Below are 72,089 nucleotides of genomic sequence, written 5' to 3' on the forward strand. Positions count from 1 at the left end.
ACCTTTTGGTTTGATGGTTTGTTTTTACAGGGCAGAGAAAGTTTACCCAAATTACGAGCAGTTGCCAGTATTGCCTGAAGAAAAATGTCATCCTGACATTGATTTCTTTGGGGAATGAATCATATAACTTTTAGCAGTGCTGTCTGTCTAGATTTGTGATCTTTTTCTTTCTTTTAGTGCAAAGTTTGTCGCTTGAAACAATGTGTGATGTCTCATCTTAAGCGTATTTATAGTTTTCCCTGTGTTTACCAACAGTTCTGTTCTGTGTCATTCGTGTCTGGTGTATGCATCATCGCTAGTTCCATTTCAGTATAGAAACCCATAATTTCACTTTATATTTTGTCCATATGCATCATTTTTGTGGCTATGTTTTATCCATGATGGGGCATTACAAGGAGGCCTTCTTAATGATAGAAACCGTAACATGTCCCAAATATAGCACAGTATGGATAATTGCAGACAGGAGTTTTGGGGTATTTTTGGTTTGGACAATTAATGACTGCTTGCATGGAAGTTTATTGCATTGCATCACATAAAAAACCACGAACAGAAAACCAATGGCACATTCCTTTGGAGAGCTCCCTTGAGCTCATCTAATCCAAAGAAAATCAAAACAGCCAAATCTTTAAATCAGCACAAATAGAAAACCTAAGTAATGAATACAGCTCTATGGATTTTTTTCAGGCCAGATCCTGTTCACTTGAAGTCTTCCACTTAGGAGGAAAGGACTGAGGAATCCCAGGAGCAGCAAAATCAAAGCAGCAGATGTTTCTAGTCTGGTTCTAATCTCATGTAATTAGAAAAACAGATATATCATAATTTCTCCCTTTCTCATCTCTGCTTTCTTTTTAAGATTGCTTAATTCCTTTCTTTCCTTGTTCTATTACTGTAAGTTCCTGTTACTTACTATTTATTAAGTGCTGATTGATGCAATCTTTGGAGGTATAAAGGCATCATTTTTGCCCGATGTTTAGGGGCTCTCTTCAATAAATCTCATCTCTTGTCCTTTGCTTCATTGAAACAGGGCAGCTCAGCATTCAGTTTCTGACTCCACTGCCTGTTCCCCATGGAGCAGCACTCTCTGGATATGTGTCTGTCAGTATGGCACAGCATGACACCAGGTACAATCATCACTCCTGAGGAAGCTGTCATCAAGCATTCAGTTACTGACTCATTCCCCGCCACAAATCCTTCTTAAAGTGAAACGTGAATAACTTCCTCGTGTTAATTGGCAATAATCCACTTCCAGATTGAGTAAGCCTAGAAATTATTATTTTATAAAAATCATCATTGAATATAAGCCCGTTCCAGCTGGGGAACTGGCACAGGCAGCATAGGCAGCATTGAACAGGATGACAGTCAAAATCTATTTCCAGTGCTCATCTGTACCTTGTGAAATTGGCTTCCCACCTCTGTGAGCAGGCGCTGCGCCATCCTCTGCACGGGTACGAGGGTAGGCAGCCAAGCCATCATGTGCACACACCAACTGTGGGCAGGAAGGGCACAAATCCAAGCCCAGGAATGTKCGTGCAGCAGCATGGCTGGAGTGTAAGCACAGATTCAACAGTAAATGGACCGTGTCGACAGCATGAAGCTGGAATCGCCTCTGGTATCAGCCAAACAGCCTCCTTCCCTGTGTGAAGTCATTTTCACTGCCAAAGGATCAAGACATATACTGCACCAGAAAAGAAAAGAGGTGAAGAAGAGCAGTCAGATATTTACGATGGGTACATTCATCCTCTACCTGCTCTTTTCATAGGCTTTTTCCTTTTGGTTAGGTTGCCTGTCTTCGGAAAGAGAACAACTGATCTGAGATGTGGCACTTGGATGCTTTGTATGGCAAAGCTCTTATGTGCTGTAAAGCCAAGGACCAGTTAAGATGAGAGGTAATCTCTTACCATTAACTCAGCTGCTTACAAGTTCGGGTTTGTTCTTAATTCTTCTGGCCARTAAGAACTTATGGATGTGCTTTTAACTGCCCCAGGGGTAAAACCTCWTTGCCACAGAACAGTACCAGAACCTGCCAGGACCTACTCTTTCCTCCCGACATGTGCTGCTCTGACCAAATTGCAAGCACCTAGCAGATTATGGCAATTTMTTGTCCCTTACACTGAAAGTGACCCTGAAACCCATAAGAATAAAGCTGGAATCCCAAAAACACTGAGAGAAATGGCAGTGCTACATGATGTTTTACTGATACTGTTGGACACAGCCCGACTGTGGAATCTTTGGAACTGATTTAATCTCATTTGTAAACTCATAAATACTTTTGAATGCTGTCATAAAATTCCATACATTAAACAAAACCATGCCCCAGTTTTTGGTGATGAGAACTATTGTTCTGAATTATGAATATTTCTTCTATATCTATACTCATATTGCTGCAGCTAGAGAGCAGGTAGATTAAAAAGCAAAGCATCCAAGTAGGCRTCACTTCCTGTATGGGGATGAGACAAACAAAAACATGAAGTCTAGGAGAATCCTGCCTCAGGGAAAAATGTTGAAAGCTCTGTGGTCCTCAACAGTTTTCATTAATGACAAAGTCATTAGTATTAGAAATCTTCTTRTAAGCCATGTAATTTATTTTCTTCCATAGAAAGGAAGAAGGTGGCTCAACAGAGGTGGCTCAACAGTTAATCCAAGAGGATGTGAATTACTCCAGATTGGTAGAAGTCACAGCAGTCMTTTTATCCAGTCCATGCCTGTGCTATATTTTATATGTTTAACCACTATTAAAGTAAAAACCAGCCATAATGACATCACACTGTGCACCTAAGCAAGTACCCAAATTCAGAGGCATGCAYATGAATTGTGAAATGGAATCCAGCTTTCCAGTTCCCAAATCATGTCMAAAGCTTCAGAGGTACTAGCAATAATCAGCACTGAGTAAGAAACCCAAATAATTCTAAAATCTTTTTTCATTATACAAAACTTGAACATGTTAAAAGACTTAATTCATTAGCAGGTTAAAAAAAAAAAAAACTTGAACACAACGTAAAAACAGCTTTCTGAGTATGAGCTGAGTGAAGGAGTTTTTTTCCTTTATTTTGTTATGCAGTCAAGTGGAAAATAAGCCACCACCATCACCCTGCCTTCCTTACACTAGCAAACACTCTGGCAGACAATAACTAGGAGGATGGGAGAATGAGGTTCAAAACTTTCTTTTTCTTGCCAGAATGACACCCACACAGACATGAAACCAATGTTACAACACATTACACAACACTCTGCGWCCCCAAACAGCAGGGAAACAACTTAGAACATAAGATAGAGTTCACTGGGCAGAACAGACATCTTGAGACACATTTGGTAGCAGGGTTCAGGCAGTGACCAAGGCCAGGAGCCTCTGCGTTTGGAGGGAGGTTTTYAAGCTTTCCCTGGTTTCCCACTCTCTCATTTTCCTCACATCCTTGCCTTCCCTTTTTGCTGGATCTCATAGTGCAGGTAGCTGCCTGGTTTGTTGGTGTTTCCTTTGCAAACTGCTGAAGGAAGTGCTAAAAGCTGTTTGGCTCCAGCTCTCTTTGGAAAGTATGCAACAGAATTTGAACTGAAAAGAAAGAAAAAAAAGAGAAACTAAATAATTATAAATCTAGATGATCTATATAATAATAACCTATAAAGTTAACCTATAAGATGGGTAATGCAAGACACATCAGCTGAAGAGGAAACTAAGATCAAGTAGGACTGGTAGAGCTTGAGGTTTGAAGTTTTGTCATTGCTCTGCAGGATAAACAGGTTTCATATAAAATCCACAGGCTGGCACATCACCTACGTACCACTTAATCATTTTAGGGTTTTCTCCTGGGCACAAGCTTCACATCTGCCATCTGTTGTGATTATGTCTGCCACCATCACATGGCCTTTTCTGCAACACTCCACACAGTTCACCATTTCATGGAAGGGTTTGGGAGAATGCTAGAAAGCAAAGCTCAGYTTTTCTCTAATCAAGGCATTGTACAAGGTTCTGTCAGCTTGTGTTTCAATGTCAGTGACTTTTCTAGTCTCTTAAAAAACGTTACAGAGAGCAGAATCAACTTTTTTCAGTTGTTCATGGTGGGGAGTATATCTGTTCTCTTGGGGCAACTTGTGCACTGCTTTGCCACTAATCCATACTRTAAACTTAGAAAGCAAACACAAAGGATTGCACACCAGTGCTATTTTCGTTCAGAGCTGTGTGGCTGGGTCTGTTTTTAAATAGAAATACTTTCATTAGCCATACAATCCTCTGTTTAGATGCTAACGTGATTTTTTTATTTTTAAGAAAGGAGCCTCAAACCAGAATGGGAAGGGTATAACTAGGCAGGACATACGTCTGATTCCAGGCAGAGCATTATATTTGGTTCTTATTTCTGCAGCCCAAAATAACAACTCTCCAAAGAGCATCAGGGATGTTCAAATTCCAGAGCCAGAAATTACCTCCATAGCTCAAGACATKATGTGATCTCTAGGAGGAGAGTAAAGAACTCTAAAAGAGAGAAATGCCTGAGATAAGAACGTAAAAATCTGAGGCTGGGTACATGCCCATAATCTCTCATGTGTAAACAAACAGTTAAATTTATGTCAGTGAGCAGCATGTTTAGTTTTCTGAAGAAGACTTGTTTCCCAGAAGGAATTACATAAATATTTATGAAAATTAAGCAGGAAATATTTTCCCAGGGTAGGACACTGTTCAGCACTGCATCAGGTCAGTAGAAGCTGGGGTTTATTTTGTCAGTCTTCCCCTGGAACTGAATCATTGCCCTCTTGTTTGCAAAAATCTGTTCTGGCACAGGAAGAGGCTGCACTTAGACAAACAGTTACAAACCACATTGACTATTTAATTTCTGTCACATCTCTGAATGCATATGAGAATGCCTTACATTTTTGGATAGCTTCTCTGAGTGATTGCATGGAAAACAATAGCARTAAGTATGTGTCTTAGGCCTCCCTGAAATGATGGGTGCCGTTATGTCAAAGGTGTCTTCAGCAGAACTGAAAGCCTGCAGGCTGACAGAGAAATGTTCTTAATCCAAGTGTTCACAGTAAAAGTGCTCATAACACATTCACTATGAGCCAAGACATTCTTGCTAAGTGCAAAAGTTAGAAAAAAAAAGTTGTAATGCAGTTGTAATGCAGTTGTAATGCTCACCTGAGTGAGCAGAAGTTACACACAGTCAAGGTCTGTTTACAAAACGGGTGCAGTGCTCAGTACTGCACCTCGCTGGGCATCCAGCAGCTCTCCAAATCTGTGCTCTGCAACCCAAGGTCCTGACAAGATTTCAGTGCTKACCAGCTGTTCTGTTCCCYGGGCACCAGCTGTCTCCAAATCCCTCCTGCATCACAGCAGATACACAGCTGGAATCGGTGTCAGCTTTTCTGTTTAAGGGTTAAAAGCTGAGGAGGATTGGGAAAGGAGAGGTAGGAGCATCCCAAGAATGGGTTGTRAGCTCTAATGCAGACCTAAGGTTSTCCCAGAGTGCCATCCCTGTGTCAGACCAGAAAAAGCTCACACCCATCCCTCAAGGTACCCAGCTGAASAGAGAGCCAAACTCATCAGCAGGAAACCAGGGAGATCATAGCKGACAGTGATGAAGCCTCTCAAACAACCAAAAAGATTAATCAATTATCATTAGAGTCCTACAAGCTCTGTTTACTAAACATGTGAGCTGGAAGATTTTGGAGAATTTTGTCCTTAGGTTGGTTGTTTTTGTCAGCTATTTGCAAGCATATCAAAATTTAGTCGTTGTTTATATCTTAATCAGAGGAACAGCAACCGGTATGTGTTTACAGGCTTGAGCAACCATTGCATGGTGTCAAAACCAAAAATGGCATTTTATAAAATAGCCCTAGGATTACTTTCCTCCCTTCACACTGCAAACTCCAATACTCTGCTCTTCCTCTTCTATGTTCTCTAAGTTTCGCCACCATGATTGATGTGTCCAGCATGACAGAATGAAACACCCCAAATCATCATGACCTCTGACACCAGAACAGCAACCATTTAGGATTCCAAAGCAAAAAAATACTCTAACTTTTTTTATTTTTTTTAGGTGCTCCCACATTTATTTAGTACAGTAAGATACAGAAGGGGAAATACTTAATATTGAATTTGGGTCAGAAAGGATGCCAGCAGACTCTCAACACTTATGGCTGAATCAGCCCATGGTTACAAGCAGGATGTATTGACCTGTATTAACCACAGGATCTGAGACTCTACAAAKGATGAAAATTGGCTGTAAATCTGGCCACCTTTTGATGAATACTATTCAGCAAGTTGCMTATTCTCCTTATAGTCTGTTGACATGTAACTACTGGCATCTGCAGAGTAAGCAAATGAACGTTGTACAAATTTCTGAGGAAGTTACTTCGACTCCACACAGAAAACGCATGACACAGAGGTTACCTGACTGGTGCTCATCTCAAAGAACAGAATCTTTGTGGATATTTTATTGTGTCTTTTCAGGGTTTGCTTGTAAAACATTCATGCCCTTGRAAGTGTTTGTTTTGTGACTTTTGTGTCTGGACAATGCGGCCTAGCTTGTTTTTCTCTCTTGCCTACAGTCATTTCTTTAAGCCTGATTCAATGAGAATTAACATGCACAAAAGGCACTCTGCCTCATTAAACCTCCATCAGAAAAGAAGCTGCTTGAGGATTTTTCAGTGAAACAGGTTTGATAAATACTGATTTGCCAAAACCCAAGCTTTTCGTGTTAGTCTATCAGTTTTGATGGATTGCCTGTTAAGGCAGATATTCTAGCTCCAGGACAGCATTTCTGGTCTGACACATGGGAGGACATAACTGATTAGCACACAGCCTTGTAATACGTCAATATAACCTTAAGGCTGTGGTGCAAGCACTGGTTTGAACCAGTCAGAGAAATAATTCAAATCTGTATCTCTTACATTTTAAGTAAATGTTTTCATTTACCAAGTTTTTAGTTCCATTAAATGTAATTTCTGACATTACATGGGGCTTGTGACTGTCATGGGAGTCAGGGGAAAAAAGGAGTGGGGTCTTGATTTATTTTCTAGTGTGGAATGAAAACATTTGTAAATGATCACRCCATTATCAGAAAAATGTTCCCTGCTTAGTCCTGGATAGTGTCTGAAGTAGTTAAACAAATGGTTTCCTCTCTCACTAACACTTACCCCTCTTTATCCCTGATAAATAACAAACAAGTCMCTGTAAGTCTCTCAGTACTGTGGAACAGATAGCATCATTCATGTCAGTTTGGCAACATTTCCCAAAATGCCTCCTCCAAACCTAAGTACACTAGCTTCCCACTCCTACGCTCTCTATTCTTGCTCTTACATTGACCTTCTGCTCACAAAATGGAAAGTGAAGAGAAGAAAAAGTTAAATAAAACAGATTTCYAGTGTACAAGTCAGAGGCACAGTGCCCAATGCAAATCACAGAGGAACAAGTTTATTTCTGGTATGACTCTACTCAACTACAATCCTGGATTTGTCTTTCCTCCCCCTCTAGCTGTGTGTACCCTTTATCAAGACTTCATTTGAGGGGGCAAATTAAATGATATTCTTTAGGACAGAGGCCACTATTTATTTCTGAAAAGYACAGTTTAACCAAAAATAAGTGTTTTGAAAAGGGGACCAGTATGTGAGCAGGCTAGAAAGAAAAAGGGAGAGGAGTATCTTGACCCTTCTTGGGACTTTGGCCAACATTTTATCACAGATGAAAGCCTGAAGTCAGAGCCCTCCTTTAGCCTTTAAGAATAGAGACTCACTTTTACATCAGTACTGCTACTTATTCYGTATGCCCAAAGGCTGAAATGTAGGTCTAGGGAACTAATATTTTCTTAAATAATGAGGAAAGACTCTCAAAAGCTATTAACATAGGAAATCATTTTTTCCTAGAACGGGAAGCAAACACACTCTCACACACTACAGAGTTCAAAAGCCTAGTTCAGCCTTTTGAGTAGATGTCTCGTGTGAGAAACCAGAAGTTAACAAAATTCCTGGAAATATTGCTAGTAGCCATCTCCCCTTTCTTTTCTGCCAGGATAGCTTGAACATCCTCCTATCCCTGGTTAATATGCTCTCCATAAGAGAAAGCTAGAGCTTTTTYCTAGGAAGGGATTGCACACAGATAGATCTCTGTGACAGCTCCTTCCAAAAGGAAAGAGGTATGCAACTTGTTCCTCCATCCAAGAGGTCTCCTAATCTGGTTTCAGGGTCCCAKCACCCAACTCAAAACCTGAAGGCTACCTCAGGGTTTGAACCAGCTGTAGCTTCCTGGACAACCCAGGATCTATGCTACAGCACTGTCCTGATAGATGGCTCCTCCCAGTGCACAGAAAAAGTGATACAGAAGAAGGTGCTGCACCATTGAAACTTATCTTGTTCTGTGCCTTCAGTCCTGAAGAGTGTCCCTTCTGCACTGTCTACCAACATGATCTGGGCTTGGGGCAAGCATTGTGGAGCTATCAGTAAGCATGGAACTATTATTTGTGGGTTTCATACTAAAACACCCATGGATAATGTCAACTTTTCATTTGCTACTCTGCGGACTGTGGGTACCTGACATCCAAAAGGTGTGATTTCCACCCACAGCAGACTGGCAGCTCCTCTGTTGCCACTAACAATCTCCTTGGAGGAAAGCTTTTATGGAAAAGTATCTCTACATGTTACATGCAGTCTGCATTACTCTTTCAGCACACAACCAGCCAAATGAATCCTATAACTAATTAGTACTCACTTGGATACAATACCAAAGTCTTTTGTCCCTTGTGTAAGTRAAAAGCTGGGCACGAAGAATCAGTGCCGAAAGGCAAAAAGTTACGAGATATTCCCATATGTTGGAGAAATTTTCCATGGCAAAAGCAACTAAATGTCTCACAGATAAGAGATAAATTGGAATAAACAGCTGTCAGTGTTAAATAAATATCCTGGATAATGTGCAGGACAGAAATAACTACAGCGTCGTCAAACTCCTTTCTTCACTTTATTTAGCTGTTCTTGTGTGTAGCTCCCAATCTTTCCACTGCTCCAGTTAGTGAAGCATTTATTTTTGAGTCAGCTGCATTTCTTAAGACTGTAACAACGAAAGGCATTTCCTGAGAAACTGCAAGGATGAGCAGCAAGAAAGAACAACAGCTAAGGAAATATGGGACCCTTGTAGTGTTTTTTATCTTGCAAATTCAGATTTTTGGTTTTGATGTTGATAATCGACCTACAACAGATGTCTGCTCAACACACACAATTTTACCTGGACCAAAAGGTGAGGAATTWTCAGGTTGCTAATGCTGAGACCAGTATTGACAAAGGCTGATTTTTTTTTTAAAATAGAGACATGGAGGGCTTGTGGCATGGGCTGGGCATGAAAAATGTGAAATATTGTAGACTGTTCCAACATCTAGTAAACTGTAACTGTAATGGGGGAAAATGCAGAAGCAAGGGGATTTAAATTTGCTTTTCTTTAGTTTCAGGAACAGTGTCACATATTGTCATATAAGTTAGAGATGYCTTTTTGCATCTTTTTCCAGCCACATAAATCTTCTCTTATTTCTGTGTTCATCACAGATAGAGGGACYTGTCTAAAAGTAGGCACCTATTGTAAACTGTTAACAGTCTGCTTTGCATCTACTGATAGAGAGAGATGCAATATTTAAAATGACCAAACTGTAATTATTTCCAAATGTTTACTTGTAAACACATCTCTGCYGCATTCATCAGATTTGATCCAGTAACTTGTTGAATTAAACTGGACCTTTGCTATAGGTTTCAACAATAACTAGATCAACTCTGGCATGTACAGGACTTTTATCTTCAAAACACTTTGCAAATATCTGAAACCAAATTTTCTCCATTAACTTACTTTTCTGTAACACAACTAATGTCAATGGAATTGCCTGAAGGGTATCTTATTAAGCCCGTGACATAGAAAACTATCTTGCAGTGACAGATATAAAATATATATTTCACACCATGGCTATTGCAGTTTCAAACTATTGCCTTCTTTTTAGTAATTAATTGTATTTTTCTATAGGCTACAGACTGAGAGAAAAAATTGCAACTGATTTAAATTTAAAGAAGAAAAAAGATTATCAAATCAAGAGCACTGCTACAGACTCATTTGTTTTTATGATGGATTATTCAAATGCACGTTGCTTAAAGGATCATTTTTTAATAAGGAAATTAATTTCTTTATCATTACAATCCAAGCTTAAACTTTTGCTGCCACAGCATAAACGCTGAGAGGCAACGATCCCCAGGGGAGTCAGTGGGTGTTGGTTTAGTTAGTATCTAAGTAACGGCAGGCTGGAGAACAAAGTTTGACAGAATTGTGTTTAACAGCTCACAAGGCTAATGAGGGGGTCTCGTCRCAACAGAGGAGCTGGGACTCCAGCTGGCTTCTGTGGTCTAGCTTTTATGGGGAGCATTTGAGGGTTAGATATTATGGTTCTCTGTAAGTGTGGTACTAAGAAAATCAGGATTAAGTCATAACCAGTCCTTTTCTTCCTGGCTGACATCAAGACACGAGATGAGATCAGCTGTTTATTGGCACAGCTCAAACTACTACTTTAGATCACGATTCCCAAGATCCATGATTGATAGAAGGAGCATTGAATAACTCACCTCCAAATTGCTGGCTCACACCCACTGCAGGTCATCAAATACATTTTGAAGACTATATGATATGATCCTGTAGATTAATTTCAATTCCTACCAGAGCTGAGCTCATCCAGGACAGTTACAATGGCRCTGGTTTTAACTGACAATCATTTGGGCAATTAAAGACTGAGCAGGCTGAGTGTATGAACTACCCTGTTACTTCTCAGGCATCCCTTGTAGTCAAGGATGAAACATGCTTACCTAATAYGCCAGAAGAAAGTCTGTCCTCTCTCAGTTCTCCTTTATCCATCTGATGTCTATGGATTCAGAGCACATGATACCAAATTATGACCACAGCCACAGGCAGCACTGCTGCTTAAACTCTAACCTTAATAATGGACACGCCACTGACTTTTGCTGCTGTAGTTTTTATTCCCTGTGCCACATCCATTGTTTCCCTTTGCTCACTGTTCTCATAAAAATGGGTTTTGACCCACCCTGCAAAAGTTTCACCCCCTCACCTCCATCTGCTCAGCATCTCAGCTATGGTAAAACATGCAGCTGCTCCCACAGGACAGAGGTGCTGATCTCACACAGTACCTTGACTAGTTTGTTCTATCACCACAGGCAAGATTCCTGTTGTGGCAACTTCCTCCTTCCTTGAGAACATGGAAGTGTCTAATGGGCCAAAACAAACAGAAATGCAAGGAATTAGAAGGATTCAACAGCTGTAAGACTTTCTATACTGTCCCACCTCMCCTACCCCAGTGCAAGGCACAAATTTTCCAGTAGTCTGGATCCAGTCTGTGTGCTGTAAGTGGGATGGACCCGGTCCAGTGCAGCAGAGGAACTGCTGCTTCCATCACACAGCACAGCGGAGAGGAGAGCGCTGGGGGAGAAGTGGGGGTGTTTGGAGAGGTCAGAATTTATAACCCTTTCTTGCCTGCACTTTTGCAGGCTGTCTGACTCAATCCTGTAGGCATTCACAGTTGCTATAGGAGCAAGCTTCCAACCTCTTCACATGCTCCCCCTGAAAATCACCTGTTCAAGAAGGGTTGTGAAGATAGGCCACTTATACAAGCTACACCAACTTGTCTGAGTTACTTTGTGCAAGCCATATTCTTCCCCTTCAAAAACATCTCTTTGTTATGTTCATTCCTGAGATGTCACRTGAGAAGTATGACATGAGCAGTGGGAAGAAAAAATAAAAGGGGTAATTCCAGSCTCATTATCAGAAAAGTCTCCAAACTGCTTGTGACAGTCTCACCAGCTCCCAGAAGGCATGAAGCACAACCAGAGGCCATCGTGTATAAGAGCTAGAGAATACTCTGGAAAACTGCAGTCTCCCAGGAGCAGAAGGAATGCAGCAAATGCTCTGATAGCCTTTGCACATTGCACTGCAAGACCAGCAGTGGGTCTGAGCTGCAGCTCGGGGTGACTGAGCCCTGTAGGGTTCCAGCCTGACCTCTGACAGCTTGGCCAGGCTCACCAGACACTGCTGTTCCCCAACCCGCTGCTGATCCCCCTCGCTGGGGAGAGCAAATGAAACCTGAACTCTGTTTGCAAACAATTAGGCAAAGAAACTTGCCAAATGGGCAAGTTTCTCATTCCAGAAAACTGGAAAATAATAACTTAAAAAAGAATAAAAGAAAGGCAAAAGCTGACACTCTTCACCATTTCCTTTTCTAGGCAATATTCAGGTCTCTTCTCAAAAAGAGAGGATTAGTTTCAATGAAAATAGCTCACTGCAATGACTGTCTTGTACTGCCTTCCTGAAAACCAATTTGARGTACACAGCCAGATGACTTGTATGGCAATTAAAAATAGAAGTGWGTGAGGCATTTTGTAGGGTTCTTACTGAAATATCCCAGATGCATCCTCTATCCCTTCCACTCCCCCCCAGAAGTACAGACTTTCACTGTTCGTAACTAGTGATTTTTGATATTTGACCTAARATGTTAGAAACCATGTTAGCTGGGCTGTTATAGCACAGGAACTCTGAAATCTTACATTAGGTAAYGCTGATCCACAGCTGAGTAACTGGGACAATAAACACCAAGTTCTGTTCTTCATCAACTTCTTGGGTCTAAAGAGAGCCAGGAGATCAAGTGTAAACAGAACAATGAATTTTCCAGGGTAGCCAGGTGCTTGGCCTAGCAAAAGTAGCCACAGCCCTATTGCTTGCTTCCTACCCTTCCAATCCTGGAAGCAGGGTGGCTGTGGCTGCTGCTGAGAAAGGATCTGGACTGTGGGGAGGCAGCAGCTGGCACAGTGCCAGCAGAGGCCTGGCAGCATCAGGAGGATCAGGCTCTGCTCCCCTGGCTCTGCCCTGGAGGGGTGTCCCAGCTCTGTCCTTTGTGCCTGCTCTTCCCTGGACTCTGCAGGCTCAGTTTTGTCTGATATGCAAAGGAAGTTATGAGGGGGCTGTTGACATAGATGAGACAGGATTTGACCTGCCCTGAGTAAATCAATTAACAGAAACATGAGGGTAGAAATAAGCAGAGGACCCAAAACTTTGACTCCTGAACTCCCATTAAAAATGTGAGCAGCGGGAGAAGACTGGAGCAGGGGCTGGTACTGCAGAAGCTGATTTCACATGGATTCATGGGAGCTCAGCACTTCAGAAGACTGTCCTTACATMTTGCTATCTGCCCCAGGTCCCAGTTAATTTCCTTTGAAATCCAGACACAAGAACTTCAAAAGTCTTGAATCAGATCCAGGTTGAGAAACTGGAAYGAGATGAAATCTAAAGAGTACTGGGAGTTTCCCATAGCAGTTCAGATGCAAAATGTTTCCTTATCATTATTTCTGACAAATGATGCTTATAAACTCTGTGACATTGGCTGGTACCCCAAAATAGCATTTACTGTGGTCACCAGTATAGCTGTCCATCTCWCAGGTTTAATTGTGCTTACGCAGTTCCACTCCTGGAAAATCTCAAACTCTCTYAGAAACCAGATATGTTGTTATCCACATTGCCTTCCAAAAATATAAAATGCCTTACCACATCCTATAGCTGTTGTATAGATTTGAATCTATAACTAAACTTCCCTCGTAGTGCCTCATGTTTGATCTGAAGAGTCCTTTAATTTCAACACATAATTCTATTTTTCATGGCTTTTAGAAKTTCTCATTTTAGCATACAGTAAGTTTCTGGAGATTATCAGCCTGAGCTATAAAGCACGTATATGGGGACTTAAATATATAAATTAAAAAGACAGTGAGTCTGTATTTCTCACCAGTGGCAGTCTGATTCCTCATGAAGCCCCATAATTCATGGGTGTCTGAGATCATGTCAGAAATGGCAGGGCAACAGGCTGGGAAAATCAAATCAGGCAGACCAAGTGAAAGGAGAATCAAGATGAGCAGAATTATTTCTGTTATTAAATAAATAAAGTATGTTCCACTCATGCACAAAGGCCCATGCTTTCAAATAATGCAAGTTAGCAGAGGTTCACAGAGCCTTCTGAAGGCTTGGGTATGCCTCAGGCAATGCAATGGGAGAGAAGGGCATTTCTAATGAAGTCAATAGACATTTAAAAGTTGAAAAGCAATCAGAGAACTCTATTTTTTATTAAAGATTCTGTTTCACAAGGGAATGGCTCTAATTTGAACCTGGATGAAGAAAGATWACCTGTGTAAGAATGGTGGAATATRTGGGAGCCCTGCATGTCCTGCAGGAGACCTGGGAGGGTGACCATGGATGCAGTTTCACACTACAGCTGTACACACTACTCAGCTCTAAGGTTTTGGACAAAAAGGGAGGCCAAACTTCTTTTTCTTCTACTCTGACCATGTGGTCCCACCTTCACCTGGCTGTGCTGGCTCAGYTATTTCCCAGAATTACAGAATATTCTGARTKGGAATGGGACCCACAAGGATCATTGAATCCAACTCTTATGTGAATGGCCCATCYGGGGATCGAAGCCACARTCSKGGCATTGCCATCACCAGGCTCTGCCCAAACTTTTCACTGAGCTGCTTCAGCTCACTCACTACAAATGTGTATTTGCCTTATGGATATTTCCTTGTTTAGGGAGCTGAATTTCTCCAAAACAGGGTCAAGAGTGCTCACCATCAGGCAGAGGGGAGGGAGGCATGCAGGACAGTGCTGGGAACTGAAGGGTGGGGGAAGGACAGAGGAGGGAGCATCATGTCAAACAGGCAGCTGACGTCAAGAAATCCTGTCCTCACCAGCCATATACAGCAGGAAAACAAGAATGCACACTGCTATGGGAAATTTGCTAAGGATCTAAAAGACACTGAAAGTGAAATTAGAGGAAAATTTGAGTCTTTCCATTGACGTAACTGTGACGTGCTCGTACACTGGAAATACAAACTAGGCAGTGTTTGCTTATTTCTTAAAGTCTGCAACTCCCCCTGGTGACAAAGCCTCTCAGTAGATGTTGTGCATGCAGGAGTGCTGCAAAGGTTCTCCCTGTTCAGGGCCACTCAGGGTCCCAGGCTACTCAGCTAATCCTGTGGCTAAGGTTCTTCCAGGAGAGCAAGGCATTCAGTTGCTCCAGGAGGGTTCTCAAGGCTTTATAATTATGTCCATCTCCTTATCCTTTTAGTTTAAGGGCCAGGAGAGGCAGAAATTATCTGTACTCKTCACAGTCAGTCTCTGGAGGTGGGGAGGATCTCTCTGTCTCCTCAGGTGGGACTGAGAGTACGAAACATGGAGCTCAGCACAACTGTGTCTCACATGATCAGAGGGCAAAAACATTTAACAAACTCCATACTGGTCTTTGGTGGGACATTGGCTATGCCTAGGAATGATAAATGCATCCAAGGCAAGCAGAGTAAAGCTGCTTGCCTTGCTTGAGAACTCCACCTGTGTGGTATTCTCAAGCAAGAACCCCACCTGTGTGGTATTCTCAGCAAGATTAAACATCCTTCCCCCCTCACAGCAAATTAATCATTAGGCCCAGGGCTTTTCAAGGACTTTTTGGCTGGTAGTGGGATTTTTTCAGTTTAGAGTATCTGATGTAGGAGGACAACCATGCTGTAGCCCAGCATMAGTGATGTTTCTATCATTTAAAGGGGTTGTGACCCCCAGGAATTATACCCTGGATCTCCAAGAACCATGGTCAGCCCTTGATTACAAGACTTGGAGAGTCACTAAATATATGTGAACAGTATTTATGAACCTGAAAACGTCCTCAATTCATGAATACAAACCAGACAAATTGCCTACAAAAGATTCAGCAGGGAAATCTAAGTCACTTAAAGGTCAGTACATTCTTACTAATTAAACTCTTACCAGAAGTAACCTCTTAACATTATGTTATTTAGTGAAACTCCAAAAAAGACAGAGCCCCTTTCAACTGCATAAAAATCCTGCTGGTGATTAGAGCTTCAGCATTTTCCTAAGCTTGTTTATAGAAGGTCTGTGGTTTCATTCCCTCTCAATTACAATTAAAATTTTATAATGGCTGCAAAAGTCACTTACTCTTTATGGCTTCTTCTCTTTTGCCTCACACAATCCCAGGCTGGAAGAGTCAAGTAATTTACTGCTTCATGCGTTCCTTTTAGCAATCTGGTATTTCATATCTGTGAYACAGAACAAAAATATCAACTTGAGGAAATACTAACAAGGCTGAGAAACGGTCTACTTCATTTAATGACTCCAAGTGCTTCCTCACCCAATCCTTCAAATGCCAGTGCTGTACATTGTCTGACATTTTTGCAGCCACAGTTTTAAGGTGAAAATCTGCTAATTAGGTTTAAATTTAACCTGACACTGCCCCAAGTGCAAAGCAGCACAAAGAAGAGGTTAAGCTCTAGGTATAGATAACAAGCACATGAGGTCAGGGATCAGAAAATTCATGTTGCACAAAGCATAGTACTACGAAATTGAAAAACCCAGTCCAGAGTACTAGCAGGACAGATTTTTTCWGAAGAATAAAATAAAAAGGTGGATTATGCAGTGGGATGGCTCATCCACATGAAGCCCCAAAGGAAAGGAAGGGATACTTATTGTAAACTAGAAACGAAGTCAACTCAACCCCTGCCCAAAACAGTCAGCCAGCGTCTCACAAGCTCTCCTATCTGGCTGCAAATCATAGTGAGACCACAAGAGGGGAGCAGAACACAAGAGTTCACATTTCATGCCTAAATTTGAAATCACAGCACATAGCAGATAAAAGAGGACACAGCRTGTGCCGTATCAGCAGGCACTGGGCTTAATCTAGTCTTAAATTAACAATAAAATGGTATGACTAACTAACACTATTTGCTTCTGTCCTTGCTCTGTAATGGCCTACCTATTCTCAGAMGATATATGGGGAGAAAAGCGGGATTATCCTGCCTTACACATAGACACACTATTGTTCTTCTCATTTTCTGGAAATGAAAAGTAAGACAGAGTGTAGTAGGCTTCTTTACACCAAGATAAAACAGGTGATAGAACTTACTTCTTTCTCCCTTAGTCACAGCCACCCTCAGTGCACCCAATTCCCTGAACACCTTCTGCTGGGGCTGCAGGCACCATCCTTGGTGACACAGGTTATTGGCCTTGTCTCATAATGCTGTTCTRCCCTCACCTCTCTGGCTGACATCCAGACTTCCCTCTCTCAGTATGTTGAGCCCCTCCTGGGCAGCAGGCACAACTGGCTGCCACTACTACAGGAAATCCTGCCTGAGCCAAGAGACCGTGGCACCGCTTCACACTGCATGGCAAGGCTCATTGCCAACATGGCAGGGAGCAGTGGGAGAGGCTTTGGTTGCCTGTGCTCAGTAATCGCTGTTTGGTGCAGGCCAGTTGTGTCCCTTCCTCACTTCTACTGGGAAAAAAAAAATAAATAAAAAAATTTAAAAAAGAAAAAAAAAAAAATTCTTGAGATCTGGCTCCAAACTAWGAAGATGAGAAAATCAACTTCAGTTGTGCCTCCAATTTCCTGCATAATGCGAAGCAACATTTTATGCCACTTACAGAAGGAGATAACATTTCTTTCAGACTAATTGCTGCCTTGCACCTTTAGACTGCAAGSTGCATGGTGAGAGACTGTTTGTTACAACAGTAAGACTGCTCATACAGATCTATCCAGAAACCTGTGCAATAGGGTCTTGATCTCATTTTAAGAAAGCTCTGCACTACTATAATAAATGCAATGATTTTGCCTCTTGCAAATGCTCTGTGTATGACTTTTTCAAAATAAAGCATTGGAGTAATTGCAAAACAAGTTTCTTGTATCAACATACAAATGCCATCTGTCAAAAACTGAAGGCAAGAATTGTGTCATATTAASTGCCAAGGTCTATGTCAAGATCTATTTCAACATATTTACATTCCTCTCATTCCAAAAGCATCTGCATACCCTGAACACAGAGCCATTAGGAATGGAATCACTAGGAATAATTAGTAAACACTAATTGTTGCCTCCCCTGGCACTTTGCCCCYGTGTGCACAGGTTTCCCAGTACTGAAAGATTGGCTTCTTTATCTGCTTTATAGCTTTTAATGCTTGAAGTGTAGGAGTAGAAATTGGTGTTATATAATTCTCATGTTGTAAGAGCCTCTCTGAAAGGCAAAGTTTTTAACTTTTYCTAATGATGCTCAGATTCCTCATCTCTTCCCTGCAAATGTATCCCATCGTTACTGTGCATCGCATGTGAAATAAAAAATAAATCAGTAGGAAAAAAAAAAACCCTATAAACTTTGCTTTCTGAGTGTGTATGGTTGTACCTATTGCACTAAGAGAAATGTACCATGATGTTTTATTTTTTGTTCTTTGGAAGGAGATGAAGGTGAAAAGGGAGACAGAGGAGAAGTGGGCAAACAAGGAAARGTTGGACCAAAAGGACCAAAAGGTATTTATGATTTTTTTTGGCATTACTGGTATGTGAATGTTGTTATATAGATCTGTACTGAGGCATATGATTGGTGATGTTTAATGCTTTCCATTCCTGTTGCACCMGTGGATTTCACAATCCTGTCAAACATTAATTGGTGAACATAACAATACTTAGAGAGCTTGTTGCAATTCCTACTGATACTCAAGACAAACATGTGGCTGTCACGAGTGTGATTCAGAAGACTCAGATCATATATATGATCAGAAAGATTACTCTTACTGAAATTAGCCTKTAGCTGAAACTGAATTGAGAGCTGCTGCATAGAATACAACAGGGTGCTCAATAAAATTTGGTTTCAGTTGTCTCTATTCTGCAGAAAAGCAAACAAAGTCATATACAAAAAAAAAGTTCCATTGATCAAACAGAATCCAAGCTGAGAACAAGGAGCCACAGATGTTTCAGGACACTTGGCTCAATTAAAGATATCCCATATCCACAGTGTGACCTGGGCAGATCATTTGGAGGCACCAGATGTGAGTGTGTCAGCCTTGTTTGCATCCTCTAATTCAAAAGCTTAATTTATCTTTAGAGTTTTATGATAATGCATATCCCAGGTCTTTCTTCCTTGACTGTGGTTCAAGATTAATCAGGAAAATCTTTACTTTCACAGAAACTTTAAAATCACTCTGTTATTATTGTCATAATAAAAAAACTTTTTCCATTTTTAAATGCATTCTTATTATCTCACTTCTTACCATAAAATTAACATCAGGTAAGGAATTCAGGGAATCCACCATTTACAAAGCATCTTATTGATGTTAAACTAACTTTGCAAACTGACATTCCTTACATTGGCGTGTCATCATTAGACATCTATGTGAGAACTTAAACTATTTATTAATCAGTTAAAAAGGACATCTGTTATTTTGGTCCTCTGAAGACTGGGAGAACACATACAGCAAAATTAGCAGCTCCCGACTTGCAGTCCTCATTTGAGAAGGACTCCCAGCAAGGATTTTATCTCCAAGGAAGAAAGACAGCCTGGGTTTTGCCTGGGGTGGAGAAAAATTAAAACTGTCAGCCTAGTTTGACTGTGCAATAAATCACTAACATTTTAGTTTCTGTTTTATGTAAGAAAAAAAATGAAGTTTCTGGGCATTTCCACAGGCAGTTCTGTTAAGGTTCCTTGCAATGTCCTACTGTCATACCCTACAGTAGCAGAGATCTGGGCTGTACTCCTCAAATATCCTCAGAGCTGTGCTCACTTTGCCACACGTGCACACTGGCTACACTCAGGAAAAATGACAGCAGTAGGGACCTAAACAGTGCCTCAGAAAAGAAATCACAGCAACCACTCCTACTCATTTCCTCTTTGTTTCTTCTCTTAGGAAACAAAGGACCAGTGGGTGATGTTGGTGACCAAGGAATGCTTGGTAAAATTGGTCCAATTGGTGGAAAGGGTAAGCTGGGGTCTGGGAATTTTCTTGGTTTTTTYCCCCTCAAGGTACATAGGTGCTTTGTGAGAGTTCCAGATACAGAGTAATATTAGATAATAGATGACCAAGGCTCTCCAAATAAAGTTATGCATAAAGGTTGGTGATGAGAGCTGTCTGAGATATCCTAGTTTTATTTTCCACATGCAATATATCCAACCTATTTGGCTAAAATAKTTTCTTTTATGAGTTAAGACATCAATTCTCTTTGATGGATCAAGTGGAAGGTATTTCTGCTCATTTCAGGGGGRGTRGACTAGATAACCTTTAAAGRTCCCTTCYACCCCAAACTATTCTATGATTCTGTGGTAAAAGAGAAATCCAGTTCYTGTGAAGTAAATCCACTGAACATTCTGGAAGACAAATTTGTGCCTTTGATTTGGACGCTGAAGGCCTAAGTCAATGTCCTGCTGCTGCTGAGGATGCCACACCTTGTCACCTGCACTGCTGTGGATCACGTGAGCAAGCAATGCACAGGACATCTGGTAAGGAAGGAATTTAGGAGTTTAAAGAAGGCGCTCCCATAAGCAGGGATGGCAACTACCTGCAAATCAAGGTAGACTCCAAATCTGCCTGGACAATATTTTGATGAAATTGTGCTCTATTTATCTGGAGAAGTAGCTCAGGCATTCCTTTCTGGTATTCCTAAAGACCTGCTTAGGAAGGAATATTACTTCTGCCACAAGAAGACCTGCATTGAAAGGTGGTCAGGGACACCACCATTCCAGGGRAGCTCTGTGGTCTCTAACCAGCACATCAACCTGGGTATGCTGCTGAGTGGGTGGAACAGCTCCCTCCAGGACCTTCTCAAAACAGTGTTTTAATAAACTTTCYATGGCCTCTAGCGAGCCTCAGTATCAGGCAAGAAGAAAAGAATTTGGCCTGAGGGATTTTCAGAAATACCTACACAATTGAAAACCCTTAGCTATCCCCTAAGATGCCTTCAATCCCCAAAAGAGACAAAAATTAAGAATCTCACAAATTGCTTTTCTTTATCTGAAAACAGACCAAYTCGGAGCCTTTTAATCAAGCTCTCTTTTAGTCTGAATGCACAATTTATTGTCCCCTTACAGTTTTTTTTTTCTCATTTTCTTTATTTGCAGAAGCAAAGGTCATTAAATCACTGTTTAAATCTATGATTAAACATTCGAGTTCTTAATGAAGCAACCATTAAATTCCAGCTTGCAAGCATGCAGTGTCAAGTACTGCTAATTAAAATGACAGCCAACATCTAAATTCTTTAAAAAACCACAACCATATAAAGTAAAATGTACATCAAAACATGGCCATCAATAAAGCAGAGCAAGTATTAGTATTTTTTGTATCTCTAAAGATTTAATTCATAAAAGAAGAGCTGAAATGAATTTCAGATAAAGTCCAGCTGTTCCTGACACAAATTACAGCTGAGATTTTTTAAAGAGCTAGTCACCTCCAGTTTTATATTAGCAGAGCATTTAGAGAAGTATTTCTATTATTTTTTATAATTTACAAAAGAAGAAGAAAGCAGTTGGATGAAAATAAATCACATTTCCATCAACTGAAATGGAATGCTGCTCCTTAGTGACCTCCATCCGTGCAGGTGCCAACTGCTGCCCGCACACACCTTCCCTTGCACACACGAATTCAGGGGCGTAGATCACATCTGGTGCTTTGTCCCACCACAGAGCTACTGGACCTGGGGAAGGGCTCTGCCCTGCAGCCCATGAGAGTATCCAGATCTCACCTTTTCAACATTTCTTGGGTGCTTTCAGCCTCTGAGTATAATTTTGCAGCTTATATTTAAAGTAAGTGGTACCAGGAACSGGCAGCACACAAGATGCCTGTGTTATCAGTGAGTTAGTTATTAAAGGGCTCTCATTTCCATGCACCAGAATTAATCCTGGTTTGTTTAACTTGGCACRTCTTCCAGTACAGTCCATCAGGGCTTCCTATCAAAAGCACACTGTTAATATATTATTAAACATGTTTTTGAATATGCTTYCCTGACATGTGTGCTGTCTGAGATYTGAGAATAAAATTTCTTCTTTATTCAGGTGACAAAGGAGCCAAAGGCTTACCAGGGGTTTCAGGAAAAAAAGGAAAAGCAGGTATGCTATGCATCTTTCTGTGCAAAATGATCAAGTCTGCTGGATCTTTGATTTCAGGGTTGGTTTCCCTGGAGTTTCATTAAATTTTGAGGCCTAGGAAAAAACATGAGAATAGATGAAATATAAGGAAGAGACTGAAAATTTTTTGTTGAGCAAAATGAAGGACAATGTAGGGAGATTACTTATATCTGTGAATACACTAGCATACATAAAATATAAAGTCACACAAATTCATAGGCAATGTTTGATGTCATAAAAACTAACACAAAGGCCAGCAGTATGTTTTTATACTGAAAACAGGATTWATACTGGATACTAGAAGAAAGTGTCTTAATACCAAAGGAATTAAGCCCTTTAACAGTTTCCTAATAGGAGCATGGGGATGAAAAAAGTGATTTAAGAACATAATCTCTTGTCAAATTGATGCAATGCATTTGCTTACAGGAGGAGAATTTGATGAACTAGAAAGTTYTTCTCAGCCCTTGTAATCTTGAACAGTTACCCAACTTGAACTTAAACTTGTGTTTATTTTAAAGATATTTCATATAAAATGACCATTTGGTTTCTAACGGGAAACCATCAGCAGCTTATTTTCTTTCTGAGAAGAACAGAAGAACAAACAAAACCTCTACCAAGCCAAATTCCAGTTTACCAAAAGAAAAGAGGAAAAAAAAAGTGCCCCAAACAAAAAACTGAGACTTCAGTGCTTGAAAGCTATTGATTATTTGGGTTGGTATTAACTTGCTTAAGCCAGTTAGCAAGGGAGTGTACAGAACCAAAACCTTAAACACTTTGATCAGCAGAATATAGCCAGTGGGGTATGGTGAGACTGGCTCTCCATAAGTGGAGCCCAGATCTGCAGGAGCTTTGGAAGTGGGCTACAGGTGACTCTCCATGCACACACATTCAAATGCTTCTAAACAGATTAATCCTCTATTCTTTGTATTGCATCAGGCACAGTCTGTGACTGTGGAAGATACCGCAGATTTGTCGGACAACTGAATATCAATGTTGCTCGTCTTAACACATCCATCAAGTTTGTTAAGAATGGTAAGGACCCCTGTGCATTTGATGTGATTTATTTGACTCCAATAACAGATATCATTACTATTCTTCTACCATTGTTGCTCTATGGCAGCATCCAGAGATGACCCAAGAGAGAGGGTCCTCTGTTCCAGGCACTCTGAAAACCCACAAAGGAGAGACAATCTTCCATCTGTAAGAATAAAAAGACCAGATTACTAAAAGCAAAAACAATACAGAAATTATCAATAGCACAACAGAATGCRTCATGTAAAGAACAAGGAATGATTTGCTAAGCACCTCTGCACTGTCATTCTTCTCAGCCTCAGTGGCCAGCCAGGCAATATAAGGCAAAAGTTTGTGCCAATCTGCTCCACAGAGGCATTGAATGCAATAAAAACCTCTTGACCTTTCTGCTGCACAGGAAGGCTGCAGACACAGTACTCCTAGTGCTCCCTCAGTGCATGCACCATTTTCCTGTAACAAGGGACCAACACTCAAGGATATGTGTTAAAAGAGGCCACGTTTGCAGGCAGCACTGTCAGGTGGACAGTCCCAACTGCCCCAYTGAAAGGAAGGGAGAGAGGTTCCTGGTGTAAAGGTGATTTTGAGATAGCTCTACCACTGCTCCAGGACTAGGGCTGCATCAGTAAATTAAAYGCATCTGAGACTGTTCTTTGTCACTGTGGGCATCCAGCACAGAAAAACACCTGTCTACATTRAAAACACTACAAAACTGAATGACATACTATCAAAGAGTATCTTTCTACTAAATTCTAAGCTGGGTCTGGGGTAACTCCTGAATTGTCTGGGAGGGTGTTAATTGTCCCAGGCCAAATTCTACTCAGGACCACTCCAGCAATCCATCAGCAGAGACAATTAATTTCCAGCAACCCAGGCATGCTGCTTGGCACTGCTTGATTCACTAGGCGATACACTGGTTGAGAGGTCTGCCCTTTAAAGCTGCTGAGCAACCACAATTTTCTTCCCTGTCAATGTCACACAGTGCTACAACAGTTCTGAATATCAGGCTGTATTTAAAATCTCTTATGTTAGCAGTCACATTCCTTTTCCTCTACATGGAAAGGGCCTAAAAAGCTATCTGTACCCCTGTGTTTCTATCTCTGGGCACTCTTTCACAATCTATATTCAGAAACATACAAAGTAATGGGGGTGATCCAGAGTTAGACATTGCTATTTGAACATTTGACCATTTAAGGTGATTATACTAGATATCCAGGAAATCAAACTAAAGCAACACAGGAGACATGACAATCAGGGTTTAATAGTTCTTGTCCTAATGTGTGCAAGGTGCTTGACAGTCCCATCAGCCCCATCAAATCTCTTATCATGTCCTCGTCATTCATCATAAATACAGTGGTGGGAATACTTTTCCTCCTTCCCTTTTATTAAGTCTAATGTAAAAATCATCTAATTACATCTAATAACATTCAGCATCTGTTGACATTCCATTAAGCAATTTTTCTTCTCCTTTAAAGTTATAGCAGGTATCAGGGAGACAGATGAGAAATTCTATTACATTGTGAAAGAAGAGAAGAATTACAGAGAAGCCTTGATCCACTGCAAGGACAGAGGAGGATCACTGGCCATGCCTAAAGATGAGGCAACCAATGCCCTGATTGCTGACTACATCTCCAACAGTGGCCTGTTCCGAGCCTTCATTGGGCTGAATGACATGGAAAGAGAAGGACAGTTTGTGTATGCAGACARCAGCCCACTGCAGAACTACAGTAACTGGAAGCAAGGGGAGCCTCAYGACCCAGCTGGTCATGAGGACTGTGTGGAAATGCTCAGCACAGGAGAGTGGAACGACTCTGAGTGCCAAGTCACCATCTACTTTGTCTGTGAATTCCCCAAGAAGAGGAAATAAAAGTGCCAGAGAACGTGCCTGGCACCTGCTGTACATACAATAACCCATCCTCATTCATTTTCTGTAGGGAGAGCAAACAGGGATGGGAAACCAGGGATAGAGCTCAATCCTGCCTTCACATCACTGGGCTAAACAAGAATAACTACTGTTCAACCATCAGTGACCGTGAAGTCAGCACAGGTCTGCAGGGGGCATCCAGCCAGTTGTGCATTTTTATTTCATTTCTACCTGCATTTTAGGGTGGGTGTTTCTATGTGTAATTCAGGGGTAAATTTGAAACATGCAGCGATTAATAAAAATTCACCAGTTCCAAAAATAGTAAGCTCATTGGTATATGAARTACTGATGCGATTTGCAAAGTCCACAGATAGAAAGAGCATGACCTTCATTAATCTCTGACCTGTACAAGGAGTCCCAGTAATTTCCCTAATGACTTCAGAGCTGGGAGGAAAGAGTTTCAGTATCTCTTGAAAAAAGCCCTTCTTTTGTTAGAATCATAGCTTGAGGTRGAAGGGATCTCTGGAGGTCATTTGGTTAAATCTTCCATGAAAAGTAGGGTTAACTTMAAACTAAGAAGTTGTTATACTCTCCTTAATTTGGCCGTGCAATTTTATTGCCTGATAGGTAYTTATTTGATCTTCTGTAAAGCCTTTGACATGGTCCCCTACARTAACATTCTCWTTAAATTTTAGAGATGGATTCAAAGGTTGGACTGTTAGGTGGATAAGGAATTGGTTAGATGGTCACATCCACAGGGTGTTGGTCAATGGTTCAGAATCCTGAYRGACATCAGTGACAGGGGATGTCCCTCAGGGATCAATATTGGCACAGTGCTATTTAGTACCTTCATTATTGACATAGAGAAAGATATCAAGTGCACCCTCAGCACATTTGCAGATGGCACCAAGYTGGRTGGTGCWGTTGACACRCCTGAAGGACAGGATGCCACCCAGAGGGATCTGGATACCATCCAGAGGGACCAGGCTTGAGGAGTGGCCCATGGGAACCTCATGATGTTTAACAAGATCAAGTGCAAGGTGCTGCACTTGAGTTGGGGCAACCCCTGGTTTCAGTCCAGGTCAGGGAYGAGCAGAACAAGAGCAGCCCTGCCAAGGAGGACTTGGGGTTGCTGCTGCATGGGAGGCTGGACAKGAGTTGGCAATGTGCACTTGCAGCCCAGAAAGCCAAAATGTCCTGGGCTGCAGCCAGAGCCCCGTGACTCTGCYCCTCTGCTCTGCTCTGCTCTGGTGAGACCCCACCTGCAGTGCTGCATCCAGCTCTGGGGTCCAGGAAGGACATGGACCTGTTGGAGTGAGTCCAGAGGAGGCCATTGAGATGCTTGGAGGGATGGAATACCTCTCCTATGAGGAAAGGCCAAGAGATTTGGGTTTTGTTCTGCCTGGAAAAAAAAAAAAAAAAAAGCTTTGGGGTGACCTAACTGTGGCCTTCCAGCACCTGAAGGGAGCCTACAAGAAAGACAGAGRCTTCTTGCAAGGACATGTAGTGACAGGACAAGAGGGGAATGAGTTTAAATGGAAAGAGATATCTAACCTAGGTGTAGCTGAGGTATCAGGATGAATTTYTGTACTGTGAGGGTGGTGAGGCACTGGAACAGGTTGTGCAGAGAAGTTGTGGATGCCCCATCCCTGGAAGTGTTCAAGGCCAGGTTGGATGGAGTGCTGAGCAATGTGGTTTAGTGGGAACAGGCCCTGCTCACAGCATGGGGGTTTGAACTAGATGATCTTTAATGTTCCTTCCAACCCAAACATTCTATGATTCCATGATTCTATGCAGAAGAGGTCTCACTTATCTCTGTTTTCAACACTATCATCCATCAGGCTGGTCTGAAGTATGAGGAATTAATGGTACATATTCATGCAAGCCTGCAGAAGCTTGTAGGCAACCTGAAAATACCTGGAGCGGTTCTATTGTCTGAAGTCCCCAAAATCTGTGATAAACATACAAAAGTCTAGCACAAAGTGTGATAGTGTAAAGGAAGCAACACCATTCCTGTAGGAYGTAAACAGGCATGGGTAATATAAGCAATACCATGTGTATTGCTGGTTTATCAAGTGATTCTAAGAACATATTAACTCCCTAACTCAGAACGCTGTGACATTTGTTGTCTAATGCTAAAATCATCTGTGCCTTTGTGACACGGAAAGAAGCTGTGGAACAGGTTTCATCCCCCAAGAACCCAGATTCAGGTGTGGTTGAACAACTTYGTCATGCAGTTCAAGGGACTCACTGAAAATGATGAGTACTGAACATGAAGGCTCTGCTGTCACTGCCTGGCTACTTAGATCCCCATGTCAGAATGCCCATAAATAATCACATTTTCATATCTTGGAGATTGCTGACGGAACWTTTTTCCTCAGACACAGCAAGTATTTCGTCATGGTTTCTCTTTCCTTACAGCAGGAGACGTCAAGAGAAACCCCAGGGCCATTGCAATGCAAGTCTGCAGGTTTTCTTTCCCACTTGACACTAAAAATTAAGGAGTGATATCTGGAAGCTGAGGAGAATGCTAAACACTTGCACCAGACAGCARCATTCCCTGCAGGTCACTCTGAGCACCAGCTGCACGTAGTTTTCCTCCAGGTGTACAAAGAGCTGGGCATGCCATCAGCTGGTAATGCAGAGGGTCAGCCCCAAATCTTTCTTCTACTGCTGAGTACAGCACTGCAAAGGCAACCAATCACATGTCCTCAACATCACCTTAAACTAAACCATTTACCTGGTTGTTATTTGACTCAGAGTTCACCTCGGCCCAACACAGGAGCATCCCAGGAGACTGTGACTCAGAAACATTCCTGTAATCCAGTTTCTCTGACACTTGTTCCTCCAGAAAACCTCCTGTTGCTACCAGCAGTAAATTATCTGTGTTGCTACACACCCTCCAGGAAACTATTCAGACCTGTTAATAAAGGGGTGGGACCACATTTCTTTTCATTGCTCCCCTTCTATGCTATGAGAGTATTTGGGCAAACAGGTTCACTTTGCATGACATAACTCAGCCTGAATTGTTCTCTCTCTGGGAATTGATATTCCTCAAAATTAGGTAGAATGACACTTTTTAGGATCTAGTATAGTAAACTCATTAAGATAAGCACTTTGGTTTTAGAAGCAGTAATGGGTAATGTTAAAGAATTCATGACTAATTCAAGAATACATTTCTTGAGGAAAAATAATGCCCTTTAGAAGTTCAAGCCCAAGGCTAGTGGCCTCATTCACAGCAGGTCAGTTCCTACCAGTCATGCAGAAGTAGCATAGTAATATCCCTGTGGGTAGGCATAATCACTTCTCCACACTTTATTTTCACTTCTGACCCAAAAGCCACCAAAACATGCTTACCAGACTGGAGGCCCATATTCTGAAACCCTCCGGCCATACTGAGACCACTGGCTGACAAAATTTAGAGGTGTCCTTAATACTACAACCATCACAGACAGGTCATTTTCCTGTTATTTAGGAGGAAACTCAGAGCTGGGAGAAGGGAAAGTGGAGCAATACTTTGCTGCAGGATCAACCTCTACCTCAGATTAGACTGGCTGCTCTCCCACACATTCAAAATCAGGAAATACATGTCTAAACTGAAACTTCAGGGGTTTTTTAGGTGACCATGAGTTATGAGTAATCCTGGACCATGCTACATGTACAGGAAGGAATAACTCCCGCAGCTGCTGGCTGCACAGCTGAGGAAATGAGTGAGGAACTTGTGCTGGATTTCCACAAGGGAAAGGCTGGGACTGCCCAGTCCTTCCATCCTCATCCTCTCCTACCACACCAGCTTCATCCTTCCTTAAACAGGAAAAAATAAACAAAACCAACCCTTTCACCCACTGTATATTATTAGAACAGTGGGCAGAGCTATGCCAGCTAAAACAAGCCTTGGGATGGCAGTTCCTTTGCTAACTAGAGAAGAGGGACAGCAGAGGTGCACAGCACATTTCCAAAGCTCAAGCCAGCCAAACATAACTATGAGCAGGTGCTTGTACAGCCCATTCCTGCAGCACCAGTCCCAGTTAATAAATTCTGCCAAGAAGCTCAACTCGTAGGCCAGGCCAAATAAAAATGTCTTATCCCACAGAGCAAACCTGGCAGGTATGTGCCTGCCCCATGCCATGTGGWCACAGGCTTGAGCCTTCACTAACTGAAATATTATAGCCATGATTTGCAGAAAAAAATACGCTTGCTATAATTAAGGATTTGGACTACATCAAAGGTTTCACTGCTAGCCAATGGAAATTCACTGTGGTGGGTAAAGTATCTTAGCTTTGTACCTTAGGTGGATGGAGCCAGGAACACAGGAAATGGTGTCTGACWATTCACGATTTACAGTCTGTTAATGCGTGACATCTAAACCATTTTAACCAATCCCAGTATAATTTTTTCACGTTTTTCTTTCCATTATTCCCAGGCTGAATGTTTCTTGTTTCAATTTATGCCTGCTGTTTCTTGTCCTCTTGCCACTTAACTTACCATTGTGAAGAGCCTGACTTTGTCTTCTTGCAGACACCCTCACAAGTCCTGGCAGGCTGCTATCAGGTTCACCTGAAGCCCCTTCTTCTCCAGGTGAAGAGGATAAATCCCATTTCTTTAGCTCCTTCTCACAAGGCTCTGACTCCAAGCATCCTGGGGAGCCTCAGCTAAACTTGGCTCCAATTTTTCATTGCCTTTCCTGGAGGGGCTCAAGAGGACACAGTGCCTAGATGTGGTCTAACAGGTGCTGAGCAGGAGCATGACCTCTTCCCACAAGCTCCTGGCTGTGCTCCCTCTAGCACAGTCAGGATGYWGTTACTTTCYTTGCTGCCRGGGCACACTCTTGACATGCAGGCTKTSTGTTGTCTGCCAGGACTCTCCAGAGCCTTCACAGTAAAGCCAGTCAGTCCCAGCACATATTGATGCAAGGGCTCATCATTCCCAGGTGACAGGAACTTTGCATTTGTCCTTGCTGAATTTCATAAGGTTCCTCTTGGCCCATTCCTCCAGCCTGCYTAGGTTSTTCTGTATTGTAGCACTGCCCACCCACAGCACRGTCACTGCTCCCTCCAATTTGGTGTCAYCTGCAAACCTGAGGAAAGTTGATTTTATCATCTCCTTGAAGTAACTGGTAAAGATGTCAAACAGGACTGTTTCAGTCTCYAGATCCCTGTGGCACTCTAGAAGGTAAAAAGGAAAATGTTCTCTGGGTAGAGAAMAACTCATTTAACCATTCTCCTCTGAGCCAAATCAAAGAATTTTTAGCCATACAGACCAAAATATCCATCCCAACCAGGATAAAAGAATGTTGTTGGAGACAAYAGCAAAAGCCTTGCTAAATTTGAGGTAAATCATATAAATTTCTCTCCCCTTATCCACAAATCCCATCATAGAATCATAAATACAGCCAGAGAGTCAGATATGATTTACCTTTGSTAGATCCTTGCTGATTGTTTCCAATCACCTTCTTCATATGCCCAGAAATGTGCTTCAAGAAGACCCACTCCTTTCAGTTCCACAGGGACCGAAGCAATGCTCATCAGTTTATAGTTCCCCAAAATGTCTTTGTTCTTTCTGAAGAAAGGGATGCAACATTTAACTATTTCCAGCTCTTAGGAACCTTCCATGATCTCCATAATCCTTATGATGTGATGGAGAGACATCTGTTTTTTCTGGCACCTTGGATATGGTCTGTCTGCCTCCATGGTGTTTTCTGGTCAAAATTTCTCAYAATCCCTGGATACACACTCATCTGCTGGTAGCTGTCTTTAGACCCTTTAGTTTGGTGGCAGAGAATGGCAAAYAAACCTTAGAATGCCTCTATTTTATCCATATTTGCTGTCACTATATCACCTGCTCCATTCAGCAGTGGTTCCATATATTCCATGCTCAGCCTTTTCATACTAACAAACCATTGGAAACTCTTCTTGTTGTGCCTCCCATGTAAGTCTCAACTGCATTTAGGCTTTTGATCTCCCAAGGCTACTCCTACAAACTCAGGCAATTCCTAAATKATTCCATTATGTAGTTTCTAAATTATTCCATTGTAGTCTGTCCCTGCTTCCATCTCCTCTATACCACCTTTTTTGCACTGGAGCTCCACAAAGCTCCCTGTTTACCCACATCAATCTCCTGATACAACTGCTAGGAGATGTGCAGCGAAAACAAGAATGCTGCTTAAGATAGCAGGAAATCTCCAGTATGTTTCCTGCTCTTGGACAGCTAGGAATTTATGATCTTCTGTATTCTGAAGACTGTCACTCAGTACAAGTGTTTTCATCCTGTTCWTCCCAGGTTCAAATCTATGGTAAATATCATGTTTCAAAAACTAATTGTAATAAAAATGATCACAGAATCAATAATCCCATTGAGAATATATTTTCCTCAAACATTTCAAACAATCTCATATGGGCATTCAGCTCATCTTTCTTTGTCTTTCTTTCTTTGACTTTCTTTTTCTTTCTTTCTCTTTTTCTTTCTCTCACTTCTTTCTTTTCTTTCTTTTCTTTCTTTCTTACTTTCTTTCTCTTTCCTTCTTCTTTCTTTCTTTCTTTCTTTCTTTCCTTCTTTCTTTCCTTCTTTCTTTCCTTCTTTCTTTCCTTCTTTCTTTCCTTCTTTCTTTCTTTCTTTCTTTCTTTCTTTTTCTTTCTTTCTTTCTTTCTTTCTTTCTTTTCTTGAACTGCTTTTAATAACTTTTTTTAAAAAACAATTTGGCACCTAGAGCAATAGCATGCCACATTCTTGACCACAGCCACAAGAATATATAGGCATTTCTACGTAGTTTTACATACAGTCTTAAATAGTACATTGCAATTGTAGTTCAGCTGGATGAAATGGTTACTGAGATGCAATTTGACACCATGTATGATGACAAAAATAGTAAATGTGTCACAGACAGAGGGATTAACGTGGTTATTTGGAAAGCATTGCTCTAGATTTTCTTGATTTAATAGGTTTGCATGGGTACAGAAGCCATGAATTGCTAATAAATAAGAGGGAGGAATAAAAGAAATAAAGTCATATGTAACCTATTCAAAACAGGAAAAAAAGAACGAGCAAGATCAAAGCAGTAGCTTAATCTGTGTTTCTTTTATGCTTGTGTAGCAAGGGAGAACAGCAAATTGTAAAAGAATTTCTGCCTACCTGCCGTGTACAATGCACCCAGCTAAAGCCCTGGGCCCCACCCACTCCTGGCCTGGAAAGRTTTCTCCATGCAGATCTTTCAACATAGGGAAGAAAAGTTTCAATTGATTTTTAGGTGGGTGGGACCAGGAACTCACATCACTCTGTTTTGCAGACAGCAGCAGCAGCAGCATACTGAGGCACAGCAGCTGATCACACAGAGCTGTCTGTGGCTGGGGAGTCTGTATGAACATGTGCATTTTGAGTTCTGAATCCCTAAGGCCCTTAGTGCTGCACCTCAGCATCCTCAGTGCTATAGCCATGCTTAAACCCCATGGAGGTCGGTCCTGTGCCTAATCAAGTGCAGACCTGCAGATGCTGGGTGAGGCAAGGGACTGTAGCTTCTCATTGGTATGAGGCAGTATCCTCATACATACATGGGCAGTATCCTCATACATCATGGGTGTATCTGCAGAGCCATAACCCCAAACAATGCCATTTCAATATGTATCCTCTTTTGTCACATTTGCCTTTACTCATGTGTTTTGCAAAACAACATAACTTTATAAAAGTAGCCAGAAGTCAATCATTACTTTGGTTTTATTGATGTGGACGTAGTTCAATCCTAAAGAGTCCTAAAAGTGTAAGTAATGTTCTTTTGAAAGCAGATTTCAGTGATGAATCCCCTGTTCATTTTTTCCTCTTACCAGATGCTGCAAGTTTTTCAATCTTGTTAACCTCTCAGCAGTAAGTTGTCTAGCAAGAGATGCTAATTTTCCCAACTTCATACAATAAAAGTCTTTATATCAGTTTCCCACAACATTCTCTGAATGCATGAGACACTCTACTACAAGGAGGGTGGAAGGAGTAACAATGATGATCAGTCATTCAGTCAATTAAGTAAAACAGTGCAGAAAAATGGGAAAACAGAGTTGGCAGATGATTACCATGTGAGCTGATGCATTTATTTCCCACTGTGAGTGAATTTCTGATTCGTGAAAATGCTTTAAAGTTTGTCAGAGAAAATCTAAAATATTGTCAATACGACCAACAAAAAAATTTCAATAGCTCAGGAGTACCAGAGCTTTCTGCAAGTCCARTTTTGCAGGAGAGAGAGAACTTTCTCAGGACCTGAAGAAGCAGCAATACATTTTCCACAAAATCAAGGACAAAAGAGACACAAGTGATTCCTATGATCTATACCCAGATACCTACTTTAGTACAAAACAATTGTTCCTCAAATGTGGCTATTTCTCTCCTGTTTGTAGTAGTGGTCTAGCCAGATAACTGGAGATACACACAGACAGTTGAACAGCTGACTCCCAGCCTGGTTTTTTTCACCGTGCACCAGAAACACAAAAGAACTTAATGTGAGGTTTAAGTATTTCTTTTTGAGTATAGCTAGAYGTAGAAATGAGTGAACACGTTAGTCCTGTACAACAAATTATGTACAACAAATTACATCTTCAAAGCACCCTGTAAACATTAACTACACAGCAATTAAACTATCCTATTAGCAAAATAATGTACAGAATACTGACCTATTTATTCTTTTGCTATTATGTAAAATTAATGAGCTGTGCTTTTTGACCACTGATTCATCTGTCTTCCAAATACCTGTGGATTAAAATTTAAGCTACTTAAATAGCCCCACAATACTAGTAGGCAGAAAAAAGCAAGGCTATTCAAGTATCTGAAATGCATGCGTCAGACTGTAAACTCTCTAAAGAATATGTGAACATAAGGTGTCATTCCAAATCAGATTCTGGGTTAGAAAAAATATTTTGTTTAAAGGTGCAGGTATTCTACTGTTTAAAGTTTGTTKTGCTTTATTTTTTAATTACTGCCYTGTAAATAAATTACAAAACTTTCCTGGTAGCCAATTCACCATCTCTTTCTCTCCCCTCTTCCAGCACCTCTGAGAACAATGTGCAAGTCCACTGTAAGGAGTTACTGTAGTGGATCAAAACACTTACTACATAAAAGAAGCATGGGSAAGAGTGGAAAGATGTCAGGAAACAAAGCACAAAGCCAGACACTAATGAATACAAGAAACCATCAGCAACTGTGATTGAAGTAAAATATTCATTATTTGCGTGAGTAGATTCTGTGGTTGTCACATTAAAAACATGATGAGAAAGTGAGAAACTTGGTCTTTAACTTATTTTKCATAGTCTAAACCACATCTTAGCAGAGAGTGTCTCAACATGAGGATGAGCACAAACCACCTCACCTTCCCTGACGATTCGTAAGCTAACCCTGCCAGTAGAACCACAGATTGTTTTCTATCCAGAAATTGCACACATACTGTGTGTAACACTTATTTCTTCATGAAGGACGTCAGGCTATCAGGAATGCAGTTTAACTGGTTTAGGATTTATGAAAGAAAGGAAAGGAAAAAAAAAAACCAAACCTGTTTGCTTTCCTGTGGATCAAAACCTACTTGATCAAATCCTTAAACTTACCAAAACATTGTGAAAGAATCTGAGGCTGGGTTCAGTAGGAACTAAACAGCTAGGCCTACAGAAATATATTCATAGTAATTCCCAAAAACAAAGATATTGTTCTCCTGTGTTATGTTAGTTTCTGATGTAGCTTCAGCACTTGATGACTCCGAAACTKTTACTGTTTTGAGCTGGCCATCAGTATCAGGACTGGCTTCAGAGGTTCTAAGCACATAAGCAGCAGCAATTCTCAATCTGACATAAGAATATCAAACATTAGAAGAAAAGTTCATGTTTTGTACATGGCATCCAGTTCCTGGAAATACTCACTGTCCTATGGGACTCAACATTGCAGAGGACAGGCAAACTTGTAATTTAAAGTTTGAGGTTAGAGAACATGTATTTGTGTTGAGGTATCATGAATCATTCATGTCAGTTGAGACCTCTGGAGTCCTCCAGGATGTAAAATGTAAATGTTGAGTAAACTTCACTCAAGAAAATTACACTCCAAGTACCAATATCCCTAAAATTGCCTATATATAAGAACATTCAAACAGCTCTCAATGAACAATTTGAATTTCTTAATGAAATCAATATTCTTTCAGTACAAACAACTAATTGTGATAACTTAATTTTCCCCTTTAATTAATTTAGGAACAGCAATAGAGTGTCTAAATATGCAGAAGCATGGCTCAGACCACCCAAAGGCTTCTAGAAACTGCATCAGCACTTCTCATCTAAAAGAAAAATCCCAATGACTTTCCAGCTATCATTTAAAAGAGAAAAGATGTCCACGTACTGTGCATTCCATAAAGAGGATAGAACGTGAYAGTGTATCTGACACAAAAGTTTTGTGTTTATTTTTAAACTGTTCTGTTAGTACTGAAATTGAATAATTTCATAAATACCAGAGGCACTGGATGCACAGTCAGTAAAAAGATTGCAGGTCTACCAGTGATTCGGTAGCTGAAGAGCTCCCTCTCAGCTTTATGACTCTAGAAGTTACTGTAAGAAACAACAGATGTCAGTAGAATAAGATCCTGCTGTTTTAAGCAAACTGAAACTAAMTAAAAGTATAGAAGTTACTTATGATTCCCTTAAAGATGCCCATACTTACACACAAAGAGCTTTTYACCATCCTACTAATAGTTATCAGGWAAGTCCTAGTATGTGTATACATTATAGCACTAATAAATTCTTTTTATTACAACTAATATAAACTCAGAGTGCTTTGAAAGCTATGTACTCACTCCTTTTGCAGCAGCATTTTTATGCTATTTCAAAAAATTTCTTTTTTTTTTAACAATCATATTTTACTGATTGTTAAAAATCATTAAAATGATTTTTAACATTTATTTCTACTTCTCTTAATTCATTCATTGCGAAATAAAACCACCATTGCATTTTGCTTAATTATCCTTTGCCTTCTATTGGATTTTTAGCCAGGATTTTGTTCAATAAAACAAACAGTMCCCAAAAGGCAAACAAACTGCAACTGAGGAAAAAGGTGACTTCCTGAAAGCACTGATAGTTCATCAAAACAATACTGCTACCCAGTGACAGATAAGATCAGAGGCCAACATGTTATGAGTAAAGATTACTACATCTAGTCCTGGGTGATGACAGAGTGAGAAAAGGCTCAGCAGTACCAATGGCATGGTGCTGTGCTGCACCCTGCAATGGCAGCACATCCTCCTTGAGTTCCTCTGCAGCAGGCTGAACTGGTCCTCTTTGATACCACAAAGCTGGAGGGTGACAGGGGAAAAAATTGCTGCAGTGTGTTCTGTCAATTGGTCTCCCTGGGCAATTCTGTCATAAAYAACCAGTGCTGTTTACTCATTCTTCATCTACAACAGTGTTATGCTCCAGTGTTGTGCCTCTGAGACTTTTACATTCTCTTCTGAGGACAATCCATGCAAGCCATTTTTCCTGCTGGCTCACYTATGCCAAGAGCAGCACACTGACTTCTTGAGACATTTTTCCATTAGGTAACTTTGCTGTGCTCTGCCATGTCCCTCTCTACCCACCTTGCCTCATGCACCATGTCAGGTCAGGATCCTCCTCTATGCTGTGATGAAATTCTGCATTTTTACCTTTGCTGCACCCTCGCACATCTAAAAGGAATTTCTCAAAGTAAATTAAAGGAAAATTGACCCTTTGCACCTTATACYAGAGAGTACACTTTATATTGCTAGAGAACAGCMGTGCCACCAAGTCAAACTAAGTGCRGCTAACCTTAGGAACATGGAAACAATGGTATGAGAATAGGTCAGGAACTTCAGTCTGTCCTCCCTTTCACACTTTACTCCACCAAGGAAGGTCCCTGGCTCAACACCAGCTGTTTGGTGCCTGTGTGAAGAGACCCTCAAACATCCTTAACCAGCCAGCAAAGGATTCCCTGTTTTAAGGCTGCCCTGAGAGCCAAAGCAGCCAGATCAATGCCTTTCATCCCACAGCTCTGGGCACAGAAGACACTTCYGCAGGAAGAGGCCGTGCCCAGAATACCAGCACAGCTTTATCAGCCAGCCAGAAATCACTGCTGAGAGCAGCTCTGAGGCTGCTTTACCTTACTCCAGGGACTGCTTTGGTGACCAGCCATCCCAGGACTGGGGGACAAAACAGGTGGCACATTTATCTTCACCTCCTCAGCACACTCCCAAGCTCAGTTTAACTGGATGAAGTGAGAGATTTTTCCCTTAGTGAACGATGCAAAAAGGGRCAGCATGCATTCACAAGCCTGGCCCTGCCTGTTAAAAATTAAAACCRTGGCACTGCCTCCCAAGAAACCTCAACAATGTGGTTGTATTTGCACACTAATTCAAAGTATGCATAGGTCCAACCATGACCCTGAAGTTCTGTTACCACTGAGTAAATACAAATGACGCTAAAGGCTTTCCTTATCACTCATCTTATGCAAACCAGTTTTATGCCTATTTAATTTCACTGGCTAAAGGGGAATGACTCCAGAGTTTCAACCAGTATGAGAGCACAATCCTGCATGCAATTTCCAGGAGCATGTTAAATTAATTCATCCATAAACAAAAAGCCTGTWTTACGTGACCAGCTCCAGGTTTTCTATTTTTGATATGTAACTAACTATAGGATTAGGAGAGTCTGTGTTCCTTCTTAAGAAAGGGCAGCTCTGCAAATCTGAAAGAAATACAGATGACTTTTGGGGGCRACTTCCTCCAGAAAGTAAGAAAGTAACTGGAAAGAAAGAAGCAGATCCTAATATTGTCAGGAAAGCCTTGCTTAGCGCCACTCTGGCTTGGGGAAATCTGCCTGTGCACAAACAGAGCCACAGGCGAATAGGGTTACTGTCAGTTATTGGTTTTGTATTTTACACCTCTTTGGCCATTTTGTCAGATGACCCTTATGCACACTGTAGCATAGGACATGTGATTACATCCCTTCCTGAAGTGCTCCTGATAACATTGTCAGATAAGGTGTTAAGGACATGAATCCTTACATTGACATAACTTTCACCTGTTACCCTAGTATCCTTACTAAAATTCAGCCCTTCCAGAAATATCATGCCATACATCACAAAAGGTAGCCTGAATCTTGCTGCACAGGATGCTGCATAAGTAATTTTCATATCCAGTATGAAATATGACTATATTTTTTTCAGAATATTTTATTATATCCGACTACAGATCTTCATAACTTACTGTATTTTCTGCTCACCTGGGGAAGAAGAATTACAGCAATCCAAAAAAGATATTTTAATTTCTATATATAATATACACATCAATGTACTTGGAATTACATCACCAATTATTTTTCATAATCTAAAATTGACAGTGGTTTCGTTCTGTGACAATGCCACCTTTACATTAGGCTGCAATAAGCACAAGAACGTGAAGGAGAAAGACCTTGCTACAGACATTTAAGAGCAGTTTTTAGTCTTTGTGGTTGTATAGACAGACCTTTCTACATACAATGAATCWATATACTTGTGTTTACCTGTTGACTCTGGCGGACTGCAGCTGCATCAAGTTTACCTTGTAACATGGCAAGATGCAATTAGTTACATAGAAATGCTATTAAAAAGCAGTCCAACACAAACATGTGCKTTTGCATGGAAACTTAGAAATGCAATCCTGACACTAATCTCTTAAAGAATCCAGTTCTTTAAAGTTTCAAACAGTACATGAATCAARTATGAATCAAACAGTACATGAATCAGTATAAAAGCAATCCCACATGGCATTGTAGTGCATCTTGCCTGAACCCAGTAAAAAGAATTTAAATTATTCAGATTTAAGAAAAAGCACAAAAATCTACTCAGTATACCTATACTTAGTTGTGAAAGTGAAATTTAGACCTTTTTTTTTTAAACCCACTAAAATTCAAGAAAATAAGTGTTGTAAGGAATATGCAGGTAAAAAGAAGTGGTATTTACAAGCAAAAAAAAGTGACTGCACATGGTATGTAATCATTAGTAAAATCCAGTGCTGCTGGAGTTCACAYAGATTAACTGTGCAGCTGGATAATAACTCTGGAAATGTTTATGACCAAGTGTTATTTGTACTTCCTTTATGCAAGATAAGGAAAATCACATTTTTTTGTTCTGAATCATAAACTAATCAACTCTGGTTTTCACCCACTCAGATTTCTCCCTCTGCAGGGCAGTCTCAACAGATTTAGGTCCCAGACCATTRAATTAATTGGACATAGGGTCTCCAGAACGCAATCCCACAAATAAACCCCCAACACCTAATCACTYAGGTGTWAGTCTGAACCCCAYTCCTTTCCAAAACACACTCAAATTYGGTCCTGTAGGCATGCAGAACCTGTAGGCATTCCAGAACCTGGAGTCCTTCCTTGAAGATAAAAGGATGGGACTTTAAAGGTWTACTTTTTTAATAGGTTTAGAGGAAAAACTTTATCTCATTGGATAACTGATGGGGTAAAGCACTCAGAAAAGTGGGGAGGCTGGATTTAATGCCTTATTTAGCCTAACGGGGATTCGATCCCACATCTCCTACTTAAGAGTTCAAGACGCTACAAGAGGCATGAGGATGAAGACAGAGCACAAGAAAGAATGCAAACCATTGCTTCTTCCTCTTTTAGAAGCCAAGATTTCAAAGTCAAGTAGCTATTATTGTATTTTGAAAGCATCCTATTCATGTACTAGGTATGGCTGAAACACAGATGAGTCCTGTTTAATGGAGCCAACTGCTCTCCACCTAGGGCTTGGATTGGGGTGGGGAAGGCAGGCATCTCAGGCTGTGGCATTTCTTGTCATCACAAAAGCGTACCTGAGAAACATCATGCAGTGATAAATAAAGGAATATAGTTGTAATGCCCAAGCTAGTTCAACTTCCAGAGCAGCTACACACACTTGCATTGAACCTTCTTCAAATGTAACCTCTAAAGTGACAGCTATATGTATGGAGGATAAACACCCAGAAACACTCCATGGGATAACATTGGGTGAAACTCAGTCTTGGTCATCCCAGAGACAGGACATGCCATCCTAARTTACAATAGGAGATATAAGAGAACTGTTGTATGATGGCATATCCCTCATCTGGAGAACATGATTATACAAAGCCACATAAGAAAAAAAAGGAATATAAGTGGTCTGATGAACGTGTACCTTTCTCTACCCCAAACTTTTACAAACATTTTCTCTTTTAAGCAGTTCAGCAGAGTTGAGCCAGACAGAACAAAAAGAAGATACACATGAAATATTTTCAATATTCTGAATGGACAACCTAGTAGGCKCCCTTTAAAAACAAAAAGTGCAACCACGTAATTTCGAAGCCCCATATGTGTATCCAGAAGGTAAATAACAACCTTTTGCAAACCGGCATTAGGAAATCACGCCCCGAGTCTGGCTAGCCTGATTCAGGACTCGTGAATGCGGAGCGCCGCGCTCCGGGGCAGCCGAGAGGCAGCGGCCGGACACGGCGCGGCTCCAGGTGCGGTGCCCGGCCCGGCGGGGCCCCCGCCCAGCCCCGGGGAATCCGAGAGGCAGCGGCCGGACACGGCCCGGCTCCAGGTGCGGTGCCCGGCACGGCGGGGCCCCCGCCCAGCCCCGGGCGAGGCGCGGCGGCTGCGGGGCGGTGCCGGGGCCGGGCCGGGCAGGGGGAGGCGCGGAGCGGAGGGGACCGGCCCGCCCGCACCTGAGTCCGCCCTCGCCGCCGCCTCCGCGCCCACCTGGCCGCGCTGGGCACAGCAGCCGCCGCCGCAGCAACATGTTGCCCAGGGGAGCCTCGTCCATGCCGCCGCCTCCCAACCCCGCTCCCTACTTCCCGCCTGCCCGGGTTACGCTGCCCTCCGGCCTGGAGATCCTGCGCACCTTTTCGGGAGCCGTCATCTTCCTGGAGATCGTGAGTGCGAGGGGGCCGGGGTGGGGAGAGGCTGAGGGCCTGCCCGCGCACCTCGCGGCGGCCGAGGCGTTCCCCGCGCCGCTCACCTGCCATTTTGAGAGCGGGCAGGTGTGGGGCCGGGGCTGGGCCGGGGCCGGGCCGGGCCGGGGCTCTGCTGCTGGACCGGGGCTCTGCTGCTGGACCGGGGCTCTGCTGCTGGACCGGGGCTCTGCTGCTGGACCGGGGCTCTGCTGCTGGACCGGGGCTCTGCCGGACCGGCCCCGCTCCGCACACGGATTAGTTCCGCGGGGTAGTTTGAGCTGTCGAGGGCTTTGAGCCACGCTGTCCCCTCACTCAAAACCGCGCCATGGAGAGTTACAGCGGGTTTTGCCCGTGCGCGTCCGCTGCAAACTCCTGTAAGTTATTCAGTGTCGTGTGTGCGTTAGACCTCGCCGGTGTACACAGGGCTGAGGACCTTTGAGCTGAGGTTGGGTATGAGGCTCTGCAGTGCCATTGATTAGTGGGAGATAAAAAAAAAAAAAAAACTTGGTAGAATTTACCTGATTTTTTTTTTCCTTGTGGTCAGAGCAGAATACTGCTTGAGTCCCAGCCTGTGAGCCGGATCCCACCCCACAAGCGGTAAAACTGCACCTGAGCAAAGAACTCAAAACACAAGTCCGGGCACTAATTCAGGCTCASAGTCAGTAGGGACAAAAGGTTAATTTGGTTGGCCAACCAGTTGTATATATGACAGCCAAGCTGAAGTAGACAGGTGTAGTATGAGGGAAATAGCACAACAGTGGGTGCTGAGATTAGCAGTCTACAGTACAGTTCTAAATTTATTTTTAAGGAACCCCACACGTTTGCACATTCAAAATACTGAAAACATTTCATGTGTCTCTGTTTTTTGTTTAACAGACWCTTTCTGCTATCTCTTCTGCTTCCTCACTGCCCATCACTCTTTGGTCACCAAGTAACAGACTTGCACCTGCAGTCTTGTGAAACTAGAGAAAGTTTGGTTMTTCACAGCAGCTAAAAAAGGAACCRTAGAGAACAACTTGAACACTAATACATAAACCCATGGGAGCTTTGAACTGAGACTAGCAATGCATCTTTATATATATGCTGCTGCAGTGTAATGCCACAGAGAAACCAACTGATTTTATAGCAGGCATCTTTTGAAAGCTATCTCTAATCCTATCTTGATACAAAAGAAAGATCTCTGAATCTGAAAATGTTACCTCTGACTTCCTGGTTGTAAATCTGTAGAATTTAAACAGGAAAGAAGTAACTTGCTTGGAAATTGATGTTAGTTATCACCATTCAGCAGGTTGGATTATGAAGTTAAATCTTCCTGTAGTAAAAAAAACATACTTAGATGACAATTATGATTCACTCCATTTATGCTTTTTTATTAAGAGGCGGGACTTGCAGGAAGAAATAGTACCATTCCATAGGCCACGAGTTGATTAAACCAGGGAAGCCTTAGAGTGCATGAATTCTCCATCAGGCCATCCCTACCACAAAGTCCCTACCACTCATTTGCTGTGAGCAGGCTGCTGAAATGAAAATTGGCAATGCTGAATTCTTCTCCAAATTATGATGATTCTGAAAAGCTGTAAATTTTTCTAGTCTTTATAGCATAGTTTACAACTCACCTTATTCTGTATTCTAGTTTTCTCTTTCACTTTATTGCTTTGTGTCCTCTTTCATTTTGGTATTATAAATACATTGAAAAAAATGGGCGTCATTTTGTTTTGTTTCTGTCTCTCATCTGATTAGGACTACATAGCTAAACAGTATGAGACAGATTCCAAATCTGTAGTACATTCTTTTTCTGCTAATTTGTGCATATATAGAGAGATCTGTGTATGAGTGTGTGTGAACATGTTTTCACATTTCTTATATTTTGCTCAAAATCAGAGTAAGGGTGAAATTTTCAGCAGCAGCACAGAAATCACCTGGGTTTGTAAATCCCATTTCAAGACTATTTTAAGAGTTTTAGGAATTTCAGAGTGCCTTTGTCTTTTTGCCACTTAGTGCCTAAAATTTCTGAGAAGAGGACTTGGGCTTTCTGAGCACTTTTGAAGTGTTTCCTCTTGCTTCCTAAGAGTCATCTGATGAAGTGTAATGTGTGATATCAGTTCTTAGGCAGACAGGACTAAGTGAAAGTTATCTCTCAGTTTATTCTCTCTATTCCTTTCCTTGCAGCTGTTTGGAACAATAGTCTGGATTTTGGTCGCCGCTACCCAAATTCCACTACCGCTGCTGCAGGGATGGGTGATGTTTGTGGCAGTGACTGCATGGTTCCTCTCCATTGTGTTCCTCTCTGTGTTCCTCCTTGGTTATGCAAATAGAATTGCTGTCAACTGGAACCAGGCGGTAAGATATTTTTTCTTTATTTGAGGATTCCCTTTGTTTTATAAACTGAACATTATTTAATGAGAAGTGTCAATCCCAAGTCTTAACACCTGGCCTTCTGTTTTAGCAGAAAACTTTTCAAACAGAGGAATTCAAAACTGGAAAAAGAAAGAATAGGGTTACAGAAGGTGACAGAGGAAATACAGGACCTGTTTTATGATGGTGGCTGAAGGAGCTTTTGAAGCTGTTTGACAGAGTACACTTGTCTTCTCTGAGCACATAAAATGCATGAGCAGCAGGAAGAGGACTAGTTTAACAAGGTGTGACAATAAATTGTTTTAAATGGCCAGAAATTATTGTGGACTGGAAATCAGGAAATACTTTCTGACTCTTAGAGAGGTGGCAGTAATACMTTGTGAATAATGGGATGTAGAAAGATACATCTAATATTGTAAAGGAAAGGATRCATTTATGAACATACTGTGTGATGTGGTTGTCTGAGATAGCACAGGCTGCACTTTACTACTCAGAAAGTCCCTTCCAGTTCTTAAGAAAGTCTACTGGTGACTTTTGGGTCAATTCCTCAAAGCTAGGGCAGAAATGGTGAGTGGCTGTTAGGCCTTAGRTGATAAAAAAACAGAACAACCTGCAGTATGATACAGCTTAACATCTAATTGGGAGAATTAATGTCTTCATCTTTCTTAGGAGAAGCTTGGTGAGATCACACATGAAAGTATACTCTGCTCAGCTTTTCATTGTGAAGACAGACCCTGATTCTTGCTGTAATTGATTGTTATGGCTTGTGCCAGTAGTTCTCAAAGACTAGAGCTTCCTGTTAAAAAGGGGAAGTTGTTAGTACTGGTTTTGCCAGCCACATGGATACCTCAGATTATTGGCTGGTAATTTACGTGCTCCTTGGTTGTTGTTAACTGGTTTTTGCTTTGATTTTTTGGTACTCAAGTAGCATGAGATGATATCACACTCTTTTACATTAATGGAAGTGAATAATAAGAGGTGGCAAAATTGTGATCAGMATTTTTATTTTTTWAAAAAAAATTTCCAAAAGGTCTGCAACTTCTAAACTACTGAARTTTGTCTGTCTGTAACTGCTGATCACCTTCACCTTCCTCCTACACAGCTTAGTTTTCCTATTGACACTTTCCTTGATCATAGCTAGAATTGCATGCTTCAGCTATAAACATCTGTGGAGATTTTTCTGTTCAGGTAATTAATAGCCAGGCCCTTAAGATAAAAGTTCTTTAAAGCAAATCATAAAGCTTCACGAGTTTGGGGCTCTGATAACTTCAAAACCCACCAGTGCTAACAGACTGGATTCCATTAAAAACAAAGTTTAACACTTTGATAGTGAATAAGCATACATACAGCAYCAGYTTTCCAGCATAATACAGGCAGTAATTAGGCTAATAATCAGTTACAATCACAGAGACCTTTACAGGGATTTATGCTGCAACATCCTCACAAATTATGATGCAACAAAGCCCTTGAGCATGTGCATAACTAAACTAAATTAATAGTGTCCTGGGTTTCATTGAAACTGTTTGCCAGTTTATAATCATGCATCTATTTAAGAGTTACTGGATAAGGATAAAGCCTTTTATAGATTGAAAATGCTATACAAATTTCATCTTAAAACAATTGTATGTGTGTTGCACATTGGCTACTTGATACTGACAGTGATTTGTTGCACTGTTAACTTTCTCCCCTTGTATATAATAAWTTGCTGGAAAACTTTCTTTGTCAGGAAATTGATACATGACATGTATAAAAACTGCATCTGTAACTTCATCTAAAAATCTGTCATAACTCAGTCAACATGTTAAATAAATGCAGAGGGAATAATTTTTTCTCTAACTTGGTAGCTGAATCCCAGCCCCCTCCAGCTGTCAACAAAAATAAGAGAAGACACTTYGCCACTATTTTCAAGTAGCCAAATGTTTTTTAACTTGTTGGCACTAAACTATTTAGCAGCACTTCATAAGCTGGTTTTTTTAACCTTCCGTTGCAAATAAATAACTAATGGAAATACTAAAACTATTTTTGTTACTATAAATGGAGTCCTGCATTTACTAATCCCTTATGCTGTAAGTATATCTGCCCATAGTAATAGAGTTATTTACAAAATAAGATGGTACACATTGGAAAAGATGGGCCTTATGGAGCTCCATCACTCAGCACATCAGTGTATTAAACCAGATGGTATGACAGGTACTGCCCTTTACAGCCTGACTCACAACACACTCATTTACAAAATTAGATGTGAACTGACCTACCATTCTGCTCTGATAGTGCTTTGYATAYACTTTGTRTGAGGTTTCAATGATTTTACAAGTGYGGAGGCAAGGGAGAGTTAGGCATTATGATAACAATTACTAAAACCCCAAAAAAGGTTCCTCATAAGGTCTTGGGGTTTCTGGTCACAGAAACCATAACCATGTAAATGTGAAACCTTACTGATGCTACAGAGCTACACTGTAATTGCTGCCAGGAGAAGGAAATTAGAGGGTTTGGCAGGAGAATGAAGGAAATGAAAGAGTGTTTCCTGAAAATAYCTGTCCTGTATGCCGTCCTGATCTAAGTGGAATGGGGAACCGTAGTAGCAGCTTATATCATAACTTACCAAAACTGACTAGGGTGTGATTTAAGTAGCTTCAGCTGTGATCAACTGTGGAACAAATAATGAGTTTGAAAAGAAAATTCTTGCAATAAAATCTTAGCTATATGAAGAAACTGCATTTCTCTAGACAGGGTAATGCAGCACTTTCTCATTTTGCTCACAGACAGGTAGCAGATAAGAATGATTTCTAGTGGAGGCGAGTGCTGTCTGCTGGACTCATATAAAGGATCCTGGGTTCTCACTCCAGGCATACTGGTAGTCCATTGCACTCAAGTGAAGTTAAAGTTCATAAAGAATCARTTAGTACTGGAGATAGACTCTATATTATGGATATCATCATAAAGCATACATTAACTTGTGTATATTTTAGAACTTGTGTCCGTGGATTTTGCAGATCTTTACAGGTAAAGGTACAGAGTAGATGTTGTATGGATCAAGAATTGAGTGCAGTCTGAAAATGTCAGCTTTTCAGACTGAACAACTGAAGGAGATTTTAGAAGAATWGTTTAAGCATTTTTAAGCTGTACTGGAACATGTCTTAGATCTTGCTGCTGGAACAATGGACTCTGAAATAGGACCTTTAAATGCATCAGACCTTTTTTACGTGTGTCAATAATGGAACCCAGAAATGAGAGTTAGCTGTTTAAACCTTGTGTTCAGTTAGCATTCATCACAGAGGAGGAAATTGCCTAGAGAAGGCCAGGAGAGAAGCATATTTGAAGTGAATCTTAAAACGTGTTCTCTTAAGTCTTGGACATTCCACAGTATCATGGAGAACTGTCAGGTTACTGACTATTGGGTAGAGCAAAGTGAGAGAGGGTTGTGGAAATGCCTCAGTTCTTGGATCTCATTGTATTGGGAAGTTGAACATTTAATCTGTGTCAAGGCTGAGGTGTTTATAAGCCTTTAGAGAAGCAAAATTTAAGCACAAAGGGAGGATTTATATAGCTTTGGTTATAGCTGAGAAGGGATTTATGGAACTGCAATACTGTATTGTACTGCTTGAATTGTATAAAATTGGCCTGTATATGTCTTCTTTTTAATCTGTATGAAGGGAGACTTCTGTAAACTCTAATGTCTGAAATGTCAGCATGTRTACATAAATATGAGCATGTGCCTCTTAATTTGAAAGAATACAAGGTTTGGGGAGAGAGAGACCTGCCCCTTATCTCTAATAATGTTAGTGAGTTGCTTTTAATTGCAAGAAGCTGTGGAAACATGTCCAGGTTAAGCTCTCAGATGGATTTAACTCTGCTTATCTAGAGTTAGTGCTATCAGTTCTTGTTTCATGTTTCAGTGTTGAATTTCATCTGTACTGAGATGAGAAGAACTAGATATTAATTGGTTCCTGAACTGATTCTGTTACTTGCTTTTTAGGATTTCATTTTCCATGGGGCTACTTTTGTCTTTTATTTTGGAGCATTTCTACTGCAAGCAGCAACAACATCTCTGCATCACTTTCCCCGCAAATTCAACTCCACCACGCAAGAGAGGATTCTAAGYGGTCGTGAATATAACATAAGCATAGCAGCCTCGGTATGTGTTTSATATATTTGTATCAGTGGAACAGAAGTCTGGAGCAAGCCTCTGTAGCACGCCATTCAACTTGGGAATTTAATAGCAAATTGGAATAGAAAGARGAGCTGTGAGAGAAAGAATTTCATTTGAGAGCAGCAAATAGTATCTAAGAGGAACATGCAAAAATACTGCTATAAGCTAGTGCTAATGTGATAGGTACTCTTCAGTACAGTGTAGGGTTGCTGCTCTTCACTGTAGTGTTTTAAATATATGATCACTACCGCTCATAATTTTTAGACAGGTTATTTTTTAAAAACAGTTTTGGTTATTAGAGGAAAAAGAACAACTGAACCTTTATTGGAGGAGGGGGTATGAAATTCACACCTGTGCTTAAATTTTCAATTGCTTTTTTTATACCATTTAGATAGTCCTGAACATGCCATGGAGATAAAAAAAATTGCACTGGGTCTTTGTGAAGCTCCACATATGTACTTACTACATCAGTCATAAAAGTTGTCTGTCAGGATCCTGTCTCTTACTGCAATGATATTATTGCTTTTCTTGATAGCCTAACCTCAGAATGCATTTTTCTCCCTGTAATTGCATCATCACTGAATCAATGTATTTGGTGATGTGGGTGTGCAAATCTGAATCAGAAAATATTCAGGCTTTATTTTTCTCCCTGGCTGGACTCTTCAGGGGTGAGTGGAGCTGTGCCAGGTAGGCTTAACTTAAAGAACTGCAACTAGTGCTCTTAATTTTTTGTTCCATCCTGAGGGTATTGCATATCAGGGAACTGTATATTAAGCTTCTGAAACCCTCTGTGCTTATCTGTTGTCTTTAAAACTCTGTGCACCCTAAATTTTGCACAGTAAGCACTTTCAGTTCATCTTAAGAGAAAACCAGATGAATGTAAGGTGTAAGGTTCACATTGTGTCTGCAAGAGCAGAATAGAAAAGTCTTTTGCTTTGGCAAGGCAGTCCCRAAGAGGTGAAGTGGGTGTGTCAGTGTCCCCAAGGCCAGAGTTCCTCACCATCACCCACCTGCCAGTAACACACTCCTTCACATCTCATCCCTGGGTGGCCATGTGGCACAAGGACAGAGGAGATGTCCCAGCTGTGCGTGAGCTAAGGGAAGTTCTTTATACTAAGCCAGTATTTCAGATTCTACCCTTAAGTGTATTTCTTCAGTCCTAGTTCTGTGTGTTCAGATACCACTGAATATATGGTCGCTTCAGTCATTTTGTCTGACAACAGGGTACTAGACACTCCAAGAAAAGGTTCTCACTTCCAAACTACCTTTTTTAAGGGAGAATTAAGTTCTTCAAGCCCCTCAAAGGTAGAGGAGCAAAAGAACTTTTATAACTTGTCTCAGTATCTTAATCAAGAGATGCTGGAAAATGGTGAATGAGATAAATGTAGTCTTTTGTGTCTTTGCATTTTTTGCGGAAGTGTATATTTAGGAATTCAAAACATAMAGAAAAAAAATTTAACCCTTTAAAATATTTTGTTGAAACAGTCCTGTGAGCTACATGACAAAAAGAAAAAAAGGTTGCTAACATTCTGTCTTTTAAAATTACTTTTATATACCATGATCAGAAATATATGTATGTTCATTTTTTACAGGTGATGGTTCTRTTGTGTAGCATTTATTCTAAACTTCTAATTAGTCAAATTAACACTTGTATGTAAAGCAAAGAATTACTGAATTTGCATGTTAGGAGAGTCAGAATTCATTGTTAGCACTGGACAATATGAGAAATGTTTTTTCAGAAATTCAGTTTCTCATTTTCTTTGTCCAGTGTACATTACATATTTACTTTTCATTGTGGCATGACCTTGAGTTCACATCTRTCCAGTTCAGTTCTTGAGCAGGAGCAACTTCCCTGGCATTGCATGGGAAGTTGTTCTAATGGCTGGATATCTGGTCAAGGAGGCCAGATGTGGAGTTATTTCTGTATTTCTGCAAGTTGAAGAGTTCTGCTGTTTAGAGGAGTGTCTTTGATGTTTGCTGGCATTCAGTTGTAAACAYCTGAGATGGATGTTTGATCAGTGTAGATAAGAGAGCTGAAACACACAGTACGTACACATGTTTACTTTGCACYGTAACTTATGCAGAAATTCTATTTCATATGCTGTTTCAAAATGTCTGCTGAAGCAAGCAAGCAAAAAGTAGTAACGTGACATAGTACTAAAATAGGGTTATTACTGAGAAGTTCCTGAGAAAACTTCAGAGGATCCCAAACCTATCTTTGCCTTATTAAGCATTTTGGTTGGGGGAGGTAATTTGGAATCACTTGTGTTTCTATATTCATTTAGAATAGAAAAATACTGTAGAAYAATATGTGTGATTCACTTTCTTCTTTTTTCTCTCTGCTCCTCCTCTAGATTTTTGCCTTTGCAACAGCTGTTTGTTATGGTTGCAGCACAGCCCTGGCATTAAGGAGATGGAGGCTAAATAACAGCTGAAGAGAGGTTAATRCCCACGTGTTCTACTTCAGATCAAATTAAGTCCTACTTGTCTGTTTTACTGTAATTTAACTCCAGAAAGACTGTTTTTTTCTGCTTGAAATCTGTTTTAAATGCAAATAAGCCTTAATCAGGATTTCCTCAAGAGAAAGCAAGTTTCCATCTCTTCCCTTTCTAATATTTACTTTTACTGTGTAYTCATTGTAAGTGTACTCATTGTAGGGTATTAAAGAGTTTAGGGATAAGCAGATATGCCATTACCAGACAACAGAACTCCAGTACTACACCAGAAGAGGAAGAAAATGGAAACCAGGCCAAGATACTAACTGCACAGGCAGCTAAAAAGCTCCACCCTTGTTAAATCTTGGGATTAAGTGTTTTGCAGCGTTACAGTGCACTCTATACAGGTACAGCCTTGAGGCTCCTGGTAAAGTCATGGGTGTCCTGTGTGCTGTCCTTTGCATGATCAGAGCCTCAGCTGACTTTGAAATACCAACTTAGTATATGTTGTTAACTTCGATATACAGAGAAAATATTTTTAAAACCATCCAGTGAAATCTTTGTATTCTCTCTTAGTTACGTCTGGCTATGGTCACCTGATCCTTAAAGCTTACTGTGTTCCATACTAGATGAAAACTGGGACTGTCAATCAGTAGTTCATTAGTTTTAGGAATTTAGCCTAATCAGTTCTATTTATACTACAAAACAGTGCATTGTGGTGTGTGTGTATATACATGGTATATTTTCGTTTAACAGGAATTTTTGCACTCTTTAACATTGTTGGAGTACGGCTTTGTTCTTGCTACTTCAAGTGCTGCATTTGTTAGGTATTATGTGAGTCAATATAATTTGAATGGAATGTTACCAAATAGTGAATAATGTCTGACCTCAATTCTTGCAGTGTGTTATTTGTTGCATTCTAAACCTGCAGTGTTGTAAAGGTGTTTTTTATTTGGACAGATGCCTATGCAACATTTTACTGAAAGCAGTGGAATGTAAAGCAGTCCTTCCATTATGGAGTTTGCTTTTCGCACAAATGATGTTTAATTGAGCCTCTCTTGAATATCCTGTTGTATCATGACATGCAATATTAGATATGGAAAATTGATAAGGCAAAACTGAACGATAGCATTGTGCTCTGCTCCCTGACACTCATGTTGTTTTGCACATGGTGACACTTTTTTTTAATTATCCTAGTAAACAGTTTTTGCATTTGTGAATAGTGCCAAAAAGATAAGCTGGGACCATAAAGGCTCCCTGTCATTTGTAAAACAATTTGTTCACTACAAATWTATCTTGCCAGTGTACCTGATTATTCTGCAGAGACCAGCAGTGATTGCATAAGGGAAGACTGGATTTCCTTCATTCCCTGGCCTACCCATTCTCCTTGAGCCAGCAAGAGTGTCTGCCATGGAGATTACTTCATTTAATTTGTCAGGTACAAGGATCTCTGAGGGGCACCCACCCTCAGCAGTGCCCTGCTGACCCAGGACAGGTTCTTATGGGTGACACAGCCMTGAGTGCCACCCTTCTGACTATGGAACCACTCTGTCATCCTGAATTACTACAATGGGATGTTGTCACAGTTGTTTTCTGAAGGTTTTTTCTTCCAAAGATTTTGTACTCTAGCTGKTTTTCCCCCCTAATTCTCTATTTGYATTGMRACTTTTTGTRASCATTTTATCTAGAGCCATATAATTTAAAACATACTTCATATTGTATAAAATACATTTAGACTRGAGTATATGGATGAAAGTATATAACAAATAGTTTTGCTAATCAGCATTAAAATACTTAATATTTTTATGGCAGTAGTCTGGTTATTAATTTTGTCTTTGGAAAGTWCCAAAARAACTGCCTTCCAACTCTGATTCACCTGATGCTAGACATACAAAACTGTGGCTAAGATTTCATGCAAAGGCACAGTTGCATTGGGGCTAATTTCATGTATGTTTAACTAGTTTCACAGCTAGTTTGSCATGTGGCATTGTGTGAATATTGGTGAGTTAAGTCAGTTACGATGTTTCAAACAGATGCTGATCCTGGGTTTGATTTCTCCCATATCCTGCAACCTGGCAGTGCCCTGCACACCATGGACTGTGAATGCCACAGCTGCAGTCTCTGCAGCCAGCTGAGATYATGGAGGGCAGATCTTGATGCTTTGCCTGTTTAAAGTTACAGAGTATGAATCCCACATACAGAGTTGGTTAAAGAGCTGTCTGAGCTTAGTTGGCCTTTGTATCTAACCTCCCAGTTCAAACCTGWGGTATAAAACCCATGGTTGGTGAGTGCTATTCAAGTCTCTTAATCTGCTTGTGGAAGTCCAGATAACAGAGTGTGGTTAGCGTAGCATGGAAACTGTTTGCATAGTGAGAAAGGACTGAACTTTCCCTCTTAAGTATCAAAGACAAACAAAGGACAAAGAGATAAAGGTAAAAACTACAGTAATGAAGAGCAACTTTCACAACTAAAATGGAGTGAAAGAATAAAATCTTTGTGTAGTATGGACAGTTTCACTGTACCTTGAGGAAGATCTGTGGATGGTCAAACGGGAACATGCAGTTATGTTTTCAAAAAAAAAGAAAGTCAGTAGTTAATTTTGAATTTCTTTATATTGGCAGCTAAAAAGCTAGGTGTGACTCAGAAATGCTATGTGCATGCTGGATGTCTGTATGCAAATACTGATACGGGAAAAATATGTAATCCTTGAGACAGGGTTCCTTGGGAAAGTGTGCAAGCTGGTTATAAAAAATCTCATTCTTCCTTGAAAGAGAATTCCTCCAAGCCTATGACCTTGAAGGACACAAGCTTAGACCTCTCCAAAGAATGGAAGGCGGGGGGGGGGGGGGATGGGAGAGGAAGGGAAGGGAAGGGAAGGGAAGGGAAGGTTTGGGAAGGTTTGGGAAGGTCTCTCAAGGGAATGGAAGGTTGGGGGGGGGGGTGGCATAGAGAAATAATTTATCTAAATTAATTTGAGGTGAAAGGGACAAGACTGCAGATGCCAAATAGTGTTTTCATCAAATATCTATTTGACATGAAGCTGCAGTGCAGCAGTACCTAAGGTACTGTGCAGGTCCGTACTCTTGGTAAATATTTCATGGTGCTCTGGATACCACTGTGTGGTAGCCACTGGTTAATAAGGAGAAGGAGCCTCAAAGGAAGATTCCCTTTGAAGGGTGCAGAGATAAGCAACAGTTATTGCAGTTATTCTCTTTCTGGAGAGAATTGAAAGTGCATGTTTCAAAGCTAAAATTTTGTTTGAATTTTGGTAGAAAATAGGCGCAGCAGGTGCTTCACAGAAGTCCTGACTGTGCTGAGTATCTGGAAATAATCCAAAGTGACACAAGTCCTGCAGGATTATTGATCTGCATGCAATCAGTCTGTTCAGATTCTCATGATTTCTGTGGCTGTGTATATTGGTTGTAACTCCTGATGTGAGTAACGTGCTGCTGTAAAATGCTGCCTTAAAATATAGATGTAAACCAAAGCTTTTAAAAGAAAGAGGCAGAACCAGTGACTACACAAACCTGTGCCCATCATAAAAATAAAAGAAAAAACATTGGTAATTACCAGACCTGTGTCTTCTATCTCTTTTGCTTTGAAAACCAGATGACAATGCTGTCTCCTGTTGCACTTCCTTTAATTGTTGTATTTTTTTATTTGCTTTATAGCTTTAAAGAATTTTGACATTCATATTTTCTCCATCTGAATTTCAAACAATATTGTTGAGACCTTGAAACTCTTAAAACTTACTTGTTCCATTTTTATTAGAGACTGTGAAACTGGTCTCTGAACAAAATTGTCCTGATGCATTTCATGCCCTTCTGCCAGGCTGTCCAAGTCATGCAGAAAAGCTTCCCAGGTTTTTTTCTAAAGATAACAGTGAACCATTAGTTCTCAGATTGAGATTTAAATAGAACATTGCTCTTTTCAATCTTACAAAAAAAAAGCAAGAGCATGTTGTCTTTCTTTGCTATATTTGTACAATTGATCATGACATAGTAATCTCTTGAAATGTGAACAGTTGAAACATAAAGAAAACCAGAAAGAAAGAAAACAAAACAAGAAAAAGCAAATCTTATGTGCTAAAATTAGTAAACAGCATATTTAATTTTTCTTTAAGAAGCTGAATTTAGCATGATTGATCTCTTTTCTTCCACTTTCATTTGCTCAATTATGGTGTTTATCTAAACACCTTTTTAACCTGACCAGCTTAGAATTTGCTGTATTTATCCTCAAGGTGGTTCTGTAAAGAAGATAAGTGCTATTCCCATTTCACAGGTGGAAAACTTGAACACAGACACTGAAAAACAACTTGCTTGCCAGAGGCCTCTCACTAGAGATCTGTAGTGGAGCAGGAAGAGAAACCCTGGCTTCTCAAGTGAGAGTTTCTTGGTGCCTTGTGCAGCAGCCCCTACTGCTGCCCACTGTGGGCTGCACGGAAGCGTTGTACTGTGGGTTGTATGTGACCTGACCCCACTCCTGTCTCTGGCATGGTGGTATTTCTCTGGCAATTAGTTACATGGGGTTAATAGGTAGAATGACTGTTTGTGGAGGATTATGAGTCAAACGGAGGTTTAACGTGCCAAATCAGCATTCCTAGATCAAACATCATAGTTTCCRGGTGCTCTAACAAATTTTGGTTATCCAGCTGTAAATAGACTACATGGAGTTCCTGTTTAAGGTGTTGATCTGCCTTCTGCACCCTAAGAGAGGATAAAGGTCCTCAGGAATCTGCAGATTTCAGCTACTCCCTGCCATACATGTTTGAGCCCTAAATTCTTGGTGCTAGCAAAACACTACCTGCCTTAAGCCTGCCAGGACACAGCACCTTTCAGTGCAGAAACCTGAGCTAAGTTTTGGCAACTCACCTGGCAGGTTACCTTTCAAGGGAACACAATGATTAAACTAGATCATGTCTAGGTGTGGTTTTAACATCTTTATTGCCATGGGATTATTGCAAATGTCGGTAAAAGTTCTGGAGATTGTGGACAAAATATTCATCCATTTATGTCCAGAGTTACTGTGCGTGACTACAGAGATGCTCTTAAGCAAGAACTGAACCCTGTGGATCTATACAGGGTTTGATTATGGTTGCAGCATTATTAGTAATCTTGAAAGAATGACTGTGGATTTTAATCTCATCCAAACACCTTTTCCTGATGAGGTCTCAGTCATTGGACCAGTGCTGTGACACAAGAGACAGAGGATCAGAACAAACCCGAGAAAAGCTCTGCATACCTTGAAGAGAAAAGCATCATAGAATAGTCTGGGTTTGGAAGGGACCTTTAAAAGCCCTGCTCCTGCTGCAGATCTGGGACCTCCCACAGTTGTGCCCTGTACAAAGGCGCTGGGACTTCCAAGTGATCTGATTGCCTGCTTGAGCAGTTCTGCTTGCAGTGCCCACCGATGTCTGGCTTTTAACATCACTTAGTTGCAAGTGATTTGGTTTCAGTAAGCTTTACCAAACAGACCAATAAGGCAAAGAATGGTTTTTTTTTTCCCGTATAGAAATAAATAGAAGTGTGGAAGATTTGCTGACTCATTTTGTCCCACACAAGCATCGCAGCCAGTTTTCATCATGTTTATTTGGAAAATGGAAAACATACTTTAGCATAACTTAATAACGTAATTCATAACATCACATCTTACTCCTCACAAACTGAGTGCCCTGGAAGTATTTCCAGACTCCTGGGTCCAGGTGAATACCCCAGCTAGTTGCATCCGTATGCCACTGTAAGACCTAAAGCAGCATCTTCCTTTTTCCCTGCCTCTTCCCCKTTTTTGGAAAGCAAAAAGGGAGCTGCAGCATGATCGAGACAGGCTGGACAACTCAAAAAAAACTAATGTGGTGTATTAGAATATGATTCACTCTTCAGTAGGAGGCRTAGATGCTCTTGAGGTGGTTCCACCATGATATAAAGTTATGGCAAATGGGCAAATGGGGAAATGGGGTGGGGGCCCTACTGGATAGAAAAGGAACATTAGACCTCAGTACTTGGCTACGATTGCTTCCTCTATAAAATCTGGCATTGAATCCAGCACTTAGCTGCTTAATATACCTGTTTTCAAACTGTAAATACCTTGGCCTGGAATCTAAAGCCCTGGGGAACCTGTAGGGCCAGCTTAGAGCTCTGGGCTGTTGGAATGAGAGGCAAGGTGAATCATCACCAGATACTTTAACCCAAAATTCAGGAGCAGAGGAGAAACAGAGCTGTTTGCAGGTCCCTTTTCCAACTTATTGCCAGCTCTAAGGATTGAGAGAAGGGCAGGAACAGTTCTCTTCTACCTTGGCTCTGATCACCATGGACCCAGAATGAGCTGCAGGACAGAAAAAAGGACCTTTACAGAAAAATCAGAATTCTGATACACCTGACCTACCCACAGCAGTGACAACTSTTCCTGGGCCAAGTCCAAGGTCCATCCCCTGACCTAAAATGAAAATTAAATGTATTCAATAATGAAATTTTCAAACAAGCCTGAGTCTTAGTTGGAGCAAATGTTCTTAGAAAAAAAGACAGTTGCCTCACAGAGAAATGTAATGGTGAGCAAGAAGCCGAATTGTTCTTTTATTTATATAAATGCAACTTCTTTTGAGRTCTAGCTGCCAGTGAGGAATTTCACAAATGGAAATAAGAGCAAAATTTCCCCTCAGCACTAAGTAGAGCTGACCTTTGAAACAAATGGAATTACAAATTCCTTGGCCTTGTGTCATTTGCTATTTCTCTTAGGGATCCTGCTGCTAGGGTGAGTTGCTGCTGGGATATGTTGCTGCTGATCTTAAGGGACAAGTAGACTTTGTGGCCGTGGCAGACTTAGAAAAGTGTGAAGACTCCAAGATAAAAATCCAGCATTTATAGAATCTCATTATTTTGGAGGACCTGACTTACAGCTTGTGAGTGATTTAGGATGGGCAATGCTGGCAGGGTGTATTAGGTGCAATGTGCAATGTCACATAAAGCTCCTAGGATTAAAATCTTCCACGTTATTACCAAGTTACAGGGCTCTGTTACAGATATCTGAGTACGTCTTCTGGCTGAAGGGATAGCAGGAGAAGAGATCCGTTCTGAGTTTACCTCCATCCAATATACTGTAACTTTTTTTTGGTACGAGAAGATCCCCAAAGGGAAGAGAGAGCTGCCGGCAGCCCTGGCTGGAGGGTGCCGAGGGCGGAGGGAACCGGCAGATGGAGCCGCAGCGCCGGGAGCCGCTCCCGAGGCAGGGCAGTCCTGCCTAAGAACCCTCAACCTGAATAAACAAAGCTCCCAGCACTGCAGTTAGGACTACTCACTGCATCTTTGGTGATTCATCTGAAAGAACCAGGCTTGTTTCTTCATCTTTTTATTATAAGAAGACATCACAACAACTTGYTGCAAGCTCTGTACATGGTTTCATACTTCTGTCATTATGATTGTATTACAAATTTCATATTWATCAAGAACAATCCTAGGACAAATACAATACAAAACCCCTTTATGTGAAGCTAAGTTAGCTGGAGACAGTATCCTTCACTCTTCTCCCTTCAGGGCACAATTGGCTTTGTTGACTTCCATAAATCATTTGTGATTGAAATCCACGTAGCTCCACTAGGTTAGAGAAGTAGAAATTAGCCTTCAAAACCTTAAGGAGGTTTTGGAGGATTTCCTTTTTCCTGGGCAGTTATAAAAGTTAACCAGGTCAACAAATATAAAATGACAACTGAACCAATTCATACCACTGAGTTGCTGTCATTGCATAGTTTGGGGATGATAGTAAAAACTGTTCTTTTAGACAGTCAAGTTCTCTACAGGCCATGAAGACATCACCAAATWAAGTTGGCTCAAAGGTGGCAGATAAACTTTAATATAGATAAATCCAGGGCAATGCAGCTAGGAAAAAATTATCCACATTAGACCTGGAACTGAGTATTATTACTTAGGAAAGGGACCTCTGAGCCATCGCTGATGGTTCTCTGAAATCATCAGCTCAGTATGCAATGGCAAACAAAATCCAATAAAATGTTAGAACTCGTAAGGAAGTTATTAGGAACAGGACAGAGACTGAAATGTTACTGCTACATAAAAAACAAACAAACAAAACTCCAAAAATGGTGGTGTAGAGGCTGCTGTTTTATGAAGACTCAAAATACTGGGACTCCACTCCAGAGTGAAGGAGACAATGGAGTGATGGTTTACCAAATGATGAACAAGCTGGTTAAACCAAACATGTAAGTGTTATTTACAAAGACCTTGTATGGGATCTAGGGGGCACTTGAGGCAACTACCAAAAGATCTGCTTGGAAGAGATAAAAGAAAGTATTTGCTGACACAGTGAGCAGTGAACCTCTGGAGCTTGCCAACACAGGAGCTTGTGGAGGCAGACAGTATTCGCATGTWCAGAAAGGGATTAGGCAAATTTTTGTGTCTTCATTCTAAAAGGATAAGGCAGGAGCATACCCTCTAGTATCCCTAATCCAACAGCAATGAATGCTGCATACTGGGGGAAAGGACTGCACATAACAACCAGCCTCACGTGGTCTTCCTAAACAGCAACTCTTCTTGCACCACTGGAAACAGCATTGGGTGAGACAGCTCATTATGTGACCAACTGTCAGGTCACATATCAGCCAGGCTGTCTCCTAYGTGCAGCTTGGGACTTCTTCCCCTCGGCAAGGTTCCCCTGTGGGATGCAGCCTCACCCGCACACTCAGCCCTTTCTCCATCATCAAAATGCTGAGTTCATACTGAGGCTGAAGCCTGAGGCCAGCTGATAGTTTAAAATAGAGCCAGCTAAATCAAGATCCCTAGGAAAAGGTGCAACTTTTATATCCTGCTTGACTTGGTACAAATGAATAACAGTGTTGGCTCCTGGTCCTTCACAAGGCAATGAGAGAACAAGGGGTAAAATAAGGTTGTGCTCTTATACACAGTTTTGGGAGAAGTAAAGAGGAACAATACAAGATGCCCAAGTCAGCTGAGGAGGTTCTACCTTACTCTTCAGTACTGCTCCTCGGACTCTCTCAAAAAACATTTTTCAGCAATGACAAGCTGAAACTTAATTATCAAAACTAATTATATCTACAAAGTAATTGARAAAAAGAATAATGAAATTCCCATATTATCTCCTAGATACTTCCTGGCCTGTGTTTTTCTCCCCAGTTCATTACCTTTTCTTCTATGATTCAGCGAGGGCTGGGCTGCCTGTACACACATGCTCATGCATGCAAACACACAAACACCAATACACTTCCTTAGCCCATTTGGTTCAGCCATTCCCTCTGCTCCATCTTTTTATTTTTTTTTTTCTTTTAACACAGTTCCCGTTTCCTCTGTGTAGTGCTTTCAGTGTATGCCATGCTGGCATTTTGTTTCTGCCTCTCCTCACAGTCCTTTTGTCATGTTTTAATATTTCCTGTTGTCAGGCTTAACAGACTCATCACTTGTGTTAGGCACAAGACAGGGATGTCATCTCCCAAGTGACTTGAGCAGGGCTGTGGGAMTTCAGGTAACCCAGGAATGACACTCTGCTGCTGGACATGCCACTTGTTTTGTGTGTTGAKTGAGGGACCTCGAAGGTGGTCAGGTACCTGCCTTTCCCTTGTAAAAGGTGAAGCTGCTTAGTAATATGGATACAGGATTATTTTTTCACTATAARCAAAGCAGTTACTCTAGTTGAAAGGATTGAATTACTTTTGAATAAACTTTTCCCAGACAGTTCAGCAGAAAATCAGCAACTAGCATGGAGAATTGGTTTAAAATCTGGGAAATCATAAGCAATTGAAAAAGGCTTTCAAAGGAWAGTGGTACATTTCTTTAATGATAGGCAATGCTTCCTGCTCTGGCCATAACATCTTAAACACTTCACACCAAAAAGCCCCCTTGACACTGAAGCAACGCTGCCTTTCTTGACAAAATTTCAGCTGTATTATCATCACTGGAAAATGCTTGTATTGTTAGGACCAAATTTTCTCAATTACAATCTAAATGCCATTTTTCTGAAGTAARTGAGACTGAGGTTTGCTGAGAGTAGTATTTGCCACTTATAAAGTTCCCCCATTCCCTGAGCACAATGCACCACTTTTCTGGGGGTCTGAAGCTGAGGACCTCTTCTTCTGCTGCTGTGGGGTGGCTGYCTTGGCTTGTTCAGCTGTGCTTGCTCACATCAGCTGAGCATCCAGCCTGGCCTTTAATAAAGTTCTTTTTGAACCCTTCTGCTTTTTCTTTACCTAGTAATCACCATGACGGTGAGGGACAACTGACAATAAGACCAGTGGCTCTCTGAGGGAGATAGGGGCATATGGGGGCAGGTGGAGGGGACAAGCTTCCAGCACCAGTGTTTCAGAGGTTCACAATAGCACGCTTCCCTCAGAAAGTATTCTGTATTTGAATATCCATTAAAGGGTAGCAAGTAACCACGGGATGCCGTACAMCTCTGGGTTATAACTCTCAGCAGAGGCTGCACAGCTTCCTGGATTGTCTTTAACAGGAGGCGAGCCAGAGCTGGAAAGCTTTCCATTTTCCAGCCTGCTGGCTTTAGCAGTAATGTCATGTAAGTCCAAAGGGAGACAAGTGACCTTCTAGCTCATGCTATTGTGCTGGTAACACACACAAACAAAGCCTGTAGCTAGAGGGGGAAGAATTTCACCAAAAACAAAGTCTAAGAGAAGTCCTTTCCTTTGCACATTTTCATATRACCCTCCTGTGATGAAAGCTGTCCTGAGTGACTGGTGTTTTCATCCTCCATTCCCCTAAAGGACTTAGCACACACTGTGCTGATGTCTGGCCCCAAATGTAGACTCTGGTGAGCCTGCTTTGACAGCAGTTTTGGGCATTCCCACCCTGGTTGCTCCTGCCAGTCCAAGGATGCTGTGGCATGTCCCACTCTGGTCCCATTTGGACCTGTCCCGAATGGAGCTGGGAACTCTCTCTCTCTCTCCACAGATGTGGGCAGGGTGTACTGAGCAGCACATCCAGCAGAAAGAGTAAAAAAAGATTTAAAGTATTTCCTATAACATTTGAAATATCTAGACTGTTCCAGTGTACTAGTGTGTCCCTTGTGGCTCACTCTACAGCTCAGTCCAGCACTCCCCTTTGATGTTCTGCCCACAGTATAATAAACTTCATCAAAGAATAAAAAAACAGCTCATCTCTGTGAAAGCCACAAGAAAATGAGCTGGAAATGTGAACTGAAGCTGCACTATGGGTTTTTTTCAGGAGCAGATTCTTTTATTTTAAGTAGCCTAAATGGATACTGTAAARTTCAGCCTAACAGAATGATGGTCAGCATTTCTAGAATTTGTCTGGGTAGAAAATGTTGTGTTTATAGCAGTTTTGTTAAATTACTAAATTTTGTTAAGTGCAGAAATGGGAAAAGGACYTTATTCAGAGCTAAGTGTCTTTTTTTTATCCTCTTCAGACTTCTGGTTTCATCTTGTTCAGTATCAAAGAAAGCAAGCAAAAATATGAAAAAATGCGACTTCTGGGAAATAATCAGTTGTGGGAAGGGCAGAACTCAGGTCTGAGAATTGAAATCGGAAAATAATAATTTCTCTAAGATSAAATCCCTAGTGCTCCATAAGTTTAAAAGGGAAATATTCTGTCTAATCTATCCTGAACAGTGTGAGATTTTTTTCCTCACTGTATTCATTTCTGTTTGTGTCATTCCTGGAAAGGAACCYCTTTTTTAGATATTTTCTAATTTTGTGGTAGGGACTGTGGATTTTGGTGAAATGCCAAAGTCTAAAGACTTTCAGCACTAAAAGTTTCTAAGAAAGAAATTATGTCAGACAGACTCTCTTACCTCATATGACACAAGGCCTGAGATTTACTGCTGCTTTTTTATAGRATGCTGGAAGAAAGCTGTGCTGCCACTTGGTGAGTAGACTGTAGCTCAGTTTTCAAGTAGACCTTCACAACTTTTATCCACAGAGGAACAGCAAACTTTGACAAGAAAATGTAGTGCATCAGCTGTAGCAACATGCCACGTGAGCTTGTTTTTAAAACCGTGTATAGGATGTGAAAGGCTAAAATCCCATTTTCTTTTTAAGTCATGAAGAGCCAGCTCCTCAGAGGCCAAAATTTTCATCACTGTTGCCATGTATAAATATGAATGGTCAGTGCCTGAATTAGAGTCTCCTAAGCGGATTCTGAATGAGAAGACAGGTRAGGTGTCCCAGTTCATGGCCAGGAGACACTGTGGGGCCCATAGCTAATTTTCACTYCATTTTAAAGGAACTGTGTGACAAAATACACTGGAAAGGGATGCAGACACCTGTCAAATGTCTGAAAGGCAATTCCTGCTACTTGTGCTTCTCTTTCTAGTCCTAATTTGAGCAGTCCTGTRGAGTTTTTCAGTTTAATCTCAAGGGGAGTTCCCACAGCACCGGCTGCTGCGTTCGGCAAAGCGCTTCACCCTCATCATCCCGCAAGGACTGTGCACAGATCGCTCTGCCAGGGCACCCTCACCCTCACCAGCAGTGATGCCGAGGGGCAGCTCAGTAGGAAATACCCTATTTCACTCTCCCTGTTGGCATCTGGTCTAGTTTTTGAATTTCATGTGGTTTAGTGCTACGCTGGAAGACCTGGAGCAGAGACCAGTGCTAAATGAGGTGAATTATTCCCTCAAGCTGTTGCAGAACTCACTGTCAGAGAAYTACACCACCATGTGGGACAATCTGTGGCATGTGTCTGCAGACAGCCATTATTGGGAATGATTCTTCCAAGGCAAACACAACTCAGAAGCTGCCTGCAGTGGTTGTAAGACCTGCTGTGAGAAGTCCTGCTATTTAGTTCTACTATTAAGCGAGGCGCAAGCTGTTTATTCACCTTTCTGCATTAGTAAAGTCATGCTGTGTGGGAATACAGCTAGAAAGCAGCAGTGAGAGTCAGAAGTGGACATGGTAACCCTGCTAGGCCACAAACCATGGCAACCAGTGAGGCCTACCATGAAACAGCCAGCGTAAGAGAACAGCATCTTTGTGCCTGTTTGGGCACATACTTGTACTAGCCAGTGCTAGCCCTAAATCTGGCAATACATAAAAACATACACATAGTTGATATAGTGATTGTTGCTTATATAAGGATTTATTTTAATTACGTTCTGGCTTTTCCAGAGCATCTCCTTATCTAGATTAATCAGAAGCCATGAGAAGAAAAGGGAATTAGAAAAATACATTTTCACATGGAGTTTCTTAATGATTTTTCTGCTCTAATATTCAGCACTTATGTGCCAGTTTTGGCTGGGCTAGAGTTAATTTTCTTCATGGCGATTGCTCTGGGTCTGTGTTTTGGATTTGTGCTGAACACGGGGTTGATAATGCAGAGAAGTTTTTGTTACTGCTGAGCAGAGCTTACACAGAGCCAAGATCTTTTGTGTTCTTCACCCCACCACTGGGTGCACAATCACTGTTGGGAGGGGACAAAGCCAGGACAGCRATCCCAGCTCACCCAAGGGACATTCCATACATTATGACATTAGGCTGAGCACGTAAAGCTGGGGGAGAAGAAATAAGGGGGATATTCAGAGTGATCCATTTGTCTTCTCAAGTCTCTGTTACCCGTGATGGAGACCTGCTTTACTGGGGATGGCTGAACACCTGCCAGCCCATGGGAAAGGGTGAATTAATTCTTTATTTTGCTTTGCTTCTGCACTATTATATTTATGTCAACCTACAAGTTTCCTGATTTTTACTCTTCCAATACTCCTCCAGTCCTGCTGGTGGGGGAAGGAGTGAGTGCCTGCCTGGGGCTTGGTTCCTGGCTGGGGTTAAGCCACAACATTTTATATGATGCAAAGCCATGCAAAATCACATTGCTGTGGAATACCAARARRMYTTTTTTGATTATGAATTTGACTCTGGGACACTCCAAGGCACTGAGTGTCCCAGAATGAAAAGCAGAACTGGGATGCCAGTGGAAAAGGCTCCAGCACAGGAAGGCTACAGGCATGCCTTTGTGAGGAGTCTTCCAATGAAGTGCCAAGCACAAGTTGGCTTGGCCAGCAGGCATGAAATTTCACCGCAGAAATGTATACAGGCAKAAACTGCAAGCCTCTGGCAAGTAATTTTGGTGCTTTCCTTGCCAAGTGCTCATGCTGGGGCTTACACCAACAGCTCTGCACACAGGTCAGAACAGACCCAACTCCCAGTTCCAATGTTTTTCCATCCCCATTTGGCTTTTGCTGACAAAACTTAAGACTTATAGAGACCATATACTCCCACACCAGGCCAATTTTATACAAACTGAGCCCATCCTGCAGAGGAGCAAAGATGCTCCCAGTGCATCATCACAGCACACAAGGGTGTTGTGTGTTGTGACACATAAAGGTTGTGACAACCCTTGCTGGCTGAGTCTGACCTGGAACTGGAAGRGGACCAGGATTTACTATTTGGTTGAGAGCAATATTCCAGATCGACAGTGGGAAAGGTGCCAGATGTATTATACATGGAGAGTGGGACAGAGAAGCCACACCAAGTGTATGCTGTGGCTTCCAAGTCACAGCAGGACACAGTGTCCAATACCTATGAAGTCCTTGGCAATTGCTAATGAATTAAGAGAATACTCTGAAGAGAATCATCCAGGAAAGTAGGTTTATGACAAGAGGACATAATTTAAAGTTTATTTTTCAGTAGGGTTACACCTTCCATCCTACTCATGTTCCTAGGCAGTTTACACGTTTTTTTTTTTTTTTTCTGAGTGCTTACCAAATATTTGAATCCACCAAGGGTCATTTCCCTTCGAATGAGAAACAGGTAATAAGGTTCAAGGATGCACTCAGAAAAAATAGTTGTATTTAGTTAAAAAAAAGCTTATTTTCAGTTAACTCACAGCTGAAATAAAGAGCAGCAGCCAAATGCTCCCCTCCAGCATGCTCTGGGCTCAAAAGCCTGCACCTCTTCCTCTTCTTCCCTTTACTTTCAGTGTCCCAGTGCCTGGCTGCCTGTCTCCAACACACCARTTCCATTTCTACTGCCTCAAAAATGCAAATCACAATAAGCTCCTCTCTGCAGAGTCCAGGACTGTTGGATGCACCTTTRGGTGTAGATGGTAATGGAAATCACCCACCCCTAACTGCTACTGTTTCCCTTAGAGTGCTTCCCAATTTGTATTCATTTCCAGTTATTAATCCTCTTTTGAGTATTTTTGAAGGGATCTTTCTCTTAGTTTTTCCAAATCTATGCCATTGAGGGATTTTTCTCCCTTTCTTTGATCAAGTTCAGATTGTGTAACTGATGATAATATTTCTTTCTCCTGATTTTTGGTCAGATGGCCTTTTTTAGGTATAAGCATTTAATCTTGTGCAAAACTGCAAAGCAGAGGCTTTGYGTTAGACATCCAATAAAGAAGTGAAATTTAAACAAAGAAAATAACCAAATGACATTTTCTATATTGTTGACATCCAGCGAGTTAGGGCAGCAGAAATGTTCCATCTTTTTCTTCAATCATCCAATACTCCCCAAGGAACACCACAGTCATTTCACTGACCTTCCCATGCCTGGAGCACATGCACAGTGTATGTAGTGTATCCCCACCACATCAATAACTCATGGAATGTTCTCCTGACCTTTAAAGAGGATATGGTACATTTCGTGTGTGTGTGTGTATATATATATATATATATATATATATATATATATATTTACATTTATAACATATATACACATATATACACGTATATAAAGGAGAATGATTTTATTGCCATGGCTCGGCATAAAAGTAATCATTAGGAAGTCTTACCTTGTACCTCTAAGATTGAAGTCTATAGCAAAATCCAAATCTGGAGGAGTRATGGAAAGCCATTATTACTTTTTCTATGAAATGTTATTTTTATTAAAAGCAGAATGTGAGCTGAAGGCACCAATCCTCTTTAAAATAACTTGGGGTTTAGCATCAATAATGGAAATATATACACTGTGGCTGGGATATGTCTAACACCTCTCCCATCTTTTCTGACTGTCCATAAATAACTAGTTTAGGGCCAATGAATATAATAAAAGAATGATCTTAATATTTTGCTCTCAAATTGTTTCCATTTCACAGGAAGTTCAAGTTTCCTTCAGTAAATGGTTTATGCTTTTCCAAGCATTCTTGCACTCTAAAATCTGTTMTATATGCTTTAAGGCTTAGTTTATTTATTGGGGAAGAACAGAAACACCACAGAAAAACCAAGACTATGACATTTTTWAAGTTACATTTATTTAAAATAGTTAATAACTCCTTTACCCCTGCTATTTTGGGTGGGTTTTGTGCATCCCTGTTTTCAGTTTCTTGTGGAGATAATGCTGATTTCCTAAACAACAGCCTGACACAGGTTTAGACAATGTGAAATGCAAGTCTAAGATCAGAAGTGATGACAAACCTTTACAACCACAGAGTTTCTATTGCTTTCCATGGACTTCTGCAAGTCCCTGTGCAAGGATCAGACCCTTGGGCTGGAGCCTCTCAACTGCTCCAGGCAGGAGGATTTTACCAGCTGGTGTCCTGAATAGTGGAATTTGGCACATTTTCCTACCCTTTGAGAGTCAAAACGTGGAGTCTCAAGAATTGAAAAATATGGTGGGAAAAATAGGACATGTTCAACTGCTTCTAATTAATCTGGTTTACTACATGTAAAGAAAAGCTTTTTTTTTTTTTTTATGAAACCACATATTTATTTTTCTGAGAACAAATTTTCTCTAAAAATTAACCTCCTACTTTACAARGAATACAAATCTCTGTTCATTGCACACGGAGTATATTCTGCTAAAATACTGATGGAGAAAAACCCCTAAGCATTCCTACAGGAGTTAACTCTAAAAAGTTAAAGCACTGGAATCTACCATGTTCACTTTATTGAAATTTCTCCAGTATCTRTAAGAAGTCCTTTATTTCTAATTTAAACCAAACACTTGCTGGCTTTGTGGTACCAGCTCTAGAAAAATTTTCAATTGCTCTTACCATTTCTTTTCCACTAGTCTGGAGGATGGTTTGTAACACTCCTTTCTTGCCTACTTTTATACTAATTCTCTACATATTACAAATATTTTTGTGATCCACTTTATCCTGGATCCTGGYTAAGCACTCAGCACACAAACTGAAAACCATAAGCCAGTTTGATGAGGCTGGAAGAGGAAATAAGTTGTGGTGGAGCCATTGTCAGCTGCCCCTGGGTTCCTGCCCTAAAGGAAGGAGCTGCTGAATGGCCAGAACTGGCTAAAAGCCACTGGGAGAGCTGTCTACAAAAAAGAGCTTTAATTCAKGTATTGCACAGATTCCCTGACCATAGACTTGTGGAGGAGACAGAAAAATGGAAATAGTTACTAGAAGGGCTTTAAAAATGCCACAGGTGTAATGCTCATTTTATAACTATTTCTATCTCTATCTATGTAAAACCTCAAACCTGCAGAAGCCTAGTGCCAACGTCTTAAGTGAATTTCCTGTAACAACCCTTTGCTTTTACCCAGGGTGTTTGGGAGACTGGACAGTCTGTTCAGCCTTCCACATCACCTGAGAGCTCTCTCACCTCTGTTCCCAAACAGGAGATGATCTCACCTGCACAAAGCACATGACTTCATGTTTTGTTCCTGGAAAACAGACCACCTATACAGGTGAAGCCAAGCCATGCTTGGCTTGCACACCCTAAACCTGGGGAAGATGAGATTTTGGGGCAAAAGGAGGAGTATTTTGGCATTCACTTCTGTGAGTTTTCCTTAAAATTCCTCCCATTTCTTGTGACCTGGTCTAAGCCAAGAATAAGATAGAAATAAATGTGCTCYTTGGGAGAATTTCAGTAATACCTAGCGATAAGTTGTGTCTGGCAGAGATTATTTCAGCAGGATCCAAAGAGGATTTAAAATCCAAACAGAGACAGGAAAGCAGCCCAGCACACTGCTTGAATTGGTGGTAGAATTAAATCAAGAGGCACAGCAGCACATGAGTACTCTCACCAAATATGTCTAAGATGGCATTTTAACATGGACTTATATCATGAGTGCTCCTTTTGAGAGTCTGCAGGGACATGRAGGAGCATAAATTACAAAGACACTTCCCCGTACTGTGCTGTGTCTCCAAATTCTAGCAGTACACAATGAATGAGAGAACCAAGGAGGTACAACCAGTCCTCTCAGTCCTCTCAGCTCCTGGTTTGATGATAAAAGTTCTGTGACAGTAGGTATGGTCTTGATCATGTTTCYAGGGTTTGGGCCATGAAGGAAGGTGAGCACAACAGCTGAATAAACTTGCTGTGTACCCACAAGAACTTGAGGAAATGGCTTCTGTTGTTAGATCATCAGGGGAAGTGAAGTTATGGGCTATCTCATAGCYTGCCTAAAGACAGACTCTGGCTTTGCAGTTTTCTGCCTTCATCTTTGCAGAATCTGCATCCTATTTTTGTGTCTGGCCTGCAAACACACCAGGTAATGTGCTTTGCAATTCCAGCACGTGTGCAGTGAAAAGCATCTGTAGGTGTGGCTGTGCCTGGGGGTTTCTGCAGGTACAGCTGAAACCACGCTCTCCCCTCTGACATCACCTCAGCACTGGGAGAACTCCTCCAGCTGCAGCTCATCTAATTGGAGGCAAGAAAAACTGAGTCTTAATTAAGAAAGCACTGAAAGCACAGGCCTCTAGATCGGATGCTTATCAGCTTTACGTCAGACTGCCCCTACCAGCAGGATCATGTTGTGAATCTATTTGTAGAACTTGATTTATGAGGATTAATAAGACAGAMAAATTATGTCAACTTATGGCAAAACCCATGTATTTTTCTTTCAGTTCAGATTCCAAAATGCTATTTTTTTTCTCATAAGGCTATTTTTAATGGCAGAGCCCATGTGTACCCTACCCAGCCCCRTGAGGAATGCCAGGACAGCTAAAAGCCCTGCAATTATGTGGCCCACCAGAAGGTCGAGTAAAAAAGTATATGGTGCTCACAAATATTTATTAGCCATTTCTAAACCTCAACAGATCCAGAGGATTGCAATGGTTTCTCTTCTTTCTTAGCTCTTTGGGCAGAAATCCTTGTTTCCTCTTCAATCTCTATCTTCATATCTGACTCAATGTTAGCTGGAAGGTTCTGGTGTCATCTGCTAGTAAACCAAAATCTGTCAAAACACCATAAATATTAGACACCATGTATCTTGTCAGTCTGTATTCTCACTGTTTCTTCTACCTTTTCCTTAACATGAAGCACTTAAGGTTGTGAGTAGACACAAACCCATGGGTTGCATCTATTCTGTTGTGCAAAAGAGGCCCTAAGGCTGGGCTTTAGGCCAAACTCAACACTCATCCACATTAATTGCCCTCAAGAGTACTTCAGAGTTTTTTTCTGAGATAATTCTTTGGATTTCATAAAATGAGACAGTCCCTGTCTGTTTTCTCTACTTTCAGTCTTTGTGCATGAGCCTTTGGTACACTCTTCCTCTAAGCAYTTCCTCCTGCAGTGACACCATGGCTGACAGCAAACACAAAAGTCACCCACGGAAGAGAGTAAGTGGGGAGATCTTTCTTGGGGAAAACTCCCTGACACCCAGTGCTTAAGTACCTAAATCACTGAAGCCTCTATTGAGGTTTCCTATGTCTTGCTAATGTAGACTAAATCAAAAGCTGTGTAAATAGATATAAATGTAAATATGTGTATCTATACATATACATAAATATGTCAGCATCTGTAGCTCCTGGAAGCACAGGCTTTTTTCAGGACAGGATAGCTTAGGTATAATGTCAACACAAGCATGAGAGGAACTACTCCAAAATAATCTTCATCTGACCTTTTGGACTTAGGTAGATGTTACCCAAAAATCCATTTATAACAGACATCGGGAAGGGGAGGGAATCTAAACTCCTAATGTCTGTTAGTTCAAAATCCCAGAACACTCTCCAGAAGCAAAGATATAAGACTGGTGATGGCACCTGTGCATTTATTATTTTATCTGAATATATACCTTTCTCTTGCTAGTCAARATAGTAATTTTGCTAAATTAATTTGTTTCTGCTATCACATTCCTCTACAAAGTTAGACATTCCTTCTGCAAATGGGTCACTCTTGGTCTCTCCATCCTCAGGAGAAAGAAAGAAGTTCTGCATTGCACTAGCAACCACAAGCCAGACCCAGTGCTTGGTTGTGCTGCTTGGAGAAGTTTAAAACACAAGGATTGTAAGTGTGTGCCAGACATGGACTAACAAATGTCCAGGGCAAAGACAGGAGCAAAGAGTGGCTCAGCTGGGGCAGTGACTGACTACAAGAACCTGGGACCTGTTTATCCACTGGCAGAATAAGGGCTCACTAATTGCAAACTGGTTTAGAAAGATTATTCAGTTACTGGTTTCATGTGGCTTTTTCAGTAACAAGGTTGAAAGCGAAGAGAGATATGGAGAAAACAGGATGCATTTTAAGCTGTGGTCAAGTGATTTTGTATTTCAGTGAGTAACATTTTCTTCCCAAATGCTAAATTAATTGCTAAATTAATTGCTAAATTAATTGCTAAATAAATATATATTCCTAATGCCAGAGTCTTAGAAGTCCTACAGTGAAATCTTGCCTGGAGACTTAAAAGTCTCTGTTTGAAAGGCTGGACTTCACAGGCCCAAACTTGAAAATTTTGTGCAATCATATTAATCTATCTGTATCACACTGCAAATTTGAGCATGAGCCTGTCTCTGAAAGACTGAGTGAATTCTTGTAATATTTCTCCATATTATAATAGTTTTCCATATTCCTGCTTCCCCTTCTGCCAGAATACACAGAAGTATTGGCTAATAAACTGTGTATGCAGAAAAATACAGTAGCTAGCTATAAACCTCCARGTTTTTAACAGTTTTAATACTTCAATTTCTCTGTGTCATTTAAATTTCAATATGAGWTTTATTCCAATTTCTTTCTCACTTTGATTTTTGATATCTGATCATACTGAAGTGACTTTGAAAGAGACCACATTGACATTTTTGACTCATTGGCAAAACAGAAGAGGAATGAAAGCTTATTGTCTTGTGTAGGAAGAAGTAAAAATGCTGATTTTTATATACATATGTGTATATTGCAGAAAATAGCTAGAGGGGGATAGACACAATTCATCAGCACTCGATTTTAATTGCTGTATCTTCATTTTCTATGTGAACCAGTACATGCTTATTCCTGTAGWATGCAGACTAAGTGCTTATCACCARAAGCTTCAGAAATATGTGGGTGTAGTCAACATCTGTGATTGCTTTCCTGAATGCTCTGGGCTCTTGCAATCTTCTCATAACAGAGGCAAAGGGAAACACCTTTCACTGTGCATGTAAGGCAAGAAGTGCACACTTATAATAAATTCAGTTTGTGCCTGTCTCATATTTTCCATTTTTAATATCCTAAATAAATATTTTAATCYTACCAGGGCTTCTTTGAAGAAAGAAAGTTGATAGCTTTACCTCCACTGCACAAATGGGAAGACYGAGACAGAAATGTAACATATTATAAAATACACCTCTAATTCAGAAGTCAGAAATCTGTATCACTTAATCCTGAATAAACACAGCAGAGTGGTCAAAATGGATCAATATGCTTCAGGAATGCTGTAATGACTCTTCAAAGAGATATATCTGCATTTTTCATACATAGAAAATAGAATGGAATAAAAGTCCATCAGGGCTTATTACCAACATATATTCACATTTCTGAACAATAAATATATTATATGCTGCTTCTGAAGTGCATATCATCTCTGGTTTATACAGTCAGTTCCCATTTCTGATTAAATCATCCGGCAGGCCCTTTTTATTTATGACTTAGCATGGAAATATATTTGTGAGCTACCTGTGGATCACCATTTCAGCTGGTTTGTCTGAGATGATACTTTTTYCACCAAAGCACAAAGCCTTAGAATGAGATTATGCCCAGCCTTGGGCTACTCCTTATATCTAACTATTTAGAAAATTATTGACACTGATACAGAAGCAAGGGGTGGATTATTTTGCTCTCTACACCCCTGTACAATTCTGCTCAATAATATTTGATATGYGGACTTTTAAGAAATGAGGAGTTGGCTGCATAGGCCAGATGAGTTTCTTCTGCACCTTCACTGCGTGCCCAAGCTCTTCTGTGGTTTGTGCATCTCTGCTGGTRCCTCTGACCAGGGCACCACTCTGAACTGGGTGTGCTGAACAATTCATGGGTAAGGAGAGTGCTGCCTGTTCCAGCTGCTGTATAGATAATTTCAAATGGAAGACATGCACAGATGCTCAGCTACCAGCAGTAGAGGTCTTTTAAGTAGGGGGAAGGGTTTGTGAACTCATAAATTCATAAAAGAAGGGAGAGTTATAACTTCCGTCTAATCCATTCTCCTGTTTGGTGCAAGTGAAGTTAATCCTTTTCCCCACTATCTTCGTTTGGCCAAGATCCACCATCCCCAGAGCAYTCCATGAACCTYTAACAGCCAGAGGTATCCCTGGGCCTTCTGGAATCTTTCAG

At 41.0% G+C, this 72,089-nt stretch overlaps 2 protein-coding genes and 1 long non-coding RNA gene across 3 annotated transcripts; 2 read left to right on the forward strand and 1 right to left on the reverse strand.

Moving 5' to 3' along the window:
* Positions 1–8,931: 8,931 nt before the first annotated feature.
* On the forward strand, positions 8,932–25,746 carry COLEC10 (collectin subfamily member 10). The gene is made up of 6 exons (XM_057367935.1): positions 8,932–9,217; positions 18,291–18,362; positions 19,736–19,807; positions 21,874–21,927; positions 22,882–22,977; positions 24,450–25,746. Exons 1-6 carry the CDS (start codon positions 9,070–9,072, stop codon positions 24,839–24,841), a joined length of 834 nt encoding a protein of 277 aa, XP_057223918.1. The 5' UTR covers positions 8,932–9,069; the 3' UTR covers positions 24,842–25,746.
* Positions 22,632–29,646, reverse strand: LOC130574621 (uncharacterized). Its single transcript, XR_008965448.1, has 2 exons — positions 29,324–29,646; positions 22,632–23,143 (listed from the first exon to the last, which is right to left on the reverse strand). It is a non-coding gene; the product is annotated as an uncharacterized LOC130574621 (long non-coding RNA).
* Positions 29,647–40,521: 10,875 nt separating this feature from the next.
* MAL2 (mal, T cell differentiation protein 2) lies at positions 40,522–51,347 on the forward strand. The gene is made up of 4 exons (XM_057367949.1): positions 40,522–40,730; positions 42,921–43,091; positions 47,083–47,241; positions 49,611–51,347. Exons 1-4 carry the CDS (start codon positions 40,596–40,598, stop codon positions 49,689–49,691), a joined length of 546 nt encoding a protein of 181 aa, XP_057223932.1. The 5' UTR covers positions 40,522–40,595; the 3' UTR covers positions 49,692–51,347.
* Positions 51,348–72,089: the final 20,742 nt, after the last annotated feature.

Source organism: Malurus melanocephalus, unplaced genomic scaffold, assembly GCF_030028575.1.
Source record: "Malurus melanocephalus ecotype Western Australia unplaced genomic scaffold, MMel_1.1 scaffold_3, whole genome shotgun sequence".
In the NCBI taxonomy this organism is placed as follows: Eukaryota; Metazoa; Chordata; class Aves; order Passeriformes; family Maluridae; genus Malurus; species Malurus melanocephalus.